The sequence below is a fragment of the Mustelus asterias genome, chromosome 1 (genome assembly GCF_964213995.1).
Source record: "Mustelus asterias chromosome 1, sMusAst1.hap1.1, whole genome shotgun sequence".
NCBI classification, from domain to species: Eukaryota; Metazoa; Chordata; class Chondrichthyes; order Carcharhiniformes; family Triakidae; genus Mustelus; species Mustelus asterias.
In genome coordinates, this window is record NC_135801.1 from 77,177,833 (window position 1) to 77,249,921 (window position 72,089).

Below are 72,089 nucleotides of genomic sequence, written 5' to 3' on the forward strand. Positions count from 1 at the left end.
GTACTGAATACTGTGGAGGCACTATCTTGGAGTGTATGCCCACAGATCTTGAAAGTTGGCAGAATAGGTTGAAATGGTAGTTAAGAAGGCATATAGCTTGCTTTCCTTTATTGGCCAAGGCACAAGTAAGAGTGGGCTATAAAAGAGCACAACTTTCCTGTCTAACTTAATTTCCATTAACATGAGAGAACAAAGGTATTTTTCAAATTCAAATTTCACTTGCAAATATTTCACTTTTTTCATGTGTGTATCATCATCATTTGTTGAGACTAGCTTAGTTGGAGAGTTAAATGTACTGACACACCTCAGAGTTGGCATGCATGCTTACAGAGTGAGGGAATTTATTTATTGTGGAAGAAACAATGATGTTTTTGCATTCATTCTTATTGAATGTTCATGGTAGTGTCCAATGTTGTACTTGTGGGTTTCCCAGAAGGAAAAAACAGTAAAACGGGGAAGGAAGAATATTGGACTGAACATGTATACTTTAAAATGGAACACCAGTAAAACAGGGAATAAGAATACTGGTTCTAAATGATTTTTTTTGCCTTCTGGGATGGCTGAACTTGCAGGTTCAGCTGGCCCTCCCTTCTTTACATTGTAAAGGACATTGCCCAAGATCCCACTCAGCTAGGGTAAGTGAAATATTGTAGATTAACTCAAAGCCCTATAAGGACTGTGCCAGCCAACACTCTGAGATGGACCCACTTCTTGGGCCCCTCATTTTCTTACCTTGACTGACTGCAGCCCCCTCCCGCTTCCCCACACCACCACATCTAAGATGCCAGGTCCTTTGCACTGCCATTCTTCCATATCCCTGACCCCATCTTTTATCCTCCCTTGGATCCTCCATCCGCTCCTTCATGCTCCTGACCGCATTCCACAACCTCTGCCCTCACCACTGACTCACATTTGCTGGTTCCGAGCCTCCTGTATTTACGTTACCATTCTCCTGATCTCTTCCGTTGTGCCATAGAGTGCAACAGGGGAAACCACTGATCTCAAACACAGCTGCACAAAACTGACTATTGCACCTTGAAACAAACGTAAACCAGGACCTACAAGATTCTTGTACACTGCCGATTTTGAAGGATATAATTTTTTGAAGTCTTACACTAATGAGAATCAATGGCATGCTATTGTATTACAAGTACAAACCCCTTCCACAGGATGGCATGAGGCCCAACATTCCACAACATGCCACTGATTTCATCTCTGTATCTCAATTCCTGTCATTGGGAAATTTTAGCTTCTGCCCAATTCAATCACCCCACAAACTACTTTTCCCTCTCTTGCTGGTCCATAAACCCACCAACCCCAAGCCACGTTTCTGTTTGGAGGCACAATTGGCCAACTTAGTATCCCTCCTGTAGGTCAATGAAGAAAGGCCTGTGTCCCAGCTGCCACTGTTTGACATGCTGATTCAAGTGTTTGCAGTATCCCTTTTATCTTGTTCCACCATTGGTAGTAGAATCTTTAGCTCCACTCTATATCAGACTTGTTATCTTACAGCTTATGCCTTTTTGGGGTCACCAACTGTCCTCTATTTTGAGGGATTGTCCCTTATTTTGACTGTCTTGTAGCCATAAAGGAATTCCCACCCACCCATTCATTTCTAGAACAGCCCACGGGAGACTGAACCCGGGAGACCCTTAATTGCTAGCTAACTCTGACGAAGCATTATTCAGACTCAAAACGTTGGCTCTATTCTCTTTCCACAGATGCTGTCAGACCTGCTGAGATTTTCCAGCATTTTCTGTTTTTGCTTCAGAATCCATCATCCGCTGTATTTTGCTTTTGGACTCTAATTGCCTGTTTTTTTTTCTCAGCTGTCAGTACGCACCTCTTCAACTACTAACTCCCCCTTCCCCCAGTTGTTCTGGAAACCAGAACCCCCCCCCCCCCCACCCCCACCCCCCCTGTTCTAAAATGCCCCTTATTTTATTTCAAAAGAGTTGATCATCCTCCCCTTGCCTTTCTGAACATAGTCTCTCCTAACTGCTCCAACGTGTTCCCTCTTTCAGATTTGGCATTTGTACATTTTCAGTTTTAATATCATTATACATAACTGGCAGGTGTTGATCTTGATGCATCTGTGATGGTAGCAATGTTGCGAGCAGATCAGTTGTCTGGAATTGTTTCTGGAACTGAAAACAAAGTGAGATTTCCCTCGACGTTTTGAACAAAATAATTTAATGTTTCACATGCTTTCCAGCCACACTGGAAGTGAGTCCACCATGTCTAGTTTGAATTCTCTAATTCAGTCTGATAAATAGTCAGGGTTGATTTTTGCGACCAGATAAAGAGTGTGAAATATTCACGGTCTGTTGGGAACCTGTTCGAAAGCACTGTTCTGATCGGAACTGATGTTCGGGAGTCTGCAGAGCGGGGGACACGGTGAATGAACGGAACACTCGGGAACTAGCAGCATGGCAACGGCGGCGGCTCGAGGTTAGTGAGTGACGTCATTTGCCCCTTTGTTCGCTCAATGAACAATCCCATAATTCACTGAAGGGGGGAACAGAGAAGATGTCCTCATTTCTGGGGAGGGGAGGGAAAGAGTGCAGATGTTACCTCTGGAGGGGGTGCAGAGACGATTCACTAGCATCATAGAATCCCTACGGTGCAGAAGGAGGCCATTCCGCCCATCTAGTCTGCACCCCCAACAATCCCACCCCAGGTCCTATCTCCATAACCCCATGCATTTACCCCCCCCCCCCCGACGCGAAGGGGCAATTTAGCACGGCCAATCCACCTAACCCGCACAGAGGGAGAACGTGCAAACTCCACACAAACAGTGACCTGCGACTGAAATTGAATCTGGGTCCCTGGTGCTGTTGAGGCAGCAATGCTGATTCTATGAGGAGTGGTAGAAAGTGTGTTATTATTCTGGGGGGAGGAGAGGGAAAGATTGTGTTATCATTTGGGGCAGGGGGAGAGAGAGTGTGAGTGTTATCATCACAGGGGAGAGGAGAGAGTGAGTGCGTTGTCATCCCAGAGGAAGATCGGGAGAGAGTTCAGATGTTATCATCCTGCAGGAGGGAAGGGAGAGAGAGAGAAAGTGTGTGTGTGTTATCATCCCACGGGAGCGGAGTGAGTGTGTTATCATCCCAGGGCAGCGGAGAGAGTGAGTGCGTTATCATCCCAGGGCAGAGGAGAGAGAACAAAGAACAATACACCACAGAAACAGGCCCTTTGGCCCTCCAAGCCCGTGCCGCTCCCTGGTCCAAACTAGACCATTCTTTTGTATCCCTCCATTCCCACTCCGTTCATATGGCTATCTAGATAAGTCTTAACGTTCCCAGTGTGTCCGCCTCCACCACCTTGTCTGGCAGCGCATTCCAGGCCCCCACCACCCTCTGTGTAAAATATGTCCTTCTGATATCTGTGTTAAACCTCCCCCCCTTCACCTTGAACCTATGACCCCTCGTGAACGTCACCACCGACCTGGGGAAAAGCTTCCCACCGTTCACCCTATCTATGCCTTTCATAATTTTATACTCCTCTATTAAGTCTCCCCTCATCCTCCGTCTTTCCAGGGAGAACAACCCCAGTTTACCCAATCTCTCCTCATAACTAAGCCCCTCCATACCAGGCAACATCCTGGTAAACCTCCTCTGTACTCTCTCCAAAGCCTCCACGTCCTTCTGGTAGTGTGGCGACCAGAACTGGATGCAGTATTCCAAATGCGTCCGAACCAACGTTCTATACATCTGCAACATCAGACCCCAACTTTTATACTCTATGCCCCGTCCTATAAAGGCAAGCATGCCATATGCCTTCTTCACCACCTTCTCCATCTGTGACGTCACCTTCAAGGATCTGTGGACTTGCACACCCAGGTTCCTCTGCGTATCTACACCCTTTATGGTTCTGCCATTTATCGTATAGCTCCTCCCTACATTATTTCTACCAAAATGCATCACTTCGCATTTATCAGGATTGAACTCCATCTGCCATTTCTTTGCCCAAATTTCCAGCCTATCTATATCCTTCTGTAGCTTCTGACAATGCTCCTCACTATCTGCAAGTCCTGCCAATTTTGTGTCGTCCGCAAACTTACTGATCACCCCAGTTACACCTTCTTCCAGATCGTTTATATAAATCACAAACAGCAGAGGTCCCAATACAGAGCCCTGCGGAACACCACTAGTCACAGGCCTCCAGCCGGAAAAAGACCCTTCCACTACCACCCTCTGTCTTCTGTGACCAAGCCAGTTCTCCACCCATCTAGCCACCTCCCCCTTTATCCCATGAGATCCAACCTTTTTCACCAGCCTACCATGAGGGACTTTGTCAAACGCTTTACTAAAGTCCATATAGACGACATCCACGGCCCTTCCCTCGTCAACCATTCTGGTCACTACTTCAAAAAAACTCCACCAGGTTAGTGAGGCATGACCTCCCTCTCACAAAACCATGCTGACTATCGTTAATGAGTTTATTCCTTTCTAAATGCGCATACATCCTATCTCTAAGAATCTTCTCCAACAACTTCCCCACCACGGACGTCAAGCTCACCGGCCTATAATTACCCGGGTTATCCTTCCTACCCTTCTTAAATAACGGGACCACATTAGCTATCCTCTGGGACCTCACCTGCGTCCAGTGACGAGACAAAGATTTGCGTCAGAGGCCCAGCGATTTCATCTCTCGTCTCCCTGAGCAGCCTTGGATAGATTCCATCAGGCCCTGGGGATTTGTCAGTCTTTATATTCTCTAACAAACCTAACACTTCCTCCCTTGTAATGGAGATTTTCTCCAACGGTTCAACACTCCCCTCCGAGACACTCCCAGTCAACACATCCCTCTCCTTTGTGAATACCGATGCAAAGTATTCATTTAGGATCTCCCCTACTTCTTTCCAAGTATAATTCCCCACTTTTGTCCCCGAGAGGTCCGATTTTTTCCCTGACAACCCTTTTGTTCCTAACGTATGAATAAAATGCCTTGGGATTCTCCTTAATCCTGTCTGCCAAGGACATTTCGTGACCCCTTTTTGCCCTTCTAATTCCCCGTTTGAGTTCTTTCCTACTTTCTTTGTACTCCTCCAGAGCTCCCTCCGTTTTTAGCTGCCTGGACCTAACATACGCCTCTCTTTTCTTTTTGACCAGTCCCTCAATTTCCCTGGTTATCCACGGTTCTCGAATCCTACCCTTCCTATCCTTTTTTACAGGCCCATGCCTGTCCTGCAGCCCTAACAACTGTTCCTTAAAAGACTCCCACATGCCAGATGTGGATTTACCCTCAAACAGCCTCTCCCAATCAAGAGCTGCCAATTTCTGCCTAATCCCACTAAAGTTAGCCTTCCCCCAATCCAACACCTTACCCTTGGGACACCACTCATCCTTTTCCATCACTATCCTAAAGCTAGCAGAATTGTGGTCACTATTTGCTACATGTTCCCCTACCGAAACTTTGAAGACCTGACCGGGCTCATTCCCCAGTACTAGGTCCAGTATAGCCCCCTCTCTAGTCGGGCTATCTACATATTGTTCCAAAGAACCCTCCTGTACGCATTTTACAAATTCCTCCCCATTCAGAGTCCCAGCTCTCAGCGATTTCCAGTCTATACCAGGGAAATTGAAGTCTCCCACGACAACAACCCTATTTTTCCTGCACCTATCCAGTATCTCCTGACATATCCGTTCTTCCACTTCCCTTGCGCTGTTGGGGGGCCTGTAGTATACCCCCAACATCGTGACTGCGCCCTTCCTGTTTCTAAGCTCCACCCAGAGTGACTCGTTACACGACCCCTCTGAATTGTCCTCCCTCTGCACCGCTGTAATATGCTCTCCAACTAATACTGCTACTCCCCCACCTCTTTTGGCCCCTCCTCTGTCTCGCCTAAAACACTTGTACCCCGGAATATTCAGCTGCCAGTCCTGTCCCTCTTTCAACCAAGTCTCTGTCACCGCAACCACATCCAAATTCCTCGTGAGCATTAAGACACTAAGTTCGTCTGTCTTACCTGCTACGCTCCTTGCATTGAAGTATAAGCACTCCAGACCTCCAGGCCCAGTGAGGTCATCCTCACTGTGAGTGTGTTATCATCCCGGAGGAAGATAGGGAGAGAGTTCAGATGTTATAATCCTGTGGGAGGGAAGGGAGAGAGTGTGTGTGTGTTATCAGCCCACGGGAGGGAAAGGGGAGAGAGAGTGAGTGTGTGTGTGTGTTATCCTAGGGGAGGGAAGGGAGAGAGTGTTCGTGGTATCATCCCAGTGGAGAGGGGGAAGAGTGTGTTATCAACCCAATGGGCAGGGACAATGAGTGTGTCATCAATACCTGAGGGAAAAAATGCAGTGTAATGGAAAGGGCATGACAGAACTAATTGGATAGTTCCTTTAAAGAGCTGCCAAAGTTGCAGTTGGTTGAATGGCCTCCATGTGCTGCCAAATTCTGTGAAACTAAACACTAGCAGATCCCCAGACTTAAACTTTCCTAACTTCATCTTGGATATGTAAGAGTAATGTTACTGGACTTGCAATCCAGAGATCATCAATCCACCATGACAAACTGAACTAACTTCAATAAATCTAGTCATTTGTGAACAGCAACCAGGAAAATGACAATGATAACTGCCAGCTTGTTGTGAAATCCCAATTGATTCATTTTATATTTCAGAGAATGAAATTTTTCATTCCTGCCTGCTCTGAGACCACATATGATTCCAGTCCCATAGTATTTGGTTGATTCCTAATGCCCTCTAAAGTCTCGTCAGCCACTCAGTTCTTATTTGAAGGCCGTCTCAAGCCATCTTGTGATGAACAATAAATGTGGCCTTGTTAATATTAGCCCCATGCCAAGAACAAGCATCCTTGGGTATGCGTCCAACTTCTCCATCTATGGGGGCTTCTGTCGAGTTTGGTCTGTAGACTGATTGAATTCTTGGCTGATCAAAAGAAGAAAAGATGCAAATTGACAACTGAAATGAGTTTGGAAATTTTACTTTCTGATTTAAGTGTTGATTGTTAGGAAATTGGAGTAAACTAAAATACTTTGCATCTAAGAACCCACCAAACACAGACACAATATTTTGGATGTAAGACTTTTACTTGATAGACGGATTTGGAAGCAGGCCAGTCAGCTCACCTAGTCTATTCTGGTGTTTGTACACTATATGGGTCTACTCCTACCTTAATCACCTATTCCCACTCTGTCTCCACATCCCACTACAGGGGAATTGGTTTAGCTCAGTTGGCTGGACGGCTGGTTCATGATGCAGAAGGATACGAACAGCGAGGGTTCAATTCCCATATCAGCTGAGGTTATTCATGAAGGCCTGTCTTCTCAACCATGCTCCTCACCTGAGGTGTGGCAATCCGCAGGTTCAATCATCACCAGTCAGCTCTCATCCACAAAGTAGAGAGCAGCCTATATGGTGACTTTATATGGGCAGCATGGTGGCACTGCTGCCTCACACGGTCACAGTGTCAGGGACCCGGGTTCGATTCCCAGCTTGGGTCATTGTCTGTGTGGAGTTTGCACATTCTCCCCGTGCCTGCGTGGGTTTCCTCCGGGTGCTCCAGTTTCCTCCCACAGTCCAAAGATGTGCAGGTTAAGTGGATTGGCCGTGATAAATTGCCACTTAGAGTCAGGAGGATTAGCTAGAGTAAATACACGGGGTTATGAGGATAGGGCGTGGGTGAGATTGTGGTCAGTGCAGACTCGGTGGGCTCCTTCTGCACTGTATGATTCTATGAATAGCAACATATAATTACATACCTTTGACGTAATCACAACTCCGAAGGCACTTCACAGGAGTATTATTCAACAACACTGAGTTACTTAAGGAAATATTAAGACAAAGCAGTCGGTTTTAAGCAGTGTTTTACAAGAGGAAAGCAAAGTGGAGAGGTTCAGGAAGGGCTTCCAGAGCTTAGGACCTCAGCAACTAAAGTCACAATCATTGACGATGAAACACATAAAATCAGGAATGCACAAGAGGCCAGAATTAGTGCAGTGCAGATATCTCAAAGGTTGAGAGGCTAGAGGAGAAAACAGAGATAGGGAGGGATGAAGCCATGGAGGGGTTTGAGAACCAAGGATGAGAATTTAAAATTATTGCTGAATCGGGAACCAATGTCCGTCAGGTCAGTAAGCACAGGGGGTAATGGGGGAACAGGATGTTAACTCCTTATACACCATTACTATCTGTTCAGCCACTCCTTTGGCAGCAGGTTCAACTCATAGAATGTCTACAGTGCAGGAGATCAGGTGGCCCATCGAGTCTGCACTGACTCTCTGACAGAGCATCTTACCCAGACCCATCCCCTGCCCTATCACCGTAGCCCCATATATTTGCCCCCCCCCCCCGCTAATCCCCCTGACTTACATATCTTGGGACACTAAGGGGCAATTTAGCATGGCCGATCCACCTAATCTGCATTGTGGTAGGAAACCAGAGCACCGGGAGGAAACCCACGCATACACCAGGTAAACCTACAAACTCCACACAGATAGTCACCAAAGACTGGAATCAAACCTGGGTCCCTGGCGCTGAGAGACAGCAGTGCTAACAACTGTGCCACCATGCTGCCCATAAGGAATTTCCTTGTGTAAAGACATTCTTCTTCAATTATTTGTTAATGGCTGTCTTATTTTTATAGCTCTGTTCTGGACTTGTTCTCCATTTGCTCACATGTGAAAACAGCTTCACTAAAGCCACATTATTCAAACTGTATATTTTTACACAGTTCTGCCAATGCTGTAGTTGGACAGTTTGGTCACTAAGAAACTTGAGTTAATCAGAATGTGTGACAGGCACAATATTTTTTGTGTTGTTAAATAGATGCATTTGCTTCAAAATGTGTTTCTCAAGCAATGTATTTTTACACAGTGACAATTGCCAGGTCTGAACTTTGGACAAAGGTTGGTATATCTTAGAAAAATAATTTTATTTACAGCAAATTAGAAATTATTTTGCTTTCAAGAGTTTATTTAAATATGAATGAAGAAATCTAAAATGTTCTTTCTATTTTTGTTCACTTTACCACCGAAAGAATCTTCAATGTATGAGTGCTAAACATAATATTTTGGACAATTTTCATATTTTTTTCTTATATTTCAGTGTTTGCTGGATGCCATAAGCACATATTAATGGGTGATCAAAATATTACTGGCATGTCCGCCATATTGAAGAAACACCTTCCGGTCAGGCATTTTGCTGCTGTGAAGTATGATTTCTTAAACTTTATTTGATATTGTGTAGGATGAATATAAATTATTATTTTTTAATGTATGCACTATAAATTATTATTCTACATGAGAGTTTTATTAATATTTATTAAAAGTGGTACAGGAGCAGACACATGGGGATATACATGCACAAATCATTGAAGATGGCAGGGCAGGTTGAGCAAGTGGTTAAAATAGAACATAGACTACAAAAGACAAAGTAGTTATGGAAAGTCTCTCTAAAACACTGCTTCCACCTCAGTTGAAGTATTTTGTCCAATTCTGGGCATCACACTTTGGAAAGGATGTGAAGGCTTTCGAGAGGGTGCAGAAAAAAGGGTGAGAATGGTTCCAGGGATGAGGGAGGTCAATTATATGGATACATTTAGTTTAAATATGGTACCAACTAGATTCTAAAAGAGGGAAAAGATTTCTGTTTAGATCATGGATGGGCAGCTGAGATCTGTGGCCTGCAATTTCTGCACCATGTTGGAACTTCAGGATACTTCATGTGTCTTGGAGTATGTAGGAAGCATCTCCAGCTGCTTGAGTTTGAGCTCAGGACTTCTGAGCTTGAGCAGCACTGGAGTCACTCTGGAGCATCAGATGGGCTGAGGGTTTCCTGTATTGGATATTCCAGGAGATGGTCACCCTTCACACAGTGGGAGTTCAGGATAGTCGATGGGTGGCCAGGAAGTGCAGGATTCTTGGGATATGTGTCACTCTCAAACTAGTACTTATCCCTGGGGATAACTGGGAGTGATGCAAGGGTGTAAGTGGTTGAAGGGGCATGTGTGGAGGGCAGCAGCAGTCTGTAAAAATGCAGTTATTAAAAGACATTCCATAATTGAGATATTAGCTGTTTCTGTAACCATCACCATGAGTTCCTCATGGAATGCTGCCTCCCTGGTGTCAAGGGAAAGGACATCACAAAGAGGTTGCAGAATATTCTGCAGCGGAAGGGGGTGAGCCAGAAGTTGGTGGTACATAGAACATACATAGAACATAGAAAGCCACAGCACAAACAGGCCCTTCGGCCCACAAGTTGCGCCGATCACATCCCCACCTCTAGGCCTATCTATAGCCCTCAATCCCATTAAATCCCATGTACTCATCCAGAAGTCTCTTAAAAGACCCCAACGAGTTTGCCTCCACCACCACCGACGTCAGCCGATGTCAGCTCCAGTGACATAGAGAGGGCAGACATTGAGGTCCTAAGGTCATACTTTAAGGATCTAGGGAGGAAATTAAAAAGTAGGACAAAAAACAATACAGCACAGGAACAGGCCCTTCGGCCCTCCAAGCCTGCGCCACTCATGTGCCCACTAGACCATTCTTTTGTATCCCTCTATTCCCAGTCTGTTCATGTGGTTATCTAGATAAGTCTTAAACGATCCCAGTGTTAAGACGGGTTAATCAATCACTTTGCCTCAATCACTTTGCTTGGCAGTGTATTCCAGGCCTCCACTACCTTCTGTGTAAAATACGTCCCCCTGACATCTGTGTTGAACCTTGCCCCCCTCACCTTGAACCCGTGACCCCTTGTGTTCGTCACCTCCGACTTGGGAAAAAGCTTCCCACTGTTCACCCTATCTATGCCCTTCATAATTTTATACACCTCTATTAGGTCGCCCCTCATCCTCCGTCTTTCCAGGGAGAACAACCCCAGTTTACCCAATCTCTCCTCATAGCTAAGACCCTCCATACCAGGCAACATCCTGGTAAACCTTCTCTGTACTCTCTGCAAAGCCTCCACGTCCTTCTGGTAGTGTGGCGACCAGAACTGGACGCAGTATTCCAAATGTGGCCTAACCATCGTTCTATACAGCCGCAACATCATATGCCAACTTTTATATTCTCTGCCACGTCCAATAAAGGCAAGCATGCCATATGCCTTCTTCACCACCCTCTCCGCCTGTGCTGCCACCTTTAAGGATCTGTGGACTTGCACACCCAGGTCCCTCTGTGCGTCTATACTCCTGATGGTTCTGCCATTTATTGTATAGCTCCCCCTTACATTAGATCTACCGAAATGCATCACTTCGCATTTATCTGGATTAAATTCCATCTGCCATTTCTCCGCCCAATGTTCCAGCCTATCTATATCCTGCTGTATTCTCTGACAATGTTCATCACTATCCGCAACTCCAGCAATCTTCGGGTCGTCCGCAAACTTACTGATCACACAAGTTACATCTTCCTCCAAATCATTTATATATATCACAAACAGGAGAGGTCCCAGTACAGAGCCCTGCGGAACACCACTAGTCACAGACCTCCAACTGGAAAAAGACCCCTCCACTGCTACCCTCTGTCTTCTATGGCTAAGCCAGTTCTCCACCCATCTAGCTAGCTCACCTTTTATCCCGTGAGATTTAACCTTTTGCACCAGCCTGCCATGAGGGACCTTGTCAAACGCTTTACTAAAATCCATATAGACGACATCCACGGCCCTTCCCTCGTCAATCGTTTTTGTCACCTCCTTAAAAAACTCAACCAAATTTGTGAGGCCTGACCTCCCTCGTACAAAACCGTGCTGTCTATCGCTAATGAGATTATTGAGTTCTAAATGCGCATATATCTTATCTCTAAGAATCTTCTCCAACAACTTCCCTACCACGGACGTCAAGCTCACGGGCCTATAATTACCCGGGTTATCCTTGCTACCCTTCTTAAATAACGGGACCACATTTGCTATCCTCCAATCCTCTGGGACCTCACCTGTGTCCAGTGAAGAGACAAAGATTTCTGTTAGAGGCCCAGCAATTACATCTCTCGCCTCCCTGAGGAGTCTAGGATAGATGCCATCCGGCTCTGGGGATTTGTCTGTCTTAACGTTTCCTAAAAAACCTAACACTTCCTCCCTTGTAATTGAGATTTTTTCTAACGGGTCAACACATCTCTCTGAGACAATACCAGTCAACATGTCCCTCTCCTTTGTGAATACCGATGCAAAGTATTCGTTTAGGATCTCATCTACTTCCCTTGGTTCTAAGCATAATTCCCCTCCTTTGTCCCTGAGAGGTCCGATTCTTTCCCTAACAACCCTCTTGTTCCTAACGTATGTATAAAATGCCTTAGGATTCTCCTTAATCCTGTCTGCCAAGGACATTTCGTGACCCCTTTTTGTCCTTCTAAGTCCCTGTTTGAGTTCTTTTCTGCTTTCTCTGTATTCCTCCAGTGCTCCATCTGTTTTTAGCTGCCTGGACCTCAAAGGTAGTAATCTGTGGATTATTACCAGTGCCATCCATCAGTAAGGTCAGATTCTTGGGACATTGGAACCAGTTTTAGAGCAAAAAGCACTGATTCAAAATGAGTTGCACCTCAGTAGGACTGGGAGCATTGTCTTTGCAGTAAGGTTCACTCGTGTGGTTGAGGAGAGTATAAACTAAATTGGCAGGGTAAGAGCACCAGCGGATAGAAATCAAAAAGAGGAATAAGTTGCATAAAAGATTAAGCGTGTTGGATAGTACTGGAGAAGGAAGTAATAAAATCATATTAGATAGGACCAGACTAAGAAGGTATCTGATGGTCAGCATAAACATGGTGGGCCAAAGGGCCTGTTTCTGTGCTTTATGACTCTATGACTATGAGGAATATAAAGACAGGTTTACAATGCATGTTTATAACCAGACAAAGTGGTAAATAAGGTTGGTGAGCCACAAGTGAAAACAGCTATGTGGGAATATTATGAATTTGCAATAATGGAAACATGGCTTAAAAATAGTGAGGACTGGGGGGCTTAATCATGGATACAAAGTGTTCAGAAAAGATACAAAAGAAAAAGGGACGTGGGGTGGCAGGACAGATTAGGGAAATCATTGCAGTGTTGGAAAAGAGGATACCCTTAAGAGGGCAAGGATAGGATCCATTTGGTTAGAGTTGAGAAACATAAAGGATATGATCACACTCGTGGGGATATTCAATAGGCCTCCACATAGTGAGAGGGAGACAGAGGAAGGATCTGCAAGAAAATCACAAAGATTTGCAAGATCTCTAGAGTGGTGATATTGGTGTATTTCAATTACCCAAATATTAACGGGATAATGTTAGAGGAAAGGGTAAAGAGAAGGAGGAATTTCTGAAATGTGCTCTTGAGACCAGTATGTTCTTGGTCCAGCCAGGATGGGCACATTGCTGTATCTGGTACTGGGGAATGAAGTGGGCCAAGTGTCTGTGGGGAACACTTGGGTAAGAATGATCGTCCTATCAGGAGCTTTAGACTAGTAATGGGGAAGAATAAGAAGGAATCTAAAGTAGAACATCTAAATTGTAAGATGGACGAGAAGAGGGTAAAATAGAACAAATGTTTGACAAGAAAAACTGTAGCAGAATGGGTGATCTTCACATAAGAGCTATTCCAAGTAGAGGCTAGGTGTTCTTTACCAACTATTGGGAAGGGAAAAGGAAAACATGAAACAAAAATAGAGGCTGTCTGATGCATGTCAGCTGAATTCTTCAAGCAAGAAGCAGGCCAAACACAATAAGTTGAGAGGGGAAGTGAAAATACGATTGACAAAGAGAGAATATGAAAATAAGATGGCAGTTAACATAAAAGATAACCCAAAAATAATCTTCCAGCATGTGAAACTAAACAGGTAGTTAAGAGGTGGGCTGGAGGTGAGATAGCGTCAAAGAAGATAATATATTTTTAGAGTTGCAGAGCAAGGCTGGATTATGTTATGAGTACTTTGCATTTGTGTTTACTCAGGAAGAGGATGCTGATAAAATATTGGCAGGAGAGATGGTAGAGGCAGTGGATGGGATAGAGGCACCTTGTCAATGCTGGAGTGGATAATTTATCTGGTCTGGATGGCTTGCATCCCAGGTTGCTAAACAAAATGGGAGGTGAAGATAGCAGGAGGGTGTGCCAGAGTCTTCGAGGCTTCCCTAGATACAGTGGAGGCAAATCTGACACCTTTGTTCAAGAAAGAGTGGAAGAGCATTCTTCGTGACTGCATGCTAGTTAGTTTAGCAAAAGTGGTGGGTAAGGTTTTAAAAGCAATAATCAGAGGAAAAAGAGGCACTTGAAGCAGGTCAATTAATTAAGGAGAGCTGGCACAGATTGTATTAGGAAAACATGTTTGACTAATATAGTTGAATTTTTTGATGAGCTAATGGAGAAGATTGATGAAGGGAATGCAGTGGATATTATCTATATGGATTTGAAGAAAGCATGTGACAAAGTACCACATAAAAGGAAGGTTAACAAAATTGAGGCTCATGACATGGAATAGTCCATCAACTTGGTTATGATATTTGATAGTTCTGATGCTTTTGAGATTGGCTATTTTCCCGTCATGCTTTGAAGAAATCTTGCTGTTAGCCATGTGCAACATTCGTGCCACATGAAGTGATGTCCCTAATTAGGCACTTTGACAATAATATGATTTTGAAAGCAGTATCCCTGGACTGAGACTAGTGACGTGCACAGCTCTGTCTCATGGCAGCAAGGGCCAATTAATTCTCTAGTGTCAGAAAAGAGTCAGTGGGGCTGGAAGTTCTGTGGTAACATTAGAAAACTCAAAGCAGTCCCAGCAGATTATTTGGATTCTTTATAAACACAAAAAATAAGTCAGGTAATTTGACAAGTCATTCTTTTGGAAAAATATAAACTTCCTATAACTAATGTAATGTTTCCTTTACAGTATAATTTTTGATTTGTTTATTCAGGAGTTATGATGACAGATTAACTTGTGGAATTTAAACAAAAAAGAACAAGTTATGTCCAGTGCAATATTCTGTATTTGCTATGTGAAACTGTTGAATAATTTTCCATTTTGTTTTAAATAACAGACCTTCCAAAACAGAACAGAAAGACCCAAAGAAGGAAAACCTGAAGCCTAAAACTGAGAAAAAGACAGATTTAAACAGACATAAACCATACGGTCTGACAGCTTGGGAGCCAGTTGATGATGTCTACCGGATCCAGTATTACCCAAAGAAAGTACACGATATTGAGACAGCAGTTGACATGCTGAAGAAGTTTCAGCAGTTAGACTTGACTTACCCCAGGCAACCTGTTTATATTGATCTGCAGCTTGACATGAAGCTGGAAAAGAAGGTGCGCTTTATGTTCTTGAGTAGAAGCTCAGTGTTACAGAAAAATTTAGAATTTTAAAGAATCGTCCAGATTATTTGTTTTTAAATTAACTTTTTGATAAATAAGTAAGTTTCTCCAAATGTTTCTGTGTTTTTCTGTGTGCCATGTGTAGATTAAGCAGTTAGGTCTGTCTCATTGGAATACTTGAGTTCGGAAGAAGTTGAGTATCAGTTTCTTCCATTTCCCAGACCATTCTGTCAGGCCCAAATATCCTGAAAAAGCTCCTGATGTTTATGTATTCGATGGCGCATTCTCAGGTTAGCTGTCTCGAGATCAGTTCCCATGTCAGTTCAAATTTGCAGCCCTGTTTGACTGAATAAATCAAATCTGTTAGTGCAGGGTCATCTCTTTTTGATTCTGCTGTTCCTTAGATGATCGCAAGCAGCATGTCAAAAATGCTAAATTTAAAAAAAAGAATGGAGTGAAATAGATTTCCCCCTTCCTCTCAACTGGTGTTTTATGTATGTGCCCCCTTTGTCAATTGTCCTACTGATAGAGATTTTTTTAATGCTGGAAAATTGAAATCGGTTCAGCCAGAGTAATAGTTTCCTTGCACTTTTTAAGAAATATACTGTAAAAATAAATAAGATCCTCTCTTCAATGTTCTTTCTCTATGGCAGGCCTCCTCAACCTCTGTTTAAGAGAGTGGGAAGACTAACTGTTGTCATGGCTCTGTCAAAGCTACTCATGAGTTAGCTGCAAGAAGAGATAGGAATGGGCTATGGGGAGTGAGGGGGGGTGGAAGGGGTCTTGTTTATTTAAAGTTATTCTTTTTGGTTAAGATGCATTCTTTAGCACCTGTTTACATCGTGTGTGTGATATAAGAAACTTTAAAGGGTAAAATTTAACGAAGCCAAATGAAAGCACCTCCCCTTGTTAAATAACTTGGATACAAATGTAAATTGCACTTTGTTTCTGACTTGTGCTTTTTCTTGTATCCCAGAAAAAAGTGGATCCATTTGTCAGCATTGTACACCTGCCTTATGCTTTAACAACAACTGTTAACAAAGTGCTGGTATTCACAGAGGTAAGAATTACATATCCACTTATTTTTCCTGCTGGGTTCAACAAAGCCTTATTATTGAGGAGGAAGCAAATTATTTTCCTGTTTCCTGTAGATTATGTAGAAATACGGGGAGGCTGATACACTGCTGCCTGGGACAGGGATGATGAGAGTGTGGACTTTTATATGGGAGGAGGTTTGATCTGCAGAATCTGGAATAACTGTGTTTTGTGAAGGATGAGGGATGGGAGGCTGCCAAGCAGTGAACTTGAACGTACCAGCTCTGATTTATTTTGTTATGTCTGTGCAGAGCTTGAGAAATTTGTCATTTTTTGGTTGCCAAAAAACACTGCAATTGGTCCCAACTGTTCTGTGAAATATGTACATCTTTAATCGTTGTGTTTATTCCACTATTGATTTTTGCCACTTGTGAAGTATAAGATTTATTTCACTTACGAAATAACTTTAAAGGCAGTATCTGCCAAAGTGTCTGAAATTCCCCATAGTAACAAATTGTTAGTATGCTGCACTCAGTCTCTAAAGTATTATTCTTCTTGCAGAGTCCAGAAGAAGCTGCTGTCGCTCAGAAACATGGAGCAGATATTGTGGGTGGAACTGAGCTCATTGAGAAAGTATGTCTTTATGACCAAAATGATTTTAACAGTATAATTGAAAATGTCTGTTTCACCAGAAGTGCTCTCTGTGATATTATCATGTTGAAATGTTAATATGTTTGTTAAATGCTGCAATTTATTTTCAAAATGCAATTTGACAAATGAGCAGAATGGTCATGGATTAAACCTTTTACAACTTAAAACCCAAGATATGGCCTGTCCAAAGCTGCTGTATCTGGAACTTTCACTGAGTCAGGATCACTGCTGCTTCCCTTCGGTCACTAGATTCTCCTGGATCTGCTGCTTTTCTGAGGTCATTGCAAGCAGGTCAACATGAGGATTCCGCAGATTTTGTGACACAAATGGCTTTTGTGTAATGGGGAGCTTTTTGCTCAGTATCCATTGCGGCGGAGAAATTGCTCTGTCTCTGGGTTTGAATGCTTGCCCAGCCCTATCCCATGGATAGAACAGTGTCTTTGTCATTATGGTAAGGAAATCCCTATTTGACAGAAGCTGTTTCTTTCACAAGTCACTGCCCCCTTGTGCTGACCTCCATCCACTAACTTCAGCAGCTTGCTGAAACAAGGAAAGTGCCTGCAAACAGCGAGAGTGACTGTTGTTTCCTGCCCCCATGACCACATCCATAATTTGTTCAGCGGTGGCTAACTGCTCTTCTCCCCATGACTCTGCTTTGTCTTGTTCCCTCAGCTTCTGGTGATGGTGGATCTGTTTCTTTGACGACCATTGGTTTAGGGAGGGGAAGATGGATGGCTGTCCTGGGTGTCTCAGCTGCTCTGTAGAGTGATGGCCAGACCTCTGATGCCCAGCTATCACTCAGTCCTCCTGCAGACTTGATACTCAACCAGAAACTTGCAATTTCAATCTGGCACATGTTGACCTGTGACCTGTTGAGTTTTCCTTCTCAGATCACCCTCAATCCATTCTCAGACTTGTCTCCGAAAGCTTCAGTATACCAGCACAGCCATTTCCTTTTTATTTGTCCTGTTACGGCCCTTCTGCTGGTAAATGGAACTGAGAAACCCAATTCATTAATTAAGTTGCACTGTGCTCCACATGAGAGTCGTTTGAAATGAAATGGGAATTTATGGAAACGAAAGTGCTAAGTGAGCAGAACCAATACCAGTGGGACGGACAGTGACACTTGGCAGATGCAACTAATTAGGTTCTAATCATAATCTCAACTGCTTCTTCAAGATTGCCAGGAAAATGTTTATATTACACTGACCATTTTGAAAATAAGAACAGCTGATACCAGTCCCTGAAGGGTATGTAATTTGCAGATTTCACTGTGCACCTTAAATGTCCATTTTTAATTTTGCTTGCATCACGAAAGTTCCCATAATCAGAGCAGCAGAGTCTCTTGTCATTTGGTCTATTACATCTGTCAATGTGCAGTGCTTTAGTCATCCTGGTGTGCAGTGTTGTAAATGGTAATCCTAGTGGATTGCAGGTCTCTTCTCTTTGCTTTTTTAAAAATCATACAATCCCTATAGTGCAGAAGAGGCCATTTGGCTCATTGAGCCTGCACTGACTCTCTGACAGAGTATCTTACCCAGGCCTTACTCCCCTCCCACAACCTATCTCCATAACCCCTCCCCACATTTCCCATGGCTAATCCATCTAACCTAAATATCTTGGGACACTAAGAGGAAATTTAGCATGGCCAATCCACCTAACCTACACATCTTTGGAGTGTGGGAGAAAACCAGAGCACCGCGAGGAAACGCAGGCACAGGGAGAATTCAAATCCACACTTGAGTCTCTGGAGCTGTGAGACAGTAGTGCTAACCACTGTGCCACCGTGCTACCCACTGTTCCAAAATAATTCTTAACTGATGAATTTGCCAGATAGATTTGCAACAACAACTTTTGTGTTATAATCAGTCCTGTTGAAAGGCTGCTGCTTCCTTAAGTCCAGAATTGTATGTTGTTGCAAGTGTCAGATCCCTTTAACCAAATACATCCATTTTTGAAACACAGCATCTGACAGGATCAAATATTTAATGCCAAATGGCAAAACAGTTTTGCATTGGGATGAGTGAATGTGAGGGTTAGATTTAAGAAATTTCTAAATTACCCATGAACATAGCTTAACATCTGATGTTTTTGGAGAAATGTTGAATCACTGTCAGCTTGACTCATTTGGTAGTACTCCAGCCTTTGAATCAGAAGATTATTGGTTCTAGCTCCATTCTGGAATTTGAGTACACCACCTAGGCTCACATTTTAGCAGACGGTGTTGCATCATTAAGCATTACATCTTTTGGATGGATGCTAAACCAAGCCTGTTCAGGTAAGTTTAAAAAACCTAACGCCGCAATTCAAAGAAAAGTAGACCGTTTTCCTGTCTCTTGCTTAGCATTTGTCCCTCAGCCATCAACATCACCATCGAAACCAGATTCATGATTCCACTAAAACTCGGTTTACAGGTCAGTTATTTTGTTTAATGTTTAGGAACTTTTCAGTCAGTGTCTATTCTTTTATATTACGACAGACAAACCTTTTTGCACAACCAGGTTTCAAAATGGAACTGAAGAGATTGTAGAATTTAATGTTCTTCATTCTTTGAAATAAAATAAATGCAAAAATGATAGTTTAAGGCCCTTGTACAAACTGTTTTTCAACAGATAGAATGCAATCTGGGGTTATTTCCAATTGCATATATCCCCATTAATAATTATATTTACCAAAGCAGTCTAAAATTGTGATGAAGGAAAACATGTAAAATCTTAAAGTCATGATGTGGAGATGCCGGCGTTGGACTGGGGTGAACACAGTAAGAAGTCTCACAACACCAGGTTAAAGTCCAACAGGTTTATTTGGTAGCAAATACCATAAGCTTTTGGAGCACTGCTCCTTCGTCAGATGGAGTGGAAATGTGTTTGCTACCAAATAAACCTGTTGGACTTTAACCTGGTGTTGTGAGAAATCTTAAAGTGACAGCTTTCTCCCTTTTGAATGAATCTAATTTGCAAAAGGAAACTGAAAATTGGATAAATGCATTTTAACTAAATCCCTGGATATAAGATCATCTGACTTTGAGGATGTAAACTGTTGTGTGTCTAATTTTGTTTCATTGAGCTAAAAGTTTCTGTATCCTTTGTTAGAGTTAAATTCAAAGTCCATCCAATTTAAATATTTGAGATGTTGCCCGAGTACAATTGTCTATAATGTGTTGTTGCTTTTAAATATTAAGTTAGCAATAAGTTGGTGTGAGTAAGCAAATATTAATTTCATGAAGTAATGTTAGTAAATATTCAGTTGGCTCTTATTCCACGCAGAGAAAATGTTTTATTCTTTGCTTTTAAATTAAGTTTTTGTATTTCCTTTTACTAAACATATTTTGGAGGTTTCAACACCAAGCAGCAGAATGCATCTCTTAACTTGATCAATCGTCTGTTAGCATTGATTACTCTGAGGTCAGGCACACCTTATTCACTTGCAAAGTATAGTCCTTTCCGGGATAATTTGCAGTAACTTCAGCCTCAGAAGAGCACTCCATCCCTCACTAATGTGCATTTTCCACTTCCCATATCTTAACTTTTGCTACTTAGGGAAATTGTCAGCCAAATTGTCAGCAGTTTCACTTAACATGTGGAACAATACATATTATTTCACATAAGACCCTTACACCAAACAGAGAGATTGGACTTGCATCAAAAGGGCTAAATTCAAATCCAGTTTCCCTAAGTAAAAGGAAAGCATTCTAACTCATCATGCCATCTAGTCAGTCACCTTACATATGACATTGGAGAACAAACACAAATTACTATTAGTTGTTTAATTAATATGCATTGAGAAATGGGTATGAAGCTGTTTTAATTCGTGCAACCCACTTGGTTAAGCATGGAAACCTTATAAACACTTTGTTTCACTTTCAGATCCTGGATGATGAAATTCAAGCAGATTTCTATGTGTCTGTTCCTGATATGATACCAAAACTGGTGCCTCTCAAGAACAAGTTAAGGAAAAAGTTTCCTAAAAGTAAACGGGGTAAGGAAATAAAGGCCATAGATTACTACTTGAGTAGTAAAAAGTGAGAAAACATAAACTCTTCAGTGGAATTATAATATGGAACTTTAGATTTTTAATCTTTCCCCACAGAACCCATAAGAACAAGTAGTAAATTACTCAATGTTGCTTACTTGATGAGACAAAGGAAGGATTTTGTTACAATTGGGACTTGCAGAGTAATTTTAACTTCTAAAATGGATGGAGTGGGTTTGGTTTGGGTGGAAGGTTAAAAAGCTAAAGATTGGAAACAGGAACCCAATTTGCCTTAAAGCTGCCCACCTCCTATCTGTTCTCAGGAGGCAAATTAGTTATTTAAATATTTTAATGAGTTGTGTGGCTTCATTTTAACAGCGAACCTATTATTAACCACAATAGGTTTAAGAAACACAGAAGGTGAAAGAAGGACTTAATGCAGGATGTTGATGTCTTCATAGCATTAGTAATGAACCAGGAGGAGCAGCAATGTTTTCTCCAGGCCAATCAACAAGTTACCCAATAAATCAGACCCGCTCCAACCCTCTGCAGACCTCCAACCGAGCAATCCAACTGCTCTCTGTTTTTGAACTGTAGGATGTCCCTGATGCTCATACTTCAAGGTTAAGTTACTTGGTAGTACAGAACTTAAATATTATTTTTTAAAAAGACATGCTGTCAAAGTTTTTTGTCTGGCACTCATTAGGACAGATGCAAGAATGCTAAATTTCAAAGGGAACAAACATTTACATTGCATGAGAAAAGGAGTGCTGAAAAGGAGTTCTGATTGGTCGAGATGTTGCCATGGCGAATGCAGCAGGAAACTGTGTCTCCCATCTTTTGTTTATTTAAAAAAAAGGCATCTGGACATATTCCTTTAATTTGCAGAGGACAGATCATTACATATGAATATATTTAGCTCCCAGGAAACTGAAGTGAGCTATATTGCGAGCTCAATTGATTATCTTAAATTGGTTGTTAGTGTGATTCTTAGCACACTTGGGATTATACAGCAAATGCTGCCCAATTGTTGAATTACGTTTAATGTTAGACGTTATGAGTTTTGAAAGCTCAGGTTGGTTTAGTGCGGTTACTACTCTGCTTATTGCAAGCAGCCATAGGGACATGCTGTTAGATATGATCTGCCAGTCAGGACATATGGCCTACATATCTGGCATCAATTGACACTGAAATTCATGTAACACATTACTGATTCGTGTGGTAGGCAAAACATTTTTGAGCTTGAAGCAGCATCCTGTTAGTGGAAAACATCATTGGTCTTGTCTCGCTTCTAATTTCCTTGTTCTTTCCCCACAACCTTTTTTCCTTTTTCAAATGTTTATTCATTTCCTTTCTAAATGTGAATTTGGATTTTGAATCCACCAGTGTTTCTGGTAGGAAATTCCAAGTTTTAACAACCCATCAGATAAACCTCTTTATTTTGGTGCTGATTTACTTCATCAAAACTTTTCACAATTTTGGATATCTTTCATAGAATCATAGAAATCCTACAGTACAGAAAGAGGCCATTCGGCCCATCGAGTCTGCACCGACCACAATCCCACCCAGGCCCTACCCCCATATCCCTACATATTTACCCACTAATCCCTCTAACCTATGCATCTCAGGACACTAAGGGCAATTTTTAGCATGGCCAATCAACTTAACCCGCACATCTTTGGACTGTGGGAGGAAACCGGAGCACCCGGAGGAAACCCACGCAAACACGAGGAGAATGTGCAAACTCCACACAGGAGAACTCCTCTGTGCATAATTAATGAGATTTCAAGCACAGAATCTGGAGCAGGATCCCGCCATACTGGCCAGCTGGAAAGATGCCACCCACCACCACACTTAGAACCGAGGTCCCTGGAGCTGTGAAGCAGCAGTACTAACCACTGTGCTACCGTGCCGCCTTTATTCTCCTCATGCTTGAATTAAATGAGTCCTTTCTCTTATGACTCATCATAAGTAAAACCTCCTCATTACAAGTGTCATCTTGAATCTTGGCTGCATCCTCTTTATGTTTTTAATGTAATTCCTAAAGTAAGATTCTTGCACTGGACACATTGGGCTGAATTCTCCCATTTTGAAACTAAGTGTGGTGGTGGGTGGCATCTTTCCCGCTGGCCAGTATGGCGGGATCCTGCTCCAGATTCTGTGCTTGAAATCTCATTAATTATGCACAGATGAGTTTTCCTTGAGTCACCTGTTGGGTCAGCAGCTGGTTTGTCTGCCTGTCGTCAGCTGGTGGTTTCGATCCTGGCGCCATATTTAAATAGCAGTCCAGTACACTTCCAGCACTCTCCAGCCCACTGTCTTCACCATACCGTGCAGGATGTCAGCAACTCGGAGGGAAAGGATGAGTAGCCTCAAGAAGAAATCAGTTCCTCGATCCAACCAGCTTCCTCCCAAGCCCATCACCTGCGAGGTGCCTATGCTACCTCTATCCACCTCATCTGGAGTTTTCATCCATCCCTTTCCAGTAAATAATGTGGTATCCCTTTGACCCCTTTGTTTATGAGTTTTTCATGTCTTGTTGGGGTCTAGCTTTCCTCCCCTCGGTCTTTCCTCTGCCTCCCATTCTTTGTCTTCTTCGTTCATCTCCCCTTTCCCTCTGCTTGTCTTTGTGAGCCTTCACCCTTCTTCCCCACCCTCCCCTTTGCACAGCCCTCCTACCACATTGCCGCCCTTGTCTTCCTCAGGCACTCTACCCCCAGTCGAACTTTGCATCTTTTTTTACAATGGCTACTGAGTCCTGCAACACAGTCCTGTATGGATAAACAGTGGTGTGTGGCAGCAGGGGGAAGGAGACCCCTATACTCCCCATTCCCAGGCACAGTACTGTTCTGTGACGGTGACACAGGAGAGTCCATGGATCCAGCAGCATGGTGCAGCTGATGAAGACTAGCTCGGCGTGGAGATGGAAGGCAGAAAGCAGTCTGCCTGGCAGAGTGATATACAGACGTCAGGAGCAGTGCAGTGACAGAAAGGCTTTGTTGCACTCCCCTCGAACCGAGGATTACCTCAGGATTGTTCACTCTTCATCAATTGGGTTTTAGACCGACGTAATTTCACGCTGGTATGACGCAAGATTGGAAGGTCTGACGGGACACCACAGCCAACTGTTTTAATGAGCGCTCATGAAATGAATGCAAATGACGTTCATGCCACCAGCCAGCTGGAAAACCGACTCCCCCCCCACCCCCCCATTGGGAAATTTGCAATGTGATTTTACGCCAGTGAGTTTCTGACTTTTGGGCTGCTGCTAGATTCTCTGCTCCCGCCTGCCACCAGGGGCGGGATGGGAGAATTCAGCCCAATATTCTAACTAGCCTAACTAATATAGGTTTAACATTTTCGCTCTTGTGATCTATTTGCCCATCTATACAAACCTAGGATTTATGATATGTATTTTTATTTACAGCTGTATAAACTTATTCCCTCACTTATATGAATCCCTAAGTTTCAGCTCCTAAATTTCTTTATAATTTTTACTATTTAGCTTAAATTCTTTCGATTCCTGCTGTCAAAATGTAGCATTAAATTTTGCCCAATCTCCTAACTTTCCATGCCCTTCGGAGGTTGCTTGCAGTCCTTTTCACAATTAACCACACTGCAATTGAGTGCCATCTGCAATTTTTGATATTGCACCCTATAACCAAGTTCAGATTTATCCATTAAATGCTACTTTGTTTTCTGTCCATGAATCAACTTCCTAAACATGCTGTCACATTCCCTAATGCCAAGTGCCATAACTTTATAAAACAGACTCTTATGCGGCGCCTTATTCAATACCTTTAGAAGCTTTATGCCCAGTAGTAAAGATGAAAATTTACTATAATCTCTTGATCTGTGCCAACAATAGAAGTCTGGACGGTGCATTGCATACAATTGTTGTTGTACCCGATTTTTAACCATTTGAATCTGTAGCGAACTTGTATCTTGAAATGAAGTGTGGGACGCTGGTATAAAATAGAGTAATGTTTCTTGTGAACTGATATAGTTACGATTGTGATTTGTTATAATGATGTCAAATGCCCATCTTGCTCATGTGGGGCTGCGAATGGGTATTTGGTGGCTATTCCGGAGGTAATGGAAACTTCAGTGAATTGGAAAAACTAAAATTCATTGCCAAAACTGCCTCTAACAATAACCTGTATGAATATAAGTCACCTGTTATGAAAATCCCAAGAGGGGAATTATCAAAGAACATTTGTCACTGACCAGGGAGAAGAAGGAGACAAAGAGTTTAGGAAAGAAATTGCAGAGCATTGAAATAAAAAAATTTCAGTTTGACTTCCAAACTCTCTAGTTTGGTAGAGACATCTTCAGTTCAGTCCTGTTTAGTATCCCATCTCTTTTAGCTACACGATTTAACATTTGTGTTTCAGCATAGTACCACCAAGTGACACAAACCAGCTACTACAATTGCCTTTTAATCAAAATTAGTATCGTATCACCGATTGGAAAGAATCAAGTGCTAAATAATTACAGGCAAACAGAAACATTTTTTATTGTTGTGACTTGTGTTTGTTTGAAAATAGACATTCAAAATAAGGGGAAGGGAAATAAAACTGATTCAGTTCGTCACAAAATCAATGCACTTTGCAAGACTACAGAAAATTTGTAACTTATAGGCCCAACATTTTCTGTCCTGCCTGCCATGGGAATCGTAGCTGATGAGACAAAAAATTTGGCAGACCATTGAAAGGTCCATTGAGCTCAGGTGAGAATTTCTGGTCTTGGGACACACATGGCCAGAAAATCCCACCCAGAGTGTTATTTGTCCCACAGTAACTGCTTGAATCAGGAACAACAAGAGTATAAATAATGCACCAACAAACACCATCTAGATAGAAACATAGGTAACTGCATTACAGACAGCTTGTGATTGGACTGGAAAGTGCACAGAAGAGATTTGTGAGGATGTTACCAGGAATGAAAATTTTTAATACGCAGAAAGATTGGGTCAATTGGAGTTGTTTGCTTTGGAATGCAGGAGGCTGAGGGCTGATTTAATTGAGGTGTATAAAATTGAGAGACCCGAGTTCTTTTCTAAATCTAATTATGTTTTGCGGTCTTTCAATGCTTTTATTCATTTATTAAAAGAAATCCTACTGCAGTGCAACTTAATGATGCCTTAACAGATTAAATTGAATCAACAAAACCATGTATTTTATTGCCAGTATTTGATCCAATATCAGATGCCATGAAATTGCTATTTTAAACAAAGACACCTCATGGAACTCAGTCTGAATCATCAGTTTTATTGGTGCAATTTTTAATGGTGACTGATCCAATTTCCTGTAACATCACTACAGATATAAAGACTATTTATTTTGGGCATATATGTGCAACACATGAAGCACATGTACTATTTGAACTTGAAAAAAAGTAATCCAATGATATTCAGCCTACAGCAGTATGTCCTGCATGGTATTATTGTTCTGATTCTCATAGAGACCTTTTAAAAAGAGATCAATTTCCCAAACATAAGATCCAAAGGACAAGATTTCACATTTTAAGGCTTTTACCATGACTGACTAAAATCAAAACAAATCAAACATAACTGAATGGTCAACTAACACCACAAATTAAAGGTACTTTTGCATTAACTAACACCGTACCAATTACAACCCCTTTCACTGTGCACTGCACTTCTGTCAAATGTGTAGCATTACAAGAACAAGTCTAATGTTATCCCTGACTCTCCATTAGGTTAACTTCTCTTCGCCACGCTAGGTTGCAACTTGTGTACTTTAAAAATCATTCTGCTCAGTCTGAGCCTTCCAGATCCATTCTCCTCATGCAAGGCCCACCTCAGTGACTCCTTGTTCCTTAAATCCTATCTGTTCTGTTCCCTTCCTTTTGAATGGAGAACAAATTATTACAAGCATTCTGCCTCTCCACAGCGATATCTGTCTTGTTTCTCTCTGTCTGTGTCTCATAAAAGGAACTGTACCTTTACTATGAGTCACTGTGTAAAGTTGTGAAAACTGCCATTTGAGGCAGGATGTTCTGTTTCCTGTCCAGCAGGTTGCAGGCAGGGAGAGCCTGTAAAATTCCTTGGATGGACTACCCAGTAGGCCTCTGCCCGCTTCTCTGCAATTTTATAGTGAGTTGGACAAGGCTTAGGTTGACCTACCCGCCCTTGCCTCAATTTTGGCCCTTAATGACTGTTTCAGGGCTGTTTCCCACCCAGCTTCAATTTTCAGATTGACTGGATGAGTTCAGGTGCTGGGAGTGTGGGGGGATAGCCGGAAAGTAACCTTGTTCAGGCCTCGGACGCGAATTGGGGGTGGGGAGGAGGTGCCTCCTTCAACAACCTTCACTCCCTTGCACTCCCCAATCTGTCCATCAACAGAGTCCCTGTCCTGCCCACTCCAGCTTCTGGTGCTGCTGGGATTGGAGAGCTGCCAACCAATCAAGATTGGCTGACAGCTCTCTGAGGCGGGACTCCCCCCTGATTGAATGGAAGCCCCATCCCCAGTCAATTAATGCTAATGGGAATATTAAATGGCTGTGGGGCAGCCAGTGTTAGCACAGATGTGTTTTCTTTGGATGGCAGGTAAGGAAACCCCGCCATTCTAAAGATTCTGTCCGTAATTTCAAATAGGTTAAGTGTCACCCAAATGGCAAACAAACCACATTGATCTGTCTCTGAGTTGGAGTGCTTTCAGAATTTCTAATTTCATCTTAAAGTTCAGGCATTTTAAAAGGTAAAGTCGCCATATTCCCAGATGACCCCAGGTTGCTCTGCCTCTTTGAAGGGGAAGAGCTTACTGGTGGTGATTTAACACATCAGGCAAGGGGCAAGAAGGCAAGCTTTCATGAATAACCTCAGTCCAGTCCAGGAATTGAACCTGCTCTAGGCATCACTTTGCCTCGCTGACAAGCCATCCAACCAACTGAGCTAAATCAACACTATCTGGTAAATTCATAATTTGCACTTGTAACAACATAACTTTAATAATACATTTCTCCCGTTTAGAAATATTGCAGCAAGTTTCACCTGTTTGCAATTCTGTTTTTTTTTTATTCACTTGTTTTGATCAAATGCAGATATATTCTCTGAATTCCTCTTGTGTATTTTGTACTTTCGTTTTCCAGGTTCTGTTGGATCTGATATTCCTCAAATGATAGAAGTATTTAAAACTGGCCATGAGTACCTAGTTGAACGTGACTGCTACATTCTATCTAAAATAGGGACGGTAAGTTCGACTAGAACAACTGAGAATTAATGCTTGGCATTTTAAATTGCTAATAGTGAAAAGGATTAGTTTAGTTTATGACAAAATGTTACTGACACACATGCCTGTCTGTCAAGTCTGTTCATCTTTACAGCACTAGTTGCAACATTTACAGCTTGCAAAAAAAAAGCTATTTTAATTAGCATTGCTTCTTTAATTGATGTAAATGTGCCCAGCTTCAGATATTTGCAGCATGTGCTGAATATTCATTTTAGTCTAATATTGCCATGTTGGATAAATTGTTTGATATACCTTTAGATATTATGTAATAATTGGCTTTGAATATGAAAATAAAATGTAACTGCAATATTCCAGAAAAAATTCAAGTAAATTGTGACAGAATCCAGCTAACCTAACATTTTTAAATCATCAGTTTTGGGTATTTTGATTTACTGTGTTCTCTAGTTTAACAGATTATTCCAGCAGTAATGTTAGTGATTAATTTTAATGAACCAAATAATATACCAAATTTTACACTTGCATGCAGGAGAAAGTTGTATTTTCAATTTTCTGCTCTAGTAAATTGATGTTTTCTTATTTAACGAGTGTAGTTTCACATGTGCATATGTAACTTAGGAAATTGCATTAGCCACAGGTTAAATCTTGTGCTCTCAACACATTTTAGACAACTATTCTAACAGTTGACTTTTTAAAAAAATGCTTTCTTGCATTCAGGTGAAATAAATTGTAAGCTCAAGATTGGCCAACTATTGTTTGATGTCCGTAAAGAGATCATGTACAGGGAATTGATATTTGTTTATCAACAGATCCAAGCAGGGTTTGAGCATTCGAAGAAATGTTCTGGTAAATAGAAACTCAATGGGAGTTATGAATTCAAGGAGCTGCTGTGTAGTTGTGGGTAACTTTGAAACCTGTGGCTCTGTAAATGCAATCAAATACTTGGATAGCAGCAACACATTTGTTGGAATGTTACTGCCTTTTTTTTCTAAGTTCTTTCCCCTTTCCAAAACAATTTAAAATCACTGCTTTTAAACCAGAATTCCTTCTTTTCTGTGCTCTCTGCCAATACTTGATTTTGCCTTTTAACCTCTTCCCTGTAATCATGTTCTGGTGTACTTTTCTGTGCGTGAGGAAAACTGCAGAGGTCTAATATGTTGACAATACTGTTTAATAATATTACTGGCAGCAATTAACCACTTTAGTAATTTCATGAATTTTTGCAATCCATGGTGGTGATAATGATGGTAAGAACTTTTGACAGAAATTTGTAACAACTTTATGCACGAATGAATGAATTTGACACCATTTGATCACTCTATCAATTAGCAAACAGGCTTATTGGATCCATTCAGTGAAGCTGATGTTGGAAAGTTGTGTAATTTATTGAAGGTGAAGCCTTATTGCGTGCTGATCAAGTTTTCTAAAGATTGTGAATGTGCTGCTGCAACTTGTTTCTGTTGGATACTGTGTTGTGTTCAAGACATGAGTAATTGTATTGGCTGCTCTGTTTTTGTTACAAAAAGAGAGAATGAAGAAACATGAGTAGAGGAGCATTGCTACAGTAAGGTTGAAGATGGAGAATTGGATTTAGCTGACCTGGGTATTTAGTGAGCCACCAAGCATGCTCAACTTCAGTGGCTTTCCAGCTAATACTGTTCAGTCTGTTGGCAAAAAAGAAACCCAAGTGACAACTGCCAGTTTGTCATCTTAAGCAATGGCTCAGACTCGATAAAGACCATAATATTCAGAGTTATTCTAATTTTCTTGTGACAGGTAGCAAACATTGTTATCCATAGCACCACCCATTTAATAATTGGCAAAAACTACCCCTCACTGAACAAAATTTGGAATCAATAAATTAAAGAGGCTCTTGCACATAAAGAAAAATTTGGGGTGTCACTGGGGGGGGGGGGGGTGGAATTGGGTGTAGAATCAACAGGAAGGACTGACTTTTCCTTCTTATTACATGAGGCTGTTGCGAGTGGCAGTAGTGAGAGACTGTGAGACCAACCAGGCCAGCTGGCTGGTGAGCAGTTGAGGGAGGCTGCTTAGCAACAGTAGGCAGAACGATCCATCAGCCGGGGCAGCCATTTAACAAATGCTGGGGGAAAGCAGCACAGCTGTGGTGGCGCTACTGCCACTAAATAGAAAGGGTTGAGGCAAAATACTGCGGATGCTGGAATCTGAAACAAAAACAGAAAATGCTGGAAAATCTCAGCAGGTCTGACAGCATCTATGAAGAGAAAATAGAGCTCTTCCTTCTTCCAGCTCTGAACAAAGAACAATACAGCACAGGAACAGGCCCTTCGGCCCTCCAAGCCTGCACCGATCATGTGCTCCTAATTAGACCATCTGTTTGTATCCCTCTATTCCCAGTCTGTTCATGTGGCTATCTAGATAAGTCTTAAATGATCCAAGCATGTCTGCCTCAACCACCTTGCTTGGTAGTGCATTCCAGGCCCCCACCACCCTCTGTAAAATACGTCCCCCGCATATCTGTATTGAACCTTGCCCCCCTTACCTTGAACTTGTGACCCCTTGTGTTTGTCATTTCTGACCTGGGAAAAAGCTTCAACTGTTTACCCTATCTATGCCCTTCATAATTTTATAAACTTCTATTAGGTCGCCCCTCAACCTCCGTCTTTCCAGGGAGAACAACCCTAGTTTACTCAATCTCTCCTCATAGCTAATACCCTCCATACCAGGCAACATCCTGGTAAACCTTTCCTGCACTCTCTCCAAAGCCTCCACGTCCTTCTGGTAGTGTGGCGACCAGAACTAGACGCAGTATTACAAATGTGACCTAATCAACGTTCTATATAACTGCAACATCATATGCCAACTTTTATACTCTATGCCCCGTCCAATAAAGGCAAGCGTGCCATATGCCTTCTTCACCACCTTATCCACCTGTGCTGCCACCTTTAAGGATCTGTGGACTTGCACACCCAGATACCTGTGTGTCTATACTCCTGATGGTTCTGCCATTTATTGTATAGCTCCCTCCTGCCTTAGTTCTACCAAAATGCATCACTTCGCATTTATCTGGATTAAATTACATCTGCCATTTCTCTGCCCAATTTTCCAGCCTATCTATATCCTGCTGTATTCTCTGACAATGTTCATCACTATCTGCAACTCCAGCAATCTTTGTGTCGTCTGCAAACTTACTAATCAGACCAGCTACATCTTCTTCCAAATCATTTATATATATCACAAACAGCAGAGGTCCCAGTACAGAGCCCTGCAGAACACCACGAGTCACAGACCTCCAATCAGAAAAAGATCCCTCCACTGCTACCCTGTCTTCTGTGGCCAAGCCAGTTCTGTACCCATCTAGCTAGTTCACCTTTAATCCCGTGAGATTTAACCTTTTGCACCAGCCTGCCATGAGGGACCTTGTCAAATGCTTTACTAAAATCCATGTAGACGACATCCACGGCCCTTCCCTCATCAATTATTTTTGTCACCTCCTCAAAAAACTCAACCAAATTTGTGAGGCATGACCTCCCTCGTACAAAAGGATCTGCTGAAGGATCATCCAGACTCAAAATGTTGGCTCTATTCTCTCTCCACAGATGCTTTCCGACCTCCTGAGATTTTCCAGCATTTTCTGTTTTTCAAACAGAAGGGGTTGTCAAGCAGAGCTGGTGACTCTGCTGGAGCAGAACTCATACTACTTGGTTAAAAACAGGGGCGAGGGTAGCTGAAGGGTGAGTCTAATGGAAATGCCTTTTTGAAGATACCTGCTATTCTCTGATGAATGCACTGCTATAGTGCCACTCAGTGGTGAATGTTGAGTTCTGCAGTGAGATTGACATAAGGGACTTGAGTTCAACTGATAGATTGTCATGTAATTGTAGGTGACATAGCATTATGCTTACAGTATCACAAACGTGGCAATAGCATTTGAACATTGCTACTACTCCCTGTGGATGTAGTATATAATGGACAATAGTCTGACTTTATTGAACCAGAAAATGTTTTTGGAAGAGTTAATTTTCAAGTTCAGCATTATCATGCGAGTATGCAGGTAGCATTTTCCTTTTTGTTTTATAAAAGAGTTGCAATTTAATTCATAATCCTGAAGTCATTTGATAGAGAGTTGTTACTCAGTAAGCTTTTTATCTATTGTTTCAAGATTCATAATGTATTTTGAATGTATCACAATGTGAATATCTATTTAAAAATCACCTGAACTTTGAGCCACTTACTAAGGTTATGACAGCTGTTTCTTTTCACGGTAGCTGTAGCAACTGGAGCATTCAGACAGCAGGAAGTCCTGTTTGATTACAGCTGCTGGGAACGTGCTTTGATTGATGCATTCAGTTTATCATTCTTTCCTGTCTCGACTTATTTAAATCCAAGTCCCAGAAGCTTGACAAAATGGAAAGGGGACTGATCTGCTTTGCTTTCTTTGGGACTGTAGTTTGGCTGATAGTGGGACTGTATGTCATTGTGTGCCTTTTACTTCTGTATTCAATTTGCTGCAAAACGCAAAATGTGGAGAACCAGTCTCTGCCAACTGAAGGATTTTCAGAAAGTGTTTGACATGAACCATGGGCAAATTATATGAAGACCGTGTTTCTTGGGGGAAAAAAGGCTCAGCGAGTTTCTAAAACTGTGAGATACTGTACTTCAATAGCGTACTAAAGAAATTGTTTGAACACTAGTGCTTAATGTTTTCCTCTCTGGTTTGAAAACATCAGCCGATGGGATTGAAAAGGCTTATTTAATGTTTGATTATAAAGAACATGGTGAGGTTCTATAACTCCAGATAACAAGATATGGTTCACAAGTCCTTGATAACCTGGAATGATTTGAATAATGAATCTGGAATACATTTTCAAGTTGCTCGTCAACCTTTGGTGCCTGGAGAGGATTACATTAACTTCATGTGGATTTATCTGGTAGGTATTCTGATTACATCGTAGTATATTGGTTTTTTAACGTGTCTTTTATTTTGCTGTGGATTCAAATTCAATATCTGTCTTTCATATATTTAATGATGTGTTAATATTTGGGAAATGTGAAATAATTTATTTAAAGCTAAAATTGTAGCTTTCTTCTCCAAAAAATAAAAAGATTTTTTATTTGATCTGAATCTATATCCAATGTATGTATGGTGGCCAGTTGGACATTTTTAAAGAACACTAAAGGGGTTGGAAATCCCTCCAAGTTTAAAATTTGCAGTTATACAATTCATCATGAATTAAATAACTTTAATTTTCATGTTTCATAGCTGTAATGAGTTTCAATAATGGTTAAGCTTTCTCATAAGTTGGAGATACATTATTTGGCCATGCTTGACTTCTATAATAGAGGAAACTAAATTAACAATCCCATTAGAGTAATGATGAAATTAGTATAATTTTAAGCATTTAGATACGCAACATTTGGCCATGGTTTTGAGAGCTGATTTAGTTTTTAAAATGTACTTTGGGATCTTAGTAAAAGATAGAAAGGAAGCAGAAAAATGGTTAGTCGGGTTTACCTTTACAATAAAAATGAAAATTGAATTTGGCTTACTACTAAATTGTCTATCTACTTACATAATGTTGCCATTATAAGAGTGTGAATAACATTATAAATGGGTTTGAAAACCTACAGATGATACAGAACAAAAATCTGGTATTTATTTTGCTTGCCCCAAATCAATACCATCATATTTAAAATGACAGAAAAGTGTGTAATGCTATACGAGATTGTACAGTCCTCCTCTGCAGCACCATTCTTTTTCACTGCACTTATTAATCGTGCAAAGTGCTACATTAATCTTTTTAAAATTGGAAGCAATGTCACCCATACAAGGATCTAAATTTAGAAAATGGAAAAAATGTACTGTTGTAGGGAAATATCCCTCACCAGTGCAGAATAGAAGTTGAGTCGCAAATCAAGGTTCAAAGCGTGTCTTTATTGTACAATTACTGGGATCCCAGGGAGACCCCCGTAGCCAGCTCAGAAACAGTGGCTTGGCCACGTTGATCTCAATTAAATCACATCAGCGGTGTATCTTTATAGAGTTTCAAATTCAAGCGGGAACATTTGATTATGCATTTTTACAATATGTATAAAGTGGTCTGTCAGTTTAAAAAGTCCCTAAGAAGTTTCATCGATTAGCATTTGTATGGTGTGTGTTCGTGTTAATGGGATTACTTGGTCCTGCCCCGGTGTCTAAATGCGTTTCCCATTATCATCTCTATGTGTCCTCTTATTTGAATTGATCCTATTGTTCCGTGTCTGTGTTTCCTGCTTGTGAGATTGAGTGTTAATGTCATCCTGTCCTGTTGGGTGTCTGGAGTATTTCATTCTTAATCTTTTATTCTTATATCTTAGTTTATCAGATTTTTATGTCTGCCTTGGCCGAATTGGTAATATTTCAGTGATAGCTTGGTTTTGATAACCCACTCTATGTCTCGTTTCATAGGGATCTTGATCGTCCTTGGCCAGTTTAAAATGCAGCTGCGCGCTGTTGCTAGGCAGATTAGGGATCTTCCGTAGTTTCTGAAATTCGTGAGTCTCTCAGCTGTGCAGGGGGGGACCCGATCGAATACCCATCCGGGGGTGCCCCTCTGCATTGTTGGCCCGTTATGAGTGGTGCCAATTAGTCCAATATGTAAATATGTTTGATGATACAAATATGGTTTTCTGGAAAATTTCCTCCTTCAGTACAACATGACAAGTACTTTTACTTAAGTTATCCGTGTGCATTATACTAGTTGATAGACTGATGAACCGTGCCTGTTACTCTTCAGCATTAGCAGATTCTAGTGCTACTATAACATGGCAAGTAAAATATAAAAATGTCAAAATGTGGCAGCAATTGCACTGTGTAGATGTGAGTAACTCTTCATTGCACATCTTAAAATGAGCAAATGTAAGATTTTAACATGACTTTATTCATACAGTATAAAACAATCAACTTAATACGGCACCATATGTTTATAGTGTTGTAAAAGTCAGTGATAAATACAGGATGAGGAATTAAATGAGTATTGTGCAAGATTGGGTTTTAAACTAGGAATGGATTGTAGTTTCTGTACAAACTCATCAAGCAGAAGTATTATTTATGTATATTTAGAATAGTCTTGCTGCAGCTCTGTATGGACATAATCAAAAATCTTTTACGATTTTAGCTACAAATGTCTTTGGCACAGTTTTGTGGAGTGGTTGACAAAGAGCTGCAGAGTATATTCAATCAGCACCAAATTTAAAACAAAATCTTTTTGACAGCGAAGGTTTGGTATCTGGAATGAAAATGATTTTGATCTGCAACTGAATTCAGTGGTCCGAGAGTTCGTCAATAACTCTTTGCCAGCTGTCAGAGCCAAAACCATGGCTGAAACTGGACAGTAAACCTAAAATCTGATCACTTTTGCTGGAAAGTAAAGGCATATTTCTCCAATATATCAGTAATCTTACTAACAATATATGTTAAGACAGTACCTTTGCACTTTTGGATCTGATAATTCCTGAAGGCTACATTTCCCTGCTTTAAAAAAAAACAAAGAAATGAGAGGAAAGAAAGAGTTTGCAGTTCATTTTAGTCTTCGTAATCATTACATTTTAAAGGGAATTCTGCTGATAAGATTATTTTCAGTGCCCTAAAGTAAACATATAATAAAGTATTAGTTCATTCTCTCCGTGCTATACAAATACAAGTGGAATTATATCCATTTAAATTGCACTTAATTTTTTTGCAGCAATGAGCAGTCTGTGTCAATAAAATGCACACCATTCTTAATGACAGGTCCAACTTCATATCAGCTGGTGCTGCTGCTCAACATGATTGGACAGCCTTGCTAGAAAGTAAGCTTAAAAAACCTTCCTGGTCTTGTATAAGAGCAGTGAGCTGCAGCATGATATATATGACAGGGTTTGTACTCGTGGCTTGCTGCATCTGAGTATATATGGGCTGCCCAAGATACACAAAAGTGATGTTCCTTTACCCCCAATCTTATCTGCACAGCATGAATGGGCCAAATGGTTGAGCAAATTGCTACAACCAGGTTTGAGCAAGTTTTCCAGATAAATGTTGAAGGATTCTTTCACGTTTGCTCAAACCATACAGGATTTGTGTATTAGTCAAAATGCTGTGTCCACATGCTCATTTGACATTACTCGCCTATTTATCAATGTTTCACTTACAGAAGCCCAGATAATTGCGCTGCAGCACCACACCGTGGCCACCATTGCACGAATCAGTATTCATTGAGCTTATGAACTCAACAACTCACGCAGCTGAATTCAGCTTTAACAGCACCATGTATGCCCAAATTAATTGTGTTGCCATGCGATGCCCGCCTTGCCCAGCTCTCACAAATATCTTTGTTGGGTTCCATGAGAAATGTAGCTTCAATGGAATGACAACTAATATTTCCGATGTGTGGTTGATTCATTTGCTATATCTAAATCTACAGCAGCATGTAATAATTTCCTTGTATGTCTTAATGGGCTCCATCCTGCACTCAAATTCACCTTCAAAATGGAGCAGTCAAATGAATTCCCTTTCCTTGACTTACCAGTTGAGAAATTTGCCAGGGGGTTCTCTACCATGGTCTATCGCAAAATTGCCTTCACTGGTCTATATACACGTTGGAATTCTTACAGTTCCACATGTTACATCATTGGCTTAATTGGCAACCTCATAGATAGGGCTCAAGCCATTTGCTCACCATGCAAGCTTGATGCTGAAATAGGGTGTACCAAACACATCTTGTGGGAAATTGTCTAATCCGATCACAGAAACTCACGACTGGACCTAAAGCTATCATTTTAATCCCTAATAAGTGCCCAGTCTCAGATCCCCCTAGAAGGGCAATCTCGGAACTTTGTGCAACAGGTGAAGCTACCTGTTACACTGCTATTGTGCAGTAACAACATGAGTGATAAAATTACACGAAAACCAATTTAAGATTGTCAGTTGGGTTTGCAGTATGGCACATTTACGTGTACTGGAAGCTACACATAGTAATATGCAGAGCCCTGTTCTTGGCAGACAAACAGAACATGTACACACAATGTGCCTGTTTTAGTTAAACAAAATAAGTGACAGCCATTTGCTGGTTCATGCCACAGGGTAATGTCTTCACCAATCAGAATCAAGTCGCCTGGTTTAAATTGTGTCTGGCAGTGCCTGGCAGTTAACTGTCAGTTACTATGAACTGGTGCATTTTCTATGGCAACAGCTCAAGCAATCAGAATTCACTTGGGGCTAACCAGTTAGCATTCCCTTCTCATACAGTATATAGTCATTGTTTAGGATTTTCCTGATGCTTTTTTTCTCAGCAATATTCAAGTTCTACATTACCAAATGAATGGGCAGCCTATTTAGGTGAAAGTTGCTATGAGTGATGTAGAATTACAGTAAAATGGAAAAAAGCATGGGAAGCATTTGATTGAGCTAAGCACAGTGGCTCACCTAAATTATAATGGATGCTGGAGTAGTGAGCTGATGGCTAAATGTTACTCAGCTTGTATATGTCATTGTAGCAATGTGTATGTTATATTATTTCTTTGACAAAAAAGGGATTCAAACCTCCTGAGTAATGAGCATTATTGTGTACAAGGCCTGAATGAGAAACCCACAATGTTGCAGGGAATTTAAGGCTTGAGCAAGTTGCAGATATTGAGTGTAACATGATTGTGGAGGTGACTTGAACACTAGGATGGAGCCGACAGAACGTGAAGGAGAAGCACCAAAGAAAATTAATTTAGTCAATTGCAGATCATTTTGGGTATGTGCATTGTGATCTGCTCAACTGCATTGTTTTTCCATCAGTTATTCTGTTGTTTTTCAGTTGGATATGCCAAGGGAACACATTGCTGTTAATGTTTCCACAATTATCAAGGACGTTTGTACACACAGACCAGTCAGTTTTGGTGAGTAATACTGGTGCTCCTGTTTAGAGTTTGTATCCTATTTTTGATGTACACATTTGGAAACCATTGGAGAAGTAAACCAAACATCTTACTTTATTACTGTTCATTCTTCGGGCTGTAGTTGGAATCCAGCTGGAAATTTGGATTCAGATTGAATGAATTTAGTGAATCTCAGTCCAGTTCTTACCAATTATGTTAAGCCTCACACCAGATATGTTACTGCCAGTCTTCCTGAATGAGATTATAAGGATGACAGATGTGAAAAGAAAAAGACACATTAATATAGCATTTTTCATGACCACCGAACATCTCAAAGTGCCCAACAGCCAATGCAGCACCTTTTTGGAGTCTAGTCCCTGATACAAAGCAGGAAATGTGGCATCCAGTTTGTGCACAGCAAGCTCCTGCAACAACAACATAAAAATTTGTGGTGTTGATTGGGGGATATATTGGTCAAGCTATCAGGGGCTAGCTCCCCTGCTCATCTTCCAGTGCCATGGATCTTTTACTTTCATATGAGGGGTGGCACGATGGCACAGTGATTAGCACTGCTGCCTCACAGCTCCAGGGACCTGGATTTGATTCCCGGCTTGGGTCACTATCTGTGTGGAGTTTGCACATTCTCCCGTGACTGCGGGAGTTTCCTCCGGGTGCTCCGGTTTCCTACCACAGTCCAAAGATGTGCCAGTTAGGTGCATTGACTATGCTAAATTGCCCCTTAGTGTCCTGAGATGTGCAGGTTAGAGGGATTAGCGGGATAAATATGTGGGGTTACGGAGATAGGGCCTAGGTGGGATTGTTGTTGGTGCAGACTTGTTGGGCCGAATGGCCTCCTTCTGCACTGTAGGGTTTCTGTGAGGGCAGATGGGGCTTGGTTTAATATGTCATCCAAAAGTCAGTGGAGGAAATTCTCTGGTCTCCGAGCCACATGTTTCTAGCTGTGGAAGGTGGCGTGCTGTTCGCTGGCTATGGGATTCTCTGATCCTGCCACTGTCAATGGGATTTCTCATTGAAGGCACCCCATGCCACAGGGAAATCCACAAGCAGGAGTGCATTGCCAGAGGGACCAGAGAATCCCGCAGCATGAACGGCTAGAGAATTCCAGCCTGTACTTCTGACAAAGCAGCGCACTCTCAGAACTGCATTGGAATGTCAGCCTTGATTGTTGTTGCTTCAGCTTGAGTGGGATGGGGAAATACATTTGCACATATGCCCCACTTGAGCATTTAACACCTAATACACATGACATGAGAGCTCTCAGAGACTTTAGGTTCCATTTCCCAGATGCAAGATGAGCATGAATTCAAAATGTTCCTGTTGTATGTGTGTACTCTTTAAAAAGAATTGAAATCATGACTCTCCAGTTATGGCAGTTAAGAGCCTAGAAGTTCCCAGTTTGCTCCCTGCTCCTGGTTGAATCAGCAGAGTGGCAGTCGAAATACGAACATAAGAACTAGGAGCAGGAGTCGGCCATATGGCCCCTTGAGCCTGCTCTGCCATTCAATAAGATCATGGCTGATCTTTTTGTGGACTCAGCTCCACTTACCTGGCCGCTCACCATAACCCATAATTCCTTGATTGTTCAAAAATCTATCTTTGCCTTAAAAACATTCAACGAGGTAATCTCAACTACTTTACTGGGCAGGGAATTCCACAGATTCATAACCCTTTGGGTGAAGAAGTTCCTCCTCAACTTAGTCCTAAATCTGCTCCCCCTTATTTTGATTCTAGATTCTCATTCTAGATTCACCCGTCAGTGGAAACAATGTGCCTGCTTCTATCTTATCTATTCCCCTCATAATTTTATATCATAGAATCATAGAAACCCTACAGTGCAGAAGGAGGCCATTCAGCCCATCGAGTCTGCACCGACCACAATCCCACCCAGGCCCTACCCCCACATATTTACCCGCTAATCCCTCTAACCTACACATCTCAGGACTCTAAGGGACAATTTTTAACCTGGCTAATCAACCTAACCCGCACATCTTTGGACTGTGGGAGGAAACCGGAGCACCCGGAGGAAACCCACGCAGACACGAGGAGAATGTGCAAACTCCACACAGACAGTGACCCGAGCCAGGAATCGAACCCGGGATCCTGGAGCTGTGAAGCAGCAGTGCTAACCACTGTGCTACCGTGCCGCCCATATGCCTACAGACTACGCCTATCAGTGACTTTTTCTCTTTACTATTTCTGATTTCCACCCATATGGATTCAACCCTTTTCTCCATAGAACCGATATCATCTCTCACTACCGCCCTGATGCCTTCCTTAAATATCAGAGCTACATTACCTCCCTTACCTTCCTGTCTGTTCTTCCGAATAGTCTGATACCCCTGAATATTTAACTCCCAGTCATGACCACCCTGCAACCATGTCTCTGTAATGGCCACTAAATCATACTCATTCGCAATGATTTGTGCTGTCAACTCATTTACCTTGTTTCGAATGCTATGAGCATTTCGGTAACGTGCCCTTCTGCTAGTTTTCATACCTTTTTAATCCTAACACTTTCATTAATAACATCTCCTGAGTTCTCCTTCCTTTTAACTTTTTCCATTATTTTCCATGTAGTTGAACCTCCTCCCCAAATGCTAACCTGCTGCTTTGCTTCCCATTAACCATTATATCTCCTCTAGTTTTACCCTTCCCCCTCCCTTGCTAGTTTAAAGTCCTTGTGACCACCCTATTTATCCTTTCCACCAGAACACTGGTCCTAGATCGGTTCGGGTGAAGACCATCCCAATAATACAGATCCCTCCTGTTCCAGAACTGATGCCAATGTCCCATGAAATGGAACGCCTCTTTCCCTCACCACTCCTTTAACCACGTATTTACTTCCCTAATTTCCTCATCTGTATGCCAATTCGCACTTGGCTCGGGTAGTAATCCAGAGATTATAACCCTTGAGGACCTGTTCTTTAATTTAGTTCCTTGTGCCTGATAGTCCCCAAACAGGTCCTCTTTCCCAATCCTGCCTAGGTTGTTTGTCCCAACGTGGACCACAACAGTTGGATCCTCCCTCTCCCACTCCAATATCCTTTCAAGCCGGTCAGAGATGTCCCTCCAGGCACCATACCATGCGGGACTCTCGATCCTGCTTACAAAGGATGTTATCGATCGATCCTGCTAATGATAGAATCCCCTACAACTACCACTTGTCTTTTTGCTCCCCCCTCTTGAATGGCTTCCTGTCCAACGGTGCAGTGGTCCGCGAGCTCATCCTCCCTACAGCCACACAGGGAGCAAGTACCTCATACCTGTTGGACAAGGTCAAGAGCTGAGGCTCTTCCATTCCTGAATTCAGGATCCTTCTACCTGCCTTATTTGCAGTCACACCCTACTGTCCCTGACCATTGACCAAATTAGAGGTACTTAATCTACCGGGTGTGACCACCTCCTGAAACAAAGCGTCCAGGTAACTCTTCTCCCTCCCGGATGTGCCGCAGCGTCTGAAGCTCAGACTCCAGCTCATCAATTCTGAGCCGAAGTTCTTCGAGCAACCAACATATGCTGCAGATGTGGTTACTGAAGCTCTCAATGGGATCGGCCAGCTCCCACGTCATACAGCTACAGCACATCACCTGCCCAGCCAGCTCCATTTAGTTAATTAATTTATTAATTAGTTTTTTGGAATTTAGCACAGACTTCCTACCAGCCAATCAGATCACAACTTTCCTGTGATTTGTTTTCAGTGAGAATGTATACAGTGCTGCGCTGCTCTGCCCTCTGACTGCTCCCAAACTGAGATCACACCCAAACTGAGATCACACCCAAACTGAGATCACACCCAAACAGAGAGTAAACCCAAACAAAGAACTGAAATCAAACCCAGCCAAACAAAACAACAGAATTGAAATTCATGTTGCAATAGAAAGAAGAAAATTGATGAGTTTTTGCTCCAGATTGCGTTCCAGCTCCAACAACCTTGCTGACATATAGGGTTCATTTGCACGCCGTCAATGGTCGTGTTTAAAGTGGGGGCTGGCTGCAACTATGAAAAGTTTACAAAGGCAATTTCCATTTTAATCATGGGCGTCGGAATTTATTATGGAGAAAATGGGCAAATGCACACAGATGTAAGATGTTAATATAATCTGACAGAGAAGAGTAAATTTACAAGTCAAAAGAAAGAGAAACCACAATTCAAGACAAAACATGCTTAAAAGCAACAGACTTCCAGAATTCCACTGTGCTTTCTTTTGATTACCAATGATCAAATAACTCAGTTGAACAACAAAGATATACTACAAAGAAAAATGTGAGTTATCTTCCAGTAAATCTGACTACTTTAAAGATTATTCATCCTTTGAATTGCTAACTTTAGAAAATATAATTTTCAATGTGCAGTCTTCTATTTTCATACATAGAATCCCTACAGTGCAGAAGGAGGCCATTTGGCCCATCGAGCCTGCACTGACTCTCTGACAGAGTATCTCATCTAGGGCCACCCTCATATCCTTGTAACCCCAAGCATTTACCCTGCTAATCTCCCTAACCTACACATCTTGGCCAATCAACCTAAATCTGCACATCTTTGAATTGTGGGAGGAAACTGGAAACCCGCACAGACACAGGGAGAACGTGCAAACTCCACACAGATAGTCACCCAAGGCTGGAATCAAACCAGAGTCCCTGGCACTGTGAGGCAGCAATGCTAACCACTGTGCTGCCCTGGGTTTAATTTTGTGTTTTAGGCAATTGTTAGTTTTTGTACTCCAATTTTTGTATTCTGTTTTTTGCTTAACAGTTGAAGTTAACATATGTTTTCTACTTTTTCAGGGCCATTTGTTGAGCGGGCTATTATTTGCAGTGCTACCAGTGAGTCTTTGCTGTTCAATGTACAACCTTTCCTTCCACAAATAACAGAAGATAATGAAGAGAAGAATCAAACAGTCAATAATTAACCATTGTATTATGTACAGATGTATTTCCCAGTTGCCGTTTTGTGTCCATTTGGCACAGTGTAATGCAATAAAACCTTGATTCATGTGGCAGGAATTAGCAAGTTGAGGTTGTCAGCACTGCTTAAACAGAAGTTGCGTGCACTGAAATCAAATAAAGTAAATATTCATGATGCATCCTGTTAATGTTCGCTTAAAAGTAATATTTGTTGCTGCACAGATACAATTTTGCTCATGTTTAGCCAATCATTGAGCATGATTGGATAACATTTTTCTCAGAGTATGTTACTATAAGCTTCTGAAGCATTAACTTTCACACACTGTCTGGTAACATCCAGATTTTAGCAACGTCTCATATTACCATACCTTGAGAATTTGTCATAATTAAAAACTTAATTAAAGGTTGTCACTTTTCAGTTATTTCATAGGAGTTTGTCTTGCCTCCACGTGGAATATAACTTTAGTATAGCAACAAGGCAGGTTTAAATGTAAAACAGAAATGCTGGAAAATCTCAGCAGGTCTGACAGAATCCATGGAGAGAGGATAAGAATCAACATTTTGAGTCTGAAAGACTTCATCAGAGTGTTCATTTGAGTGTTCTATGTGTATACTGGGCACTTTCCAAAGTGAAGCAATTTTCAGTATTGGATGCTTTAATTCACATTCTCTGATTCTGGGCCATGAATGATTGCTGCATCATGCCTCAGAATAAAAGGGACAACATTTGCGTGTTGTTTTCTGGGAGTTATTGCCAATGTCAACTAAGCAAAAATCCAATCCACACTTGATCAGCAATGTTTGAACTCCTGACCAAAAATGTCTGAAGTCTTCACGAGCATGGTATAGTGAGAAATAGGTTGTTATAAATAGAATGGGTGGTTTGTCTTTGAACGGTGCACACACAATGGGCCAAAAGGCCATTTTCTGTGTTGTAGACCTCTATGGTGTTCCCAAACATGCACAAAAAACTCTTTAGTTGCAGTGTGCTTTACTACACCATTTTGTAAACAATGTTCGGAAGGATATGCAAAGGGATGGAAATGGAGAAATCTGGACAAAGTATCCTTCATTGAAACATAAATGCTAGGAAAAATATTCACCTAACAATCATTAATTCTTTGTGAAAACCTTTCAGTTGGACATTGCATTGTCAAAAGATTGAGCAACAAATAATCTTAACACAATTCTTCAACAATAAACTGGAAAAATAGACCAAAATTTTAAATGCTGGACTTGTACAGCAAGTCTGCCAATAGCTTTAAATTGCAAGGAGAAATTAATATTTGATAATCAAAAGAACTCAAAAATCATTATCCAAGATCTGAGTGGACCATAAATGTAACAAATGTTATGGAAGGTTTAGTGTTCGGTTCAACAAAAGTTTAAAGTCTTCTGTTTCTGCATTGTGAATACTTTGGGTCAATTCCCATAATCAGTCTCAATTCTGCTCATTATTTCAGCCTCAATATTACTAACTTAAGGTCCATGTGTTTCTTCACCATGTTCTGTTTCAGACAATGACACATGTTAATGCATGTTGAAACTGGCAATCCTCCCATACCTCACACAGTGGTGGTTTGACATGTATGAGGTTAGGTGATGTTTTCCTATGCATGAAAGATCGCATCACAAGCAAACCAGGCCCTTGAGCAATATTCAGACATACACAGTTTCCAACTGGGGATTTTGGATAGTGGCTAAGAACTGAATTCTTTTTCCATTGCTCCCTTCTCAACTCATCCCAAACCTTTCCAGCTACTTTTTTGATTCTGAATCACATTATAAACTATGCTGCTTTGAGAGTGTTACATTGTAGATAGAGTCATGTTTCCCATCATATTGTGCTTTAGAGCGCATCACATTGTAGGTTATGCCATGTTTCCCACTGTCATGTTTTAGGTCAAATCATGCTTCGGCTACTTTAAGTGATGGATCAATGTAATTATTCCAATCATCAATACAAACCCATTTAAAAACAGCAATATCAAATTCTGTTCCAGGATTGTCATGAGTTCTGGAAATTTTCTGTAGGTTGCCAACCCTGGATAACACTCAGGGTCTAATTAGTTTGCATGTCATTTTGGTTCTAGCTCTGTATATTGGAACATATGCGTAAAAACACAAGGATCAATAAACCTTGTAAGGAATATTGATGATAGAGAATATTTGCTGCAGCACAGACACAATCCTGCTCATGTTTGTTCAATGAGCTTGATTGGATAATATTTTTCTTAATGTATGCTACTAACATTAACTTTCACATACTATCACTTCCACCACCTTTCGACGAAGAGAGTTCCAAAGTCTCTGTCTTAAATGGGCAACTCATTTTTAGGCAATAACCCCTTGTTCCAGATTCTCTCAAGAGGAATCACCCTTTCCATATCCACCCTGTCAAGTCCCCAGAACATCCTATATGAATCAATCAAGTTACTTGTTACTCTTCTAAACTACAGTGGATACAAGCTGAGCCTGTCCAGCCTATCTGTATAAGACAACCCTCTCATTCCAGGTATTAGTTTAGTAAACCATGAACTGCTTCCAATGCCTTTAAACTTTTTCTTAATTAAAGAGCCAAGACTACTCAGTACTCCAGATGTGGTCTCAACAAACTGTATAATTTATGCATAACCTCTCTACTTTTGTATTCAATTCCACTCATAATAAACAATAATATTCTATTAGCTTTGCTAAGTAATCATTAATGTAGCAAACCTGTTCTGCCCAAGACAGCAGGAAACCACAAAACTGCATACTAAACTCTTGCAATTTCTGCACTAGGACACCCGGATCTTCTGCACCTCAGAGCTCTACAGTCCCACACCATTTAGATAATGTGCTTCGCCAAAATGGACAATCTTACATTATACTCTATTTGTCAGATCTTTGCCTATTCATCTAACCTACCTATATCCTTTCGTAGCCTCATGTTCTATTCAGAGCTTACTTTCCTACCTATCTTTGTTTCATCAGCAAATTTACCAACCATACCACTGGTCCCTTCATCCAAATCATTTAAATAAATTGTAATGAGTTGAGGCCCCAGCACTGATCTGTGTGACACATCACTCGTCACATCTTGTCAACCAAAAATGGTCCATTTATGCCTCCTTCGTTTCCATGTACTAGCCGATCTTCGATCCATGTCAATATGTTACCCCTACACCATCAACTTTTATTTTCCACAATAACCTTTGCATTCAGAAAATCTAAATACAGTACAAACTGGTTCTGCTTTATCCATAGCTCCTGTTTACTTCTTCAAAAAACTCAAATAAATTGGTTAAACATGATTTCCCTTTCACAAAACCATGTTCACTCTGCCTGATCATCTTATATTTAATAATGGTTTCTAACACTTTCCCTGTGACAGCAGTTAAGCTAACTGACATATAGTTTGCTGGTTCCTGTCTTCCTCCCTTTTTGAATAAAGGAATTACACTTGATTTTCTCCAAATATTGTCAATCCATAGATGGAGCGCGACCAGCAGCAGCTAGCTCTTTATCTCCCCGGCTACGCCTCTGGGTCTTGCTCCAACTCACGCTCTTTTATCTCCCCCACCTCCTATGTTACTTTTATCCTCAAACTCCTAGTACTCAGTTGAGGTTGCATTCCATTGTCTGCATGTGGCTATTTTGAATTGTTTTGCATCCACCAGTTCTAATAATTTTGTCTGCTAACATTGCACATTACTCAAAGATGATCCTGGAATACAAAGATAACTTCTCGCTTTTTTCATCTTAAACGTCTCCTTGCCTCCTCCAGAAACTAGTGAAAAAAGCTCATGGACTTCTTTGTCAATAAGATTGAGACCCTCCAATCAGCTACCACTTCCTCCCCTGCTCCCTGCCCATAGGACCAAATTTCCTCAAGACTCCACACCCCCTGTTTTAGCCCTGAACTTACACAGTTCTCTCCTATCTCTGCTCAGGCCCTCTTAACATTCATCTTGTCCACGAGAAAGATCAAATCTGATAGCAACCATGGATGTTTCAAGGCAAGAAAGTTGCTCTATGCAATTAAACCAAAAGGTAGAAGCGGAACTAGAGAAATTAATCAAGGATTTAACCTGTAACAATGAAGATCGGGCAACCCCAATCATCCCAGTTATTAAATCTGATGGTTTTGTACATACCTGTGGGAACTTTAAGATGATGATAGATCCAGTACTGTGTGTTAACCAGTACCCCTTGCCACTAATCAAGGACCTATATGCTGGACTGGCTGGTGATCAGCAGTTCAGCAAGATAAACTTGTCCCAAGCATATCTCCAGATGAGAGTGGCAACTGAGTCACAACTACTGCTACCGATTGTTACCCACAAACGATTGTTCCGATATAAGCACCTACCATTCAGAATAACATCAGCAACAGCCATATTCCAGAAATCGATGGATCAAATCTTAAGTGGCCTCAACAGTGTCCAGTGTTACTTGGACAACATTCTAATCACAAGCAGAATTGAACAGGAACATTTATACAACTGAGAGGAAACACTGGAGCATGTAGATCTCTGCGTGAAGGAAGAAAAATGTGAATTTTTCAAATTATCCATCACCTATCTCAGTCACGTTATAGACAAGGATGGCCTCAATAAAGAACCTATGATACTGGATGTGCCAAGACCACAGAGAAGGTCACAGTTGTGATCATTTTTTTGAATGAATTATTACAGAAAGTTCATCCTAAACATGGCAACGCTACTCAAGACACTTCATACCTTGTGTGCTAACTGATAATGGAGTTGGACAAAGTAGTCTGAAAGTTGTACAAATGAGTTAAAGAAGTCCTCAAGCAATCCAAGGTATTGATCCACTTTAACCCAGGGTTGAAAATTCAACTAGCATGTGATGCATCGCCCTATGGAGGGGTTTTGTTGGATCTCACATCATGGGAACGGAGGAGGAATGGCCAATAATGTTTACATCACAAACATTATCAAGCATGGGAAAAAAAGCACAACTTGAGGAAGAAGCACTCGGCATAATTTTTGGCATTAAATGATTTCACTAGTACCTGTATTTCAGATGATTTACTTTGTCGACTGATCACAAGCCATTAACAACCATTTTTGGTCCATACCAGGGAATCCCATCATTAGTCACATGTTGTCTACAAAGAGGAGTGTCGATATTATCAGCGCATAATTATGAAATCAAGTATCAGAGATTAAAAGAACATATCATCTCAGATTCCTTATCAAGATTGCCACTTCAGGACAAAACCAAATCATAAGAAATTAACATATTAGAGCGATTGCCCCAGCCTGCTGCACTGGCCAGGAAATTCAAGCGAAGGCCATTTAGCGTGCTTCCCACTGGATGCCATGGCCTCCGAAAGTCTCCAGGCGCCAAATTTCTGGCACAGTCAGCTCCCCGCCGATTTCCAGTGCAGAGCTGTATAAATTATATAAATGGCCATTTGAATGTCATTAGTGGGCCCAGGCCTGAAATCTCCGGACCTGCTAAACCACCCTCCCAATGAGCATTGAGCAGTGCCAAGGGGAGGCGGGGGGGTCCTGCTGCCACCCTGCTGAGGGATCAGTGACAGGGAGGGAGGTCAACGATCGGGGCTGTGGGGTGAGGGGATGGTGGGATCGGGAGATCAGCACTGCTTGGGGGGGAGGGGCAGGCCTAGGGGCCCAGTGATCGGGCCGTGGGGTGGTCCCACGGCCAGCGATGGGGGTCGCAGGGCTGGCCAGTGATCGAGCTGGCCAGCGATTGACAGGCCGGCAGTGCAGTGCTACTATGCATAGGCTAATCTCGATGCTGGCAGATCGGCGCATGCACAGTGGCCGGCTCAGCATTATGCTGCTGGCCTCTCCAGCGGGAATAGGCCCCGCCCACTGATTTTTCAGTGAATCATGCTGGTGCACTCCGCAGTGCACAGAGTGTGGGAGATACATTTTTCAAATTCGACACTTAGAATTTTTTTGGGGAGAATCGCTCCCATTGTATTTCCCCTGGGGCAAGGATGTCCCAGTATCATCTCAGGTGCAAAAGCACGAGGAATAATCCAGTAATGGGTTGGGTCATGGACACGGTTTTAAAACTATCACTGGACTAACAAAAGAAGAATCCTGAATTCAGATCTTATATAATCATTTCTATGATTCTATGATAATGAGGAAACTTGAATTAACTGTCAAAAATGGAGAACTGGGGAAACAGGGTGATCATCCCTCTATGCTTATGAAGCTGGATACGGGTTCAACTGCACGAAGATCATCTAGGGATAGTGTGGAAGAAAGATCTTGTACAGAACTATTTGTGGTGGCCGGGACTTGACTCACAAAGAGAAGAAAAAGTGAAGCAATGTCAGTCATGCGCTAGAATATGGAATACCCCGCCTCTACCACCACTTCACCCGTGGGATTGGCCAAAACAACCTTGGCAGAGGATACATATTAACTTTGCGGGACCCATTGACGTCTACATGTTTCTTGTCGTAGTGGACGTGCATTCAAAGTGGCCCAAAGTCAGGATTTGGACAGCCCGAACAACCTGTCAGTGATAATGGGATGCAATTCACAACTCAGAAGCTGAATTACCTTAAGGACATTGGTATACAACACATAAGGACTGCTCTATATCATCCATCCATGAATGGATTGGCGGAGAGGCTAGTACAGTAACTGAAACATGCCATCAAAGCGTCACAAGACAAAGGTTCACTATCCAGGAGATAAACAACTTTTCTCATGTCCTGTCGGATCATGACTCATGCCACCACACAAAATTCACCGGCAATGTTGTTCCTGAAAAGGAAACTAAGAACTAAATTTAATCTACTCACACCACCTAACGCTACTACAACAAATATACATTTGTTACCAAATATTACCATATAAAAGAAGCTTTTTTCCAATTTATTCGCCATGAACAAACATCAAAACTGAGGAGTTTTAAACAAGGAGAAAGAGTTTTAGTGAGAAACTACAAGTGAAATGTGGGTATCTGCAACTATTCTAACTAAGACTGGTCCAATTTCTTATACAGTGCAACTTGATGACAAATGAATATGGCGGAGACACACAGATGAGCGGCACAGTGGTTAGCACTGTTGCCTCACAGTGCCAGGGACCCAGATTTGATTCCCGGCTTGGGTCACTGTCTATGCAGAGTCTGCACATTTCTCCCCGTGTTTGCATGGGTTTCCTCTGGGTGCTCCGGTTTCCTCCCACAGTCCGAAAGACATGCTGGTTAGATGCATTGGCCATGCTAAATTCTCCCTCAGTGTACCCGAACAGGCGCCGGAGTGTGGTGACTAGGGGATTTTCACAGTAACTTCACTGTGTTAACATGAGCCTACTTGTGACACTAATAAATAAATAAACTTTATAAACTTTATCAAATCCTTGCTGAAAAAAGTGAATTAGCGGAGACAGTATCAGGAAGGCTTACGTCTGACGCCCAAGATTGTGAAATCCCTGAACCAAGGACTATTCGGGAACCAAGTTCAGATTCTACTCCAGGAGAACAACTAACCTCTCTGGAAGCTGACAACGAAACAATTTCACAAGATGAAGTACCTGATACTCCTGAGGAACAGGCTACCGAGGATGTCAAAGATCAAACTCTGGAACGTTGTATCTTACCAAAGTAAAACTGACGTCAATCAAAAAGACTATTATTGTACATATGTAGATAATAATACATGATATTCCTGATATTCATAATGGGTAATAATTAATGTTTAAAAGTTTGTTGTCATACTACTAAAGTAAAGGGAGAATGATGTTATCTATTGTAAAGCAATGCATCTCTGTATGTTTAGTCACATGATGTGCTGATACATTACCAAAGGCATTCATGGGTATTTCTCTCTCTTCCATTTGGACTTCAATCTGGCAACAGCTCTTAAATACATCTGCATTGGGTTGGTTCAAAACCCACAATGTAGCACCTTATGATTTTTTTTGTCTTGTTAGTAGTACCGGTCAAAACATTTAATGTATAACCAAACCCTTATTGCAACAAACTGAGAAAGGTGGAAAATGGTCAAAATACATGAGGTAATTTGAAAGAAACGATAAGATGTTCATGTAAGCGAAAAATTGACCTGCATTTATGTAGCTCCTTTCATGACCACTGGACATCTCAAAATGCTGCACAGCCAATGAAAAACTTTCAAAGTGTAATCACTGTTGTAATGTAGGAGACATGGCAGCTGATTTGCACACAGCAAGCTCCACAAACAGTAATGTAATTATGACAAATAATCTATTTTCTCGTGATAATGATTGGGGACTAAATATTGGCCTGCTGTTCTTCAAATTAATGGCCACAATATGCACTGGAGTGTCAACCTTGACTTGATGTCCTAGCATGAGACTTGAACCCACAACCTTCTGACTCAGAGAAAAATGTTACCAACTGAGCTATGGCTGACACACTGAACTTACTAAGGTACAGAATATTACTTCAGCATTTGATTGCTTGCAAAGAAACTATGTACATTCAAAGTTTGTATGGGGTCAGCATGTAATTGAAGTAAAATTACAGTTTATACTTTGTCATATTTTGCCATGGGGAATGGGCACACGGGGCCTCCATTTCCCATGTCAAGATCTGAATTGTGTTTGTGATATCAGAGGTAGGCATATTGCATCATCTAGATGTTGTACAGGGAAACTGGACAGAAAGTCAATCTGGATTGCTCATTTGCACCATCTGGTGATCATTTGCAGAACAATTTGGGCGCTTCCTTGTCCACTTGCTTCTACTTGGATAGAAATAGATGGGAAAGGTTAAATTTACACTTTAAAACACAAAATGTAAATGTGATTAAGTGCATAGCTCAAGAGTTCATGTGACAGAATAATTCTCCATCGCTTGGAAGGTCTTCAACCTTTTTAATTAGCCAGATACCTGACACCATCGAGAAAAAGACTTCCCCACGATGGGTTATGTTATAGCTTGTCACCAGATGGTGACAACAATATTAACTTCCTGCAGTGGAAATGATTGTTCATCAACTACCACAACCATCTTCCTTTGTGCCAGTTATGACTCAACTATCGAAGAATTTTCCATACAATTTATTGATTCACAGCACTTTGCTAACAAGGTCAGCATTTATTACCCATCCCTAAGAGAAGGTGTTGATGAGCCACCTTCTGGAACTGTCTATATGGTGTAGATACTCGAAGTCATATTACATTGGGAGATTCAGGATTTTAACCCAGCACGAATGAAAGTCTGGCAATATATTCCCAAGTCAGGAAGGTGTGCGATTTGGAGAATTCAAAAGTAGTGATGTTCCCATGCACTTGCCACCCAGTAGAGGTTACAGGCTTAGAAGGTGCTGTTGAAGATGGAACTGTGCGGTGGTAGTGGAAGGAGAGGATGTTTAAAGAGACAGATGGGTGTCATTCAAGTGGGTTGCTTTCTCTTGGATAGTGTCAAGCTTCTAGAGTGTTGCAGAAGCTGTACTCATAGAGTCATAGATGTTTACAGCATGGAAACAGGGTCTTCAGCCTAACTTGTCCATGCTGCCCTTTTTTTTAAACCCTGAAGCTAGTCCCAATTGCCCACATTTGGCCTATATCCCTCCATACCCATCTTACCCATGTAACTGTCTAAATGCTTTTTAAAAGACAAAATTGTACCCGCCTCTACTACTACCTCTGGCAGCTTGTACTTATCCAGGCAAATGGAGAATACAGAACTTGAGTATTCCTGAAAAAAAAGACATGTTTTTTGCACTCATCAGGACATTCACACGAATACAATGCAGGTGAAATCAATAAATTAATCTGTATGAGAAGACAGTGCTGATTGGTTGACAAGTGGACTCTGATTGGTAGGGGCACTGACATGGGGAATGCACTATTTGATGATGACTGACAGTCAACTGCCAAGCATTGTTTGAAATTTAAACCAGGCAGCTTGATTGTAATTAGTCAAGGCATCGCCCCAAGGCATGAACTTTCGAATGGCTATCGCTTATAAGTGACATCCATCTATTTCTATCCAAGTAGAAAAAAACAATCCATCAAGAAGCAAGTAATCCATCTATTTTCATTAAGTAGAAGCAAGTGAATAGCCTCCCACGGTGGTGCCCAAAATTGTTATGCAAATAGTCACCAGATGGTGCAAATAGGTGACAGCCATTAACTGTCAGTCACCATCAACTTGTATATTCTCCATGGCAATGTTTCTACCAATCAGAGTCTGCTTTCCAACCAATCTGCACTCTCTCCTCACACAGTATATATTTGTTGATTTCCCTTCTTGTGAATATCCCGATGGAGTGGAAGATGAAATGCTTTAACAATACTCAAGTGGAGGGTATTCTATCACACTCCTGACTTATACCTTGCAGATGATGGACAGGCTTTGGGGAGTCAGGAAGTGAGCTACTTGCTGCAGAATTCCTAGCTTCTAATTTGCCCTTGTAGCCATAGTATTTATATGGCTGGTCCAGTTCAGTTTATAGTCAATGGTAATCCCCAGGATGGTCCAGTTCAGTTTACAGTCAATGGTAACCTCGAGGATCATTACAGTAGGGGATTTAGAGACATTGTGGACATCATGGGTGGAATTTTCAGGCCGCACTTGCCCTGAAATCAAAAAAACCCGCCCGAGGTCAATGGGCCTTTCCATCGTCTGTCCCTCATCAGGACACCCGTGGCGGGCAGAATGGGCAAATTCACCCCCATGTCTCCAGCTCTTTAGCCAAGTCAGCCCACCTGCTAGTCCATAGCTCTATTCTGACTTTATAAAACAAACATGGATCACCCTTGAAACTGCCCCTTCTTTGGGTATTCTTGTAAACCCCAAGCCCAGCATTTTAATTAACTTACTTCACAATTTCAATCTTCTCAAGACTAAAATAAAAAGTTACCTCCAAAATATTAACATGAACCATAAACTAGCTTTCGCAACAAGATTCCTGCCATTCCTGTAACCCACAATGTGATTTTGCCACTAAACACATCATTCCTATCCCTTTCAGCATTCTGAAGTGACTACTTCCTCGGTAATGCCCGAGTCCATTCCTCAATCATCACCAACACCCACTCCCCTTCCCATATAGAAGTTGTAATACCTGGCCAATTGCCTCCTCCCTTTTCCTTGTCCAAAGCACCAAAGACTGGGGCTTTTTAGATTTGATGATGACTGTCAGTCATCATCAAATAGTGCATTCCCCATGTCAATGCCCCTACCAATCAGAGTCCACTTGCCAACCAATCAGCAATGATTTGGATGAGAATATAGGAGGCATGGTTAGTAAGTTTGCAGATGACACTAAGATTGGTGGCATAGTGGACAGTGAAGAAAGTTATCTCCAATTGATCTCGATCAATTGGGCCAGTGGGCTGACGAATGGCAGATGGAGTGTAATTTAGACAAATGCTAGGTGATGCATTTTGGTAGATTGAACCAAGGCAGGACTTACTCAGTTAATGGTAGGGCATTGGGGAGAGTTACAGAACAAAGAGATCTAGGGGTACATGTTCATAGCTCTTTGAAAGTGGAGTCACAGGTGGACAGAGTGGTGAAGAAGGCATTCAGCATGCTTGGTTTCATTGGTCGGAACACTGAATACAGGAGTTGGGACGTCTTGTTGAAGTTTACAAGACATTGGTAAGGCCACACTTGGAATACAGTGTGCAATTCTGGTCACCCTATTATAGAAAGGATATTATCAAATTAGAAAGAGTGCAGAAAAGATTTACTAGGATGCTACCGGGACTTGATGGTTTGAGTTATAAGGAGAGGCTGGATAGACTGGGACTTTTTCCTCTGGAGTGTAGGAGGCTGAGGGGTGATCTTATAGAGGTCTATAAAATAACGAGGGGCACAGATCAGCTAGATAGTCAATATCTTTTCCCAAAGGTAGGGGAGTCTGAAACTAGAGGGCATAGGTTTAAGGTGAGAGGGGAGAGATACAAAAGTGTCCAGAGGGGCAATTTGTTCACACAGAGGGTGGTGAGTGTCTGGAACAAGCTGCCAGAGGTAGTAGTAGAAACAGGTACAATTTTGTCTTTTAAAACACATTTAAGATAGTTACATGGGTACGATGGGTATAGAGGGATATGGACCAAATGCGGGCAATTGGGATTAGCTTATAGGGGTTTTAAAAGAGAAAGGGCGGCATGGACAAGTTGGGCCAAAGGGCCTGTTTCCGTGCTGTAAACCTCCATGACTCTAACTCCTTCCAGATGAAACAGCAATTTACCTATATTTTTTACAATTTAATATAGTTTAATTGCTACTCAGGAGATCTTGTGATATAGTGGTAGCGTCCCAGCCTCTGACTAGAAGCTCTGGGTTCAAGTCATACTCCAGGACATGATGGCCAAAGGGAGTTGGTTCATAACGTGGCCAAAAAGATGGAGTAGCAACTTGTAAGTCTTTCCAACATGTGCCAACGGCAGGAGTAAGAGCGGGAGAGATTCCTGGTCAACCACATAACGAAAAGAAATTGGGCATCCATCATCGCAATCCATAGTTCCAGGTTACACCATGCACATAAAAAGTGTAAGTTGCCATAGCAATTCTAACTTCTTGGGGGAAGATCAACTGGCTGGATAGCGAGTGTGGATCATATTGGCGCCAGCAGCATGCTGTTTGATTCCCATTCTCACTGGGATGAATTTGGGACCTTACTGTGGTGGAGATCATGGTCTTTGAGTAAAGAACTCAAGAGGAGAAAAACAGTCACTGCTCTCAATGTGGTCATCTCTACGTTAAGGAGACCTAATGGATATTGGGCTTTAGAAAACATCACCAATCAAGACCTTGAGCTTCAAGTTGTCTGTCCACTCCACTCCCACTCTGTCATTTCTGTTCTCAGCCTTCTATACTGTTTCAGTAAAGCTCATCATAAGTTGAGGAACAGCACCTCATCTTTCGACGATGTACTGTGCAGTCTTCCAGAATCAAAATGGAGTTCAAAAATTTCGGATCATGACTACTCCCTGCGATTTTTTAAGAATGCAGCTGTTGGTTGTTATTCTGCATCTTCCCATTTACACCTCCTCTGGATACACCTGCTTCCTTACTTATCCCATTACTAGCTATTTTTACCATTCACTATCATGTCATTTCTTTTCTAACAAAATCACTCCTGCCTTCCACCCTTTCATAGCGGGAAGCTCATTGAAATATATAACATTCCGACAGGGCTGAACAGATAGGATGATGTTCCCCTGTCTGGAGGGGTGGGGGTCTAGAACAAAGGGTCATAGACTCAGAATACAGGGTTGATTATTTAGGATTGAGATGAGGACAAGGTGGTGAACCTGTGGAATTCTCTACTCAGAAGGCTATGGAAATCAAGTCACTGAATATATTTAAGAAATAAATGGATAGATTTCTAGACATTGAAGGCATCAAGGGCAATGGAAAGAGAGGAGTATGGCATTGAGATAGGGGATCGGCTATAGAACATAGAACAGTACAGGCCCTTCGGCCCACGATGTTGTGCCGAGCTTTATCTGAAACCAAGATCAAGCTATCCCACTCCCTATCATCCTGGTGTGCTCCATGTGCCTATCCAATAACCGCTTAAATGTTCCTAAAGTGTCTGACTCCACTATCACTGCAGGCAGTCCATTCCACACCCCAACCACTCTCTGCGTAAAGAACCTACCTCTGATATCCTTCCTATATCTCCCACCACGAACCCTATAGTTATGCCCCCTTGTAATAGCTCCATCCACCCGAGGAAATAGTCTTTGAACGTTCAGTCTATCTATCCCCTTCATCATTTTATAAACCTCTATTAAGTCTCCCCTCAGCCTCCTCCACTCCAGAGAGAACAGCCCTAGCTCCCTCAACCTTTCCTCATAAGACCTACCCTCCAAACCAGGCAGCATCCTGGTAAATCTCCTCTGCACTCTTTCCAGCGCTTCCACATCCTTCTTATAGGGTGACCAGAACTGCACACAATATTCCAAATGTGGTCTCACCAAGGTCCTGTACAGTTGCAGCATAACCCCACGGCTCTTAAACTCCAACCCCCTGTTAATAAAAGCTAACACACTATAGGCCTTCTTCACAGCTCTATCCACTTGAGTGGCAACCTTTAGAGATCTGTGGATATGGACCCCAAGATCTCTCTGCTCCTCCACAGTCTTCAGAACCCTACCTTTGACCCTGTAATCCACATTTAAATTAGTCCTACCAAAATGAATCACCTCACATTTATCAGGGTTAAACTCCATTTGCCAGTTTTCAGCCCAGCTTTGCATCCTATCTATGTCTCTTTGCAGCCCACAACAGCCCTCCACCTCATCCACTACTCCACCAATCTTGGTGTCATCAGCAAATTTACTGATCCACCCTTCAGCCCCCTCCTCCAAGTCATTAATAAAAATCACAAAGAGCAGAGGACCAAGCACTGATCCCTGTGGCACTCCGCTAGCAACCTGCCTCCAATCCGAAAATTTTCCATCCACCACCACCCTCTGTCTTCGATCAGACAGCCAGTTACCTATCCAATCGGCCAACTTTCCCTCTATCCCACACCTCCTTACTTTCATCATAAGCCAACCATGGGGGACCTTATCAAACGCCTTACTAAAATCCATGTATACGACATCAACTGCCCTACCTTCATCAACACACTTAGTTACCTCCTCAAAAAATTCAATCAAATTTGTGAGGCACGACTTGCCCTTCACGAATCCGTGCTGACTATCCCGGATTAATCCGCATCTTTCTATAGTCATATTAAATGATGGAGCAGGCCTGAGGAGCCAAATGGCCTACACATGATATGCAATACTTGCATTAGTAGTCCGCCTCAATTTTTTATCCCCAAACGCATTTTTACTTACCTAATAATTTACTGCAAGGGATTGAGCAAGTGATACGAGCTGTGTTGTGAGACATGCAGGAGTTTAAGGCAAGCTCACATAGAGCAGACACCATGTGGTAAAAGAAGAAAAATGCATCCTCCATCAAAAGAAATTAAGTATGAAGCTGGTTTCAAGCTAAAAGTTATAACATTTGCTAACTCGTCAAGTAATTGTGTTGCAGCGAGGAAATTTCAGGGTTAGTGAAAATTTGGTGCAAGAATGGGAGAAAAAGGAATCCACCCTGAAGAAGGTGCCCGAGACCAAATGTGTCATGAGAATAGGGACCAGCCACTGGCCTGACTCTGAGAGGTATATATTGGAATGGGTCCTTGAAAATCATCAGAATGGTTTTATCATCACCAGAAATACAATAGGTATATACACACTTAAGTGGGCCAAATTAAACAGAGTCCAGTAAAGATTTCAGAGCAATGACTAGCTGCTGAAGCTGCTAAATGTCTTGTGTTGTAACAGAAGAGCAGGAACGCTCAGAAATGACCAAAAGACCTTGATGCCAAAATTACCACTTTCCAGCGATTCATCATCAGGCAGCAGCAAGAATATGAGTACCCATTATGCCACATCAGCAACATGGATGAAACGCCCATGAACTTCAGAAACACCTAGCAACCAAACCGTCGAATAGAAAGGCTCAACAATAGTTCTAGTGAAAAACACAAGATGAGAAGACAAGTCTCACAGTGGTACTAACCTGCATGGCTGATGGAAAAAAATTACATTGATGATAATTTTCAAATGTAAAACCATGCCAAAAATCAATGTCTCTGTAGGAGTTCTTGTGCATGTCCATGACAACAGTTAGATGGATGAGGATGGAGTGACACTATGGATCACTAATATGTGGAACAGACATCTCATACATAAAGAATACAGCTTATATGACAAGTTCAGATACCAGATAACCGAGCTGCACTCATCCAGGCAAATGGAGACGATTCCAAAATTCCTACCGTGGAGATGGTTAACAGGCTTTGGAGAGTTCCTACCGTGGAGATGGTTAACAGGCTTTGGAGAGTCAAGAGATGAGTTACATGCTGCAGGATTTGCAAACTCTGACTGTTCTTTTGGCAGAAGTATTTATATAGCTAGTCCAATTCAGTTTCTGGTCAATGGTAACCCCAGGATGTTAGTAGCAGGGGAATCTGTTGAATCTCAAGGGAAATCCTTATGATGATGTGATAGTGAAAATGGCTCAGAATGAATTCGGTGAATATTTTGTGTCCAATGCTAAAGACAATCCATTCGATGGACTTTCAAATGTTTCATTTGATTAATGGTATTTTTGTACAATTCATTGATTCAAGAACTGGTGCCAGATTAAATTGATATTAAATACTGGTGTTATGTTTCTTTCCCACATTTCAAAATGGAAACCATCCACACCCATACTGCAGGTCACAATTTATACTTTGTGCATAAATTGATCCTGTTTTAGGAAGGGTTTTTGGGTTCAAATGGCCGACTTATATGCCAACATCTACAGTATTCATCAACATGTCTGCAGATTTTCTCCTTCTATCTTCACCTCTAGATGGTGACACATTTCCAAGGGGAGGAAAGTGAGAAGCAAGGCTAACAGCAACACTGCTGGATTGTAACACAATATTCCATAACTTTAACATACTAGTGCACTTTAGTCTTGAAAGGATATTTTTAAACTCAATCCCAGGTTGTATTCATATTAGCATTTTCTAATCTGACACAATATACCCTGACAAGCTGCATTAAAATAAAAGATTAAACTGCAGGATTTGGAGTCAATGTCAGCAAAAATACCAGCAGCTAATGGAAGAATGATATAACCAAAAAAAGTTACATATGATTGGGTACTCAAATAAATCTAATTTTTAAGCAATTGTGTTAATTTATTCAAATTTTAAATTTGAATTTAAATTTTAAATAAACATCCAGATGTTTGGAAAATCAGCTCCTGGCCCACTGCTGGTTGTGCCACTATAACACCTGGTCTCAATCCCATGCTAGTTTCTATTACCTGATTCTGACTGAAAGTTTCTGGTCATGTGCTGACTTGCAAATTATTTCAGTATGTTGCATAGGTTAAAAATATAAATCTTAAAAGGGTAATCTATTCAGGAATAATGAAGTGAATGCAACCGACGGTCTGTACACTGGTCATCAAAAGCTATATCTTCAGAAAGCACTGCTGGATATCACCATAACTGATGGTAAATATGAAGGCGGGGAAATTGCCTTAAAGTCTTTTCCTCCAGCTGCTAAATGCCTTGGGCCAGGAACACAGCAGCTGGAGTCTTTTGTTCCGTGGTAATAAGCTTCTGGTTGCTCCAATAACAATTGTATGACTTAAATGGTAAAGGTCATAAATTCTAGCACCTTTACAATGGTCTGCAGTTATCATTAGTCACAGATTTTAAATCTCCACAGGTAAACCATTTTGTTCTTTTCACAGGTTCGTACAGCATTTGGATATCCCTTTTAATATTTATCAACCTTTAGTTACCTCCTTCCTCAGGTTTCCTTTCCTGATGGTGCTGCTTCTAGGTGGAATACATTTTCACAGCTGCCAGTCACCCTCTACGACCTCATCCTCTCCAAGTGTAAGACTTGGCAGTATATGCTGGGAGCAAAAAAAAATAAAACAAGATAAACTTGCATTTATAAACCACTTTTCAATGACCTCAAGATGTCCCTAGGTATTTTACATCCAACTAAGCACAATTGAAATGTAGTCACTGCTGCAATGTAGGAGGAGGAGCATTACAACTGAACCTTCCCATCAATAAACACCAGGTAGTGAAGGGAAGCATAGAAACATAGAAGATAGAAGCAGGAGGATGACATCTGGCCCGTCGAGCCTGCTCCGCCATTCATCACAATCATGGCTGATCGTCCAACTCAATAGCCTAATCCTGCTTTCTCCCCATAACCTTTGATCCCATTCACCCCAAGTGTTATATCCAGCCACCTCTTGAATCTAGAAGTCTTGGTTGATTTTTCCCCCCTACCCTATTAAAGGTGCAGTGGGTCAACATTCGCCAACTCGTAATGCCATCCTGAGATAAGCTAACTCATCACAAACAATAGATGAGAAGTGGAATCTTCCTTGATCGTGTGGCTTAGGTTCAGTGCAATGATTTATAACGATTGTAAATGATAACGTGGAGGTGAGGTGGGGTAGGAGGTGGAGTTATCTTGGTATAGTGCTCACAATTTTAAGAAATGCTAGGAAGGAAGGAAGGAAGGAAGGGAGGGAGGGAGGGAGGGAGGGAGGGAGGGACGCACGCACGCACGCACTGTACCGTCTGCTCTTGGTGGCGATGGGTTTGCAGTCAGGGATGAGATTTTCAAACAGTGAGGGAGGGGCGACTTTAAGGGTTGAGAGGCTGCAGGTGGGCGATCTAAGAACTGGTGATTGCAAACAGAGAGCGGGGGAAAAGGCCCATTGTACTCCATGGTGACACTCTTAAGGTGACACAGGAAATCTAGCCCCAGGAGTACGGCAGCGCAGAGTTGTGGCAGCACGAGGAGCCTGAAGTTTTTGTACACTGTGCCCCGTACAGTCAGGGTCGCCACGCAGTACCTGAGGACATCCACCGAGTGGGACTTTGAAGCCATGGAGATAGTTTGCTTCACTGGCAGTACTGAAAGGATGTAGCGACTCACTGTGTTAGGGTGAATAAAGCTCTCCGTACTCCCACAGTCAAATAAACAGTTTGTAGGGCGACCGTTTACCTCGATGTCCATCATGGACCTGGCGAGTTGGCGAGGCCTGGATTGGTCCAGCGTAACCGAAGCCACCATTGGATTTTGCGGCGCGGCTGAAGGCGTCCAAGATGGCGGCCCGCACGGCTCACATGCGGCTGAAGGCGTCCAAGATGGCGGGTCGCATGCGGCGCTACTGGGCTTGGAGGTCGACTTCGCCCTGCATATCTTCGCGTAATGGCCCTTCTTTCCACACCCGGAGCAGATCGCATCCGTCGCCAGGCAGCGTTGTCGGGGATGTTTCCCCAGGCCGCAGAAGTAGCACTCCGGGCCTCCAGAGACTGCCGCAGCGGTCGGGTCATTGGTGGGACGTGGCGTGGCGTAGGCCTGCGGGCTCTCCAGAGTACAGAGGTGGCGCTCCCGTGGTCGGGGGTGTAGGCCTCGAGATTACGGAAGGCCACCTCTAATGAGTCGGCAAGCGCTACAGTCTTTTGTAGGTCCAGCCCACTCTGTTCCAGCAATCATTGTCGGATATAGTTTGACCTGATACCTGTGACATAGGCTTCTCTGATTAAGTCCTCAGTATTTTGGGCAGCTGTTACGGCCTTGCACTTGCAGGCCCTGCCAAGTGCTCGCAACGCACGCAGGAATTGGTCGCCCGATTCTCCTGGCTGTTGTCTGCGAGTAGCCAGAAGATGTCTGGCGTAGATTACATTAGTCTGTTTGTTGTACTGGCCTTTTAAAAGTTCGATCGCATCCTCGTAAGTTTCAGCATCTCTAATCATCAAGAATACTTGATCGCTTACCCGGGCGTGGAGCACGTGTAGCTTGTCGGTTTCGGTCCGGATGATGGAGACGGAGGCGGTGAGGAAAGTTTCGAAACATCGCAGCCAGTGATCAAAGCTGTTAGAGGCTCCTACGGCTTGAGGATCCAATTCTAATCTATCGGGTTTTAGTATCTGCTCCATCCCAAAACTTTTTGCGAATAAAATTGATGCACTATCAATCAAGCAAAGATTAGTTTGTATGCAAGAACAAATAGGCTTTTATTCGCAAAAGACTTGGAGCACACCCGTGCTGTTGAACTGGTCCAGCGACTGAGGCAGGGGGTTGGGAACAGTCACCTTTATGCCTGGACCAGGGGGGGGGAGGAGTCTCAGGCAGGGCCAGCAGGGGCATGCCCAGGCATGTCACACACACACACAGGCAATAAGCTTAACAGTGGTTTACCACAAGCACTATATATAAAAATATTAAAGTTGGAACAGTTATTAATTATACTATCTAAACAAAATAATCTTTTTCACCCACATAATGAATTAACTCAATTTAAAAAACAAAAAGCAGGCACTTCATTTCTAAAACACGTCAAAGTTTCAGTAATTCACGATTACTAGTAATTCACAGCATTTGGATATCCCTTTTAATATTTATTAAAGTTACCTCCTTCCTCAGGTTTCATGCTTTCCTTTCCTGATGGTGCTGCTTCTAGGTGGAATACATTTTCACAGCTGCCAGTCACCCTCTACGACCTCATCCTCTCCAAGTGTAAGACTTGGCAGTATATGCTGGGAGCAAAAAAAAGAAAACAAGTTAAACTTGCATTTATAAACCACTTTTCAATGACCTCAAGATGTCCCTGGGTATTTTACATCCAACTAAGTACAATGGAAATGTAGTCACTGTTGCAATGTAGGAGGAGGAGCATTACAATTGAACCTTCCCATCAATAAACACCAGGTAGTTAATTTCGTCCTGAAATTCCTCAGAGATTTTACTAGTTCTCACTGAGTTGCAGAACAAACTAGCAGAACTCCTGTTAAATTTCAGTACTTTTGTTTTCACATAAAAGAAGCTAAGGAATTTGACATCTGATTTCAGGTGAATTCAGGGCAGGCTGCAGTGCGACTAGGACAGAAAACAAAAATCATACCCACAAATGATATTTGCAAAAGTCTGCCAGAAGTTACGTTGGCAAGAGAAAGTGCCTACACAAATTTCAATAACATATTCATTATTTTGTGATTTCAGACAGCCAATGTCATGAGTTGGTTGATTGTTTGCCATCTGACATTTCAACCACACTAACAGAAGGGGGGTCCAGCAATGCTAGGTGACCATGCAGGAGCCAATTTCTTTCATTACAAATTTATCAGGCAAAGCACTTATGTGGACACATCACACTGTACACTTCTCAGCCTTTTGGCTAAGATCAAGCTTAAGATGGAGTGCAATGCCGTTTTCTGTCAGCTTGGATCTTGTATATCTTTCACGTGGGGACCATGAATTGGATTCAATTTGAATTTGGTTTTTGGAGCAAGCAAGGAAATGGATTTGAGTCTGCCCAGTCCACTCTGCACATTGGCTTTGTAACTTTAAAAATTGAGTAAATTTGTTTTAAAAGGACACATAACCTTGTAGTTGTACACTATGGCCCCAATGCTATGTTTCCCACTAATCACCCAAAACCACTTCCTGAAAAATTTTGATCTGACATTTTCTCTCCACACTAAAATTTCTTGGCCTAAAATAATGGATATTAAAAATGTTTTAAGTTTATTCTTTGAATTGCCTTCTGTGTTTTATGCTTCTGTTTTTACTCAATGTTAAGGATAATGTACCTCCACAGGATGCATCAGTAGTGTTTCATTAACTGTACTGTCACTTATTTTTATATTTTAGAGCATTTGAGAAAAATCTGGATGCCAAATTTCAAAAGCTTTATTCAGATAAGTCTTATTTAATAGTACAACACTTCTTGATGCTTGCCCTGTTAGTACTCTTCATCCTGATTCTTGGGAGTGTCTCAGGTCAAGACAGGATCATGTAATTAAAATAAATGGCAGGTATTGCATAAATATGCACTTATATTGGACACCCACTAAAAGGGAAATAGGGCAAAATGTCAATTTGGGCCTGGTCTAATGTTCCAGTAACCAGGGGAAATCAATGTCCGTACTGGAGGCCTATTTGATTCTGTCTTTTTGGGTATTCTGGATTGTGCACAGGCCTGAACCACTGGGCCTCAATTAATCTAGCATCGTGCCCATCTAGTTTATTGCACCGACTGGAGACAGGACCTAGAACAAATTCAATAGGTGGTACCATCTGTTTTTGATATTAGGGCATTTATGGCATGAATGGCATCATCATTCACAACTACCCTCGCCGTCCCAAACTATTTTTTTTCTGGGTGAAAGATCAAAAGGACAGCAATTTCTATATTTCACCCAATTATATGCTGTCTCCAATTCTCCCCCAGTCATTTTGTGCTGGGTGACCACACCAAACTTTGAGGAAATTTGGGGCCTGAGATTTTTTCAAAACATTGAGTGAATATTAACACTACTATATCTGCTAGTGAGTTAAAAGGGGGTAGAACTTGGAATTTCAATTTACTCATAAAATACAGCAAGTCTCCCGAGCACAGCAAGATTATTTTTCCAGCAGTGAGCAGAAGAGGATGTTAAGAATTGTCCCCAGGCAAGGTTCCCCACTTTGTTAACTTCTGGTTGTTGTACCCTGGGTGAGGAGGGATAAACTGGCTCCCTTTCATTATTTAATTGGTCGCAATAAGATTAATTTGAAAAGGATCCCTTCCCTTGTGGAATCCTTTTCCCAGCCCAATATATTTATGTTTGAAAAGGAGCCAATTTACCAAGTTTCCTCGAATTAAAAATTGAGTAACAAAATATATACGAATCAGTCTTTGGCTTGCCGTGAAGAGTAGGTGGTGGAGCTTTGCGCCATTGTGATCCATGATTCCAGTAGCACTGACTTCAGCAGGTGAATAATTGGCTGTGAGATTCCAGTGTTCTGCCGTTTAACTGAGAAGCTGCCCTGCTTCCTTCTCAGCTTTGGCTTTGCTGACTTGGTTTGTTTCAGCAATCAGAAAGAAAGTTGCCTTAAAAACATTTGCAATGGTCTGCTGTATCTTTCTCCTATCACATGCTGACATACCCGATGCTAGTCAACATTGACCAAATTTTGCAGCTGGCTTTTATCCCAGTCTTTGTATGTTCCTGGTGGATGAAAATTCACAAACCATTCTGGGACATTGCACACATGATATAATTACTGCTGAGATGATAATCAACTCCTATTAATTCCATAGGAGATGGCAGTTAGTTTCTGTATGGCTTTCATGTTTTTGTTGCATCCTTGTCTGGAGACAGGGTGTGATTCCATTGTCCCCCTCTTAGTATCACCCATCAGCAAGTCGTCAGTGACAAAATTTATATCCTCAACCATCTAGGGCTTGTATGTACATTTTAAAAACCACAGGTCTTATTTAAGAGTTCATTATTCAGGGTTCTCCCCATCATCATGACACAACGTAAATCTTGTGCTGAACATTAATTTTCGTTACTTATAGCATTGTGGGCTTCAGGTGTGGTTGACAAAAAATAATAATCACCTTCATTCTGACTGGGAATTGTGGACCCCGTTTATTCAGTTTGGGCAAAATCCAAAAGTCAATTCAGCAGATCAGAATTTGTTAAGGCAACTGACTTGAGGCAAGCAATTGGTTTTGAGTTCAGGGTTTGTTCAGAGTTTGGATGGTGCAAAGAGAGCGAGGGCATACCCAGTTTCAATTGCACATCACTGGAAGGAGGGATATACTTTTCCCCAGCATTGGGAGGCTCTCACCAAGAACACATATTGGAGGTAGTCGAGGAGTTGAGCAGTGGGATAATTGCCCCCCTATCTTCAAAGCAATGTAGACAGTGGTCCAATGGCCCAATCAGAGTCAGGTAAGTAAGTTCCGATTAACCTACACCCTGTGGTTTAAGCCCACATCCTTTCACAATCTGTCTTTTCAAATGTGTTCCATCACATCATCTTCACATTCACTCAACTTTCAGCACCACCCACTCTCAATTTTGATGCAATTCTTCACCTCCCTATCTATCGATCTACTGTGCCACTCACCACAATCCTTATGCAGTTGGATGCATAGGTTTCATGGTCACACTCACCAAATGCACTATATCCATGAGCTGAATACTTTGCCTTCACTCACTCAAGAGTCTGTTTGCTTTTTGCCCTTATACTAAGACAGTATAAAATGCAAGGCGGGAGTAGGAAACGAGAGGTGGGCTGCCATAAATAATGCAGTTCACTGATGCCTGGAAGAGGCTCTGCACATCAGTAACGCATACATCAATCTCAGTCAGAGACAGAGAGACTGAGAATTCATAGATGGGTGGTGACAGAATTATAAATATCTTTGTTACACATGATAGCGCACTCACTGATGAAAGAAAGTTATGTTGAGGTGGCCTCTGGTGGGTGTCAAGATTGTGACTTGGTCACAACTAATTCATATCGGTCTTTGTGTGCACAGCAAATGTTGTAGTACATCCATGAGAACAATTCTTCAGAGGACCTCATTGCTTCGGAGGGTGAACCATCATAGCATGTACAGCAATGCATCAGCAGAAAAACTTACACTTGTGGATCAATTTAATTTGTCAGGTTTTCATCTGGTGATTCCTAATTGACAAGTGATCATGAATAGATATCTATAGCAAGGCAGCTGTAGAAAATCTCTGTTGGTGCGGGGTTGGGTGGGGGAGTGGGGGTTGTTCTGTCAAGGCTCTGCTCAGATGAACACAAGCAAACAAAAACAAAAAAGTATTACTTAAGATAAGGACACACTCAGAAGAATGCGAATAAATATGTCCCTGGAACAAAAACAATATTTTTCTCCTTGACAGCTGGAAATGAGTGTGAAGACTTGATAGCTTATCTCAAATCTGCCATAGCCAAATAACTCAATACGCAAGCGCAGAACTCCAGTGGCTAATCTTGAGGGGGAGAATGCAAGAGAAGCATCATAGCCAAAGGATAGGAGATTTTAGACACATAGTTATGTTGGAGAAGCTTGGGGTGTTCAGCTTGGAGCAAAGGAGATTGAGAGGAGATTTGAAGATGACAGGTTTAGATAAGGTCGACAAAGAAAAGCAGTTCCCATTGATCATAGGAACTTGGGGACACAGATTTAAGGCTTTGGACAAGAGATATGGCAGGATGGGCTGAGCAGGGAAATGTGAGGAAGAACGTTTTTGAAATAAAAAAGTGCGTAATAATGCTCTGGAACTCGCTGCCTATGTGGTGGAAGCGGATCAATGATTTAAAATGGAAATTGAATGGATACCTGAGAAAATTAACTTGAAGAGTTTTTGTGATAGAGTGGGAGAATGGGACTAACTAGATTGCTTTATGAAAAGCTGCCATAGATTTCATGGGCCGCATAGTTTCCTTCTGTACCAGAATGACTCTACATAATGACAGATGTGCCATACACATTCTCCACAATAGTGGGAACTATGGAGGAGTTGAACCTGATTACTGATGCATTAACAGGGCAGAGAATTATGAGGATATCTTCCAGGGAGAGGATGACCAGCCCCATGGAGCTTCAAGCACAGTTCTCAAATGAGTCATAACCACAATCATCAATCTGATGCACCTTATAGTCTGCCGTGTTAAACAGGATGACAGGTAAAACTTATCCATGGTTTTACAATCCATTACTGATTTCCACCAAGCTGGTATAAAGCAGACAAATAATGTGGTATTAGCCCAACAGAGGGAGAAAAATGAAAAAGAACATGGAAGTGGGCATTTTATTCAAAGTGGCATTCCAACTTCTCACTCTAATGTCCCCCACAATCCCCCACTAGCTAATACCCGACATTTGCCTGGTCTTCTGATGGCCATGTCTGTCCCTGGAAAGCTACTGATGGAGCCACCTTTGATGGGACTCTGAGGCGCCATGACCCACAGGGTTTAGGCCAAAAGCATCTCAACAATCAGGGAATGTATTTGAAAGCTTGCCTTTATCTCTGCTGTAGTCACACACTATATAGAAGCCGGAGGAATCTTGGTTCACTAAGTTGTAATTTACGAAGATGTGACTGTTTGACAATGTTATGTTAAATTTCCTTTCTTAAAAATGTCATGTTAATTTAATTGATTGCACCACTTGCATATTTTGTCTATTATTACATCCTGAGGGCCAACTCACCCTTTCACTTTACATAAGTTAATACATGACAGGACCCATGAAGCAATGTACAATAGATGGAAATGAAGCCCATGATTTCATTGAACCGTTGCAATATTAGGCAGCAATACAAGTCTGGTCTGGTGATCAATGTACCATTTTCATCTTCCTTCTCCTCATCCTATATGTTTTCCTGAACTGAAGATGACTGGGCGGCACGGTAGCACAAAAATCAAGTTACAGAATACTGATTAGAATGCGAATGTGAGGGATTCGCATTCTAATCAGTATTCTGTAACTTGATTTTGTGTCTCTGTGCCCTGTTTGAGAGCACATTTCCACTCCATCTGACGAAGGAGCAGCGCTCCGAAAGCTAATGGTATTTGCTACCAAATAAACATGTTGGACTTTAACCTGGTGTTGTTAAAACTCTTACTGTGTTCACCCCAGTCCAACGCCGGCATCTCCACATCATGTAAATCCTGTGACATGGGCAGTCCACAGCCCCTTTCTTGCACTACTCTCCTATCCACCATCTTGAGCGTCTCTCTCCTATGCATCCACTGACTCCACCACATTATGTTTTCACTGCAATGGATGATGATGATCTTCCTCTTCTGACATGCTGTTAAACAAATCCAAAACTGCTCCTCTCCTGATCTTTGCAATTTGAAAGCCTCCAAAGTTTTAACAAAGCTGTATCCATGCAAGAACTCTGCCGATTGTTTGCCAGAAGGAACTGATTCACCAGCAGCAAGTGAGCTTTTATTCAACAAGCACAATTACAAGTTTAGATACCCACCCGAATCGTGGCTCTCAACCGTACCCATTTCACCAGTCAGTTTCCTCAACCCCAGTAAACAAGTACTTTAAAAATTTAAAGCTAAGTTAAATTCTACCTCCCATCCCCCACCTATAGTTTCCTAAGATGTTAATTGCACAATAACTACCCCATTCACTTGCATTAAAGCCCTGGTTGACTTTGATAAATAGTTTACTCAAAGACGTTCAATCACGTTTGTTAAACCTGAAAGAGCATGTGTTGGAACCAGAGTGCTGTTACAATCAAAAAATCATTAATTGTAAGTAACTGCCAACCACAACTCATTCTTCCTTGTGCCGATAAACTGCGGCATCAATTTATGCCGACTTTTTAAAAATAGCACGTGGGTGTGACATAAAGGCAGTCTTGATTACACACTTGCTGTAACTTACATTTTGTGCCCTATAAACTTCAGGAAGTTTACTAAACTCAATGGCATGGAAACAGCAAGAGTAGCAGTAAACTTAACCTCACTAATCCATCAGGGAACTGCCCGGAATGGATCAACTGCCCACTTGTTTCTTTCTCATTGACTATGTCAGAACCCATCTCCTTGCAGGTGTCATTAAGTAGCCATAAATCATATATTTTAGGCTATGTTGCAGTTCTTTTCTGTGGGAAACTCTTTGAAGATTTGAGTTAAGGCCTACAATTGTAGGTTACAGCTGTAATGTGCACCCTATAGGCATGGATGGTCAGTTATGTAAGAAGTGTAAATTTGAGAGAGAACTTGTCGGCGGCCAGCAATCCGAGGACAAAAGGATCTTTCACAGAAAATAACTCTTGCTAGTCTCCATCAGTAGTTTCAGCTAGTCACATTTATGTTAAATTAAGGTTGTTAAGATAAGAAGGACCTAGATAACAACAACTGCCATCCTTAACAGTCTTAGGCCATGATTTATGGACAAAGTAGAGTTTCCAAAACTAGACATGCAAGCAACTTCATCACATTGATTGACAGAAATGGAAAAGATACTTACTGTGCATAAAAATGGCACATTTTAACACAGTAGATCAGAAATAAGTTAACTGGAGAAGATTCGTAGGAGGTTTTTGAGAGGGCTCGTAGGAGCACAGGGAAGGTAAAGAGTTCCACCTGATAGAAACAGGGAAATAATCTAATGTATCACTTGCATGCAAGTTAAGTTCATGAGAACAGAAATGAGATTAGAGAGTACAAACATTGAAAATGCTGAACTATAACAATGGCAGATGAATCTTCATCACACTGACATCCTGAAAATGACGAGGAAGGAGGAATTGCAGAAAATGTGGAAATCATAATTCAAGTTAGAAGCAGTAGGTTGGACTCATGAGATTTTGATTCATCAGGTGAACTTATCTATTCAAAGCTATTAACTTGTCAACTATAAACAATCTAAATTTAAATTGCTGACTTTATGTCAGTCTTGGAAATGAAGTACATCAACCTGGAATAAATAGAGCCCAGCTGCATGGTGCTGAATTACTCTGATACATTTGAACTTTCTAATGAGAGATATTAATTCTGTAATTAATATCATGCACATCGAGTACCCCTACACATTAACGTTAATATATTGCTAATTGTAAATGCATTCATGAAGAAATGTTAGTTCATAACTTTACAAATCAGGATACCTTTGTTGAATTTGGGAAAAAAAAGTGCTGGACCCAATATTTATGGAAAGTGGGGATCATTAAAATACTCCCTAAGATACAGAAGTGGTCAAAACCAACCAAAAACCCAGCAAGGCCATAATGTGGAGGTGCTACTGAAATTAATGGTGGCTCATTATAATTAATTTAAATCTGGCTATCGACTTCTTTGAAGTGGAGGACTCTTGATGCTCATGGTCCACAAGAAGTGCTGGAAATAGTACTTAGCTTGTGGAATTGACTGCTCCTATCTCCAACTCACTGCCAGGTTTCCTGATCCCTTGAAAACCTGAAAAGCATTAATAAATTTTAAATTGGCTCCGAATTGTACTTTGGGAGGTATATTCAAGGCTGTCAATGAAGAGGCAGAATACTCAGACAGCATTTATCCACTGCCATTTTAAATAGGCGTTAGGGCACCTGCATGCCCTGTTCAGAATGCATTATATTTAAGTATTCAACAGCACCCACTACACCACCCCCCCCCCCCCCCCCCCCCCCGACCCGACAACAATTTGTTTGGTGTGGGGAGTTACTATTAAGACTGGTATGATAATTCAAATCAGCCAAATTCAAGCATTAATACTTTCTCAAATGGTTCTTTAGAGGGGGGATAAGATGAGGATTGAATACTTTTTCGGGGCCCTTGTATTCATATTCATTATTGGTTTACTGATCCCAATGTTTTTACATGCATGGAGCACATTACATCATTTAGAATGCAGTTTAAATTTCATGAAAAGATTAAAATACTTTTGGAACCTTGATGTGATACAGGATTGGCAACTGACTGAAAATGTCCTGAATTCAAGGACAATCTGTTACAGAATTTTATACTGCTGGTATGTCCTAATAAATCAAGGTATTTTAAAATATTAATTGATTTGTATTGGCGATTGCAATAATTACATTGGAGACCAAATCATGTCTCCAGCAGTCATTATGGTTCACTTGATATTAGCCAGGAAGACAAATGAATGATTTAAGTAATCAGACTCATCAATATAGCACTGTGCTAACGATTACCAAAAGGTGTGCATATGTGTAACTATACATACATGTCCTTGTTGAATGCGCAGTACAGTGGATCTCTCTGGTGTCAGAAAATTCTGGAGATTGATCTTAAATCTGTCATTCTTTCTAAATTCATTTGAAATAGCAACTTCCAATATAGACTGTTAAGATTCAGCCA

The 72,089-nt window shown here is 41.7% G+C and overlaps 1 protein-coding gene across 2 annotated transcripts; it reads left to right on the top strand.

Annotated features, from left to right (window-relative positions):
* The first annotated feature begins 2,091 nt into the window (after positions 1-2,091).
* On the top strand, positions 2,092-45,592 carry mrpl1 (mitochondrial ribosomal protein L1). Of its 2 annotated transcripts, XM_078213832.1 has the most exons (10): positions 2,395-2,451; positions 8,840-8,871; positions 9,071-9,176; positions 14,974-15,241; positions 16,224-16,307; positions 16,844-16,915; positions 20,800-20,911; positions 28,019-28,119; positions 37,920-38,001; positions 42,787-45,589. In XM_078213832.1, the coding sequence occupies exons 3-10, from the start codon at positions 9,100-9,102 to the stop codon at positions 42,909-42,911; spliced, it is 921 nt and encodes a 306-aa protein (XP_078069958.1). In that variant the 5' UTR covers positions 2,395-2,451; positions 8,840-8,871; positions 9,071-9,099; the 3' UTR covers positions 42,912-45,589. The 2 variants fall into 2 exon arrangements, with proteins under 2 accessions (XP_078069957.1, XP_078069958.1); XM_078213831.1 differs by lacking the exon at positions 8,840-8,871 and having other exon boundaries at positions 2,092-2,451; positions 42,787-45,592.
* Positions 45,593-72,089: the final 26,497 nt, after the last annotated feature.

What these genes read in the sequence shown, in the direction of transcription:
- mrpl1 (XM_078213831.1), top strand. Translation starts at nt 2,430, where the DNA reads ATGGCAACGGCGGCGGCTCGAG. An exon ending in GGCAACGGCGGCGGCTCGAG is followed by an intron (nt 2,452 to 9,070) that starts GTTAGTGAGTGA and finishes CTTATATTTCAG; the next exon opens with TGTTTGCTGGATGCCATAAG. An exon ending in AAGTGCTGGTATTCACAGAG is followed by an intron (nt 16,308 to 16,843) that starts GTAAGAATTACA and finishes TTCTTCTTGCAG; the next exon opens with AGTCCAGAAGAAGCTGCTGT.